Here is a 71911-nt window from a genome sequence, read left to right as displayed (position 1 = left end):
ATTATTATTATTATTAATAAATTACGAGTTTAATTTGTCAGCAACTTTCTGCCAGCCCTCTCTCCTTGCTTTTGCAGCCTTTGCAGTGTTCCCTTGCGTTTTAATTAAACTGAAACTCCTGAAATCCCTCAATCAAGAGTTCTTGCTCTGCTGCCGAAAAATGCTGAGCGCGTTCCTTCGACATTTTCGCCGACCAATCAAAGGGTTGCCGATCAATGTTTCTACTATCGATGCGTAGCCCCTGTTAAGCCACCCAGTGATCTCACATTACTTCATCCAGCTATACTAATCGTCAACAACAGGTGTGTTCGGAGAACCGGAATAGCGAGCTCAAAGTTAGCGCGATGATTTGATCTTGGATGTGTCATTTGATCTTGGATGTAGTAAGCAAGGTACGAAGAACGGACCCCAGTTAGCTAGCGGCAGTGTTCTTCTGCAGATGTCAATAAACGGCTGTGCTCCCTAGCTAGCTCACGGGAAGCAAGACCAAACGATACCTCTGTCTCCACCTTGTCTGAGCTCGCCACAATATTAAACATATCAGGTCTCCATAAGGAGAATCATGTGCTAACGGCTGTCTAAATGACTCGGGTAAAGTTTGTAGCATGCATGCTTGTTGTTTTTGTCTGCTTCCACTTGTCTTTGCACTAGGATGATGTCGGCGTAAATGTGCAGTCATATTCGTTGTGTTCCCACTAGTGCTGTCAGCGTTAATCTCGTTGAAATGACGTTAACGCCACAACACGGCAAATCTCCGTTAACGAGCTACCCCTGATCGCCCCGTGCGTGGGGCTAGACGGCCAACACGTTAACAAGCTAACTGCGCTAACACACTAGTTCCCACCCATGTAATTGAGCATTGCGTGGCACATCCAACATACTGTTTTACTTTAGTCCATGACGCGCTTACCTTCAGGGTCATACGTCACATGAAAACCAAAATAATTCCAAACGCCAGATCTGAATGAGGGTGGGGAAGGTTCAATTTGCCATGTTGCAAGGAGAGCTTAACTTCTGTCTCGCTAGCTTGCCCTGCGCTCTTCCTTCTGACGATGCTGTCTGTGTTGAGTGCTCAGTGGATCTGCGTTCGACAGTGCAGCCTAGGCGGAGTAGTCGAACGCAGATTCACTGAGCGCTCAACACAGACAGCATTGTCAGAAGGAAAGTTGATAAAATAAATTACAAATTTTGTATTGTTCGATACATATGCGTACCGAACCGAAAGCACTGTATCGAACGGTTCAATATCGATACGAGTATCGTTGCACCCCTACTATCTGTCTGTCTGTCTGTCTGTCTGTCTGTCTAAGAGATTTACACAGATAGATACTATCTATCGATAGATATAAGTTACTTTAGCTGTTTATATTATGTCAATATAATAATGTGCACCCTTATAAATGTTATGTTTATTGGTTATTCAGTGTTATCTTTCATTTATCACAGTCAGAAAATTTCTTTACAGTGTCAGCCATCAAGAATGTAGCATGCGCAGCACCAGACAAACCAGTGAATGGATACCTGCTGCCTGTATATGGTCCAGAAGAGGAGCTCATATTGGTAAACTACCGGTGCCATCCACCTTTCAGGCTGATTGGCATGCAGCAGAGGACCTGTCTACCTAATGGCACATGGAGTGGCACTGCTCCCTCATGTGTAAAAGGTTTTTCTTGTGTGTTTTAACTCCTCCCATGGTGCTTGTTGTGTTCTGTTATAGTGTTTGCACACTATTATTGACAGTTAGGAAATACATTTTTCTCTCTTTTGTCTCAACTGCATACAGGTCCAACAAGCCTGGTCCGGTGCGCTCCTCCACCCAAACTGCTCCACGGATATCACAGACCTGCTCTTGACTCAGCTGGAGGTGCTGAGACAATTGAGTTTTTCTGTAAAACCTCCTACATTTTAAGTGGAAACCACCAGAGTACCTGTCTCTCTAATGGATCCTGGAGTAGCAGGTCACCAAAGTGTGTTAGAGGTAATAGTTTTCAAAAAAAAAAAGGAAGAAAGATTTAGGTTGTAGCTGCTTTTCCTCCTCGTTGTTACATGAGGAAAAAAAAATAGAGTATAGAGTATTACATTGTAATATATTGTAAACTGGGAAGTTTATAAAGAAAGATTAGACATTCTTATGTGTTTGTCACTACAGTATTTAAGTCCCTGATATTTTTAAGCAGAATCATTTACATACACATCTACTTATTGTTGCCACCTGCTTGATTTACCTTCACAGTCTGTCGAGAGCCCAGAGTTTCTGAACTTGTACGGCAAAGTGTTGTGAAGCCACACCTATTGCTAAGGTAATGTTATATGTGTGTATGTATGAGTTTTGCACACCTAAAGTTATTATTTTGGATTTTTTTATGTTACTTTGTCATTATACAAATTGCTGTGATGGTTTTACTTTGTGAGGAAAAAAACTGAACAATCCGACAGACTTTCCTCTTCCCTGTTCTTTGATTTGATAGCAGTGACAGCAGTTTATGTAGCTATCTGGTGTATTGCCCTGACACATCTTTGAATTTTGCTCATATTCATGCCATGGGTGCTTCAAAGACCAGAATCGCGCACTTAAGTGCAGCATATTCAAAAAAAGCAATGTAGCATGCATGTGAAAGAAGAAGTCATTTATGCCCCTTATTGTGTCCCAGATGCTAAGCACTAGTAGAACTTGAAGCAAACATAGGTTATTCTCTTCTTGGTTTTATGATTGAGTAAATCCACACATTGAAAATGAAATGTCATTTAGCTCTAAAACAAAATAAGAAAGGACATGAGTGGGAGCACATTGGTAGAATTTGGAGGCTCAAAAAATATTGGAAATATCAGTTTGTAAACAATGAATAAGCAAATCTGTATATGGGTAAATAAAAGATAAACAAGATGTATGTATATGTATAAAAACTCACAATGCTTATCACACTGAAAAGATGAGCTTTAAAGGCAAACTATCTCTTTCTTTTAGACAGCGTTCAGACCAGACTCACCTCTCATCCAGATACAGCGTGGATGATTTGTTGTCCGCTGGCTTTATTCCACTAACATCCGGTGGATTGTCCAGAGAGAAAAATGATGACACCTCTTTGGCTGAGATACCTCGAGGTTTTCACCCAGTTTACACTAGCATCGACTACAAGTGTGCTTCACCTCTCTATCGAAACAAAGGAAGCTCTCGACGCACCTGTCTGAAGACTGGAAGGTGGAGTGGGCACTATGTTTCCTGCTCACCAGGTGAGATCAGCAAAAGTTTACGCTTGGCTTGTTAAGTGAAATCTCTCTTAAAAAACAGAGAAATATAAAACACCATATTGGTACATTGCACAGACACAAATACCAGCTAACTCGTGCTTATGGAGATGATACTTTTAGCTGCAAAGGGTCACCAAAGCAGGTGGAGCCACATGTTTGATTTTGCACATGCTTTTATGCTGAGTGCCCTTCCTGAAGCAACAATCTGATTTATCCTGGTTTTGGGCTGGTACAGTACCAGGAGTATGTTAGCCTGTGTCTCCTCCTGGTCTCAAACCAGGGATCTTTTGCATGCAAGACAAATGTGTACTTTTGTACTTCTGTGTACAGAAAAAGTATTAGTTTCACTGACTACAAGTGAGGAATAGACTCATCTGACAGGCTGTTAGTTACATATAGTTAACCAGTTTTAACCACACATTACCCATTAGCCTTTCCTCATAATATCAAGTTTTTTTGCAACAAAGATGGTGATGGTGGAAACGCTCATCTTGAGGCTTCATAACATGATTCCAAAAACAAATGGTAGGAATTTGGTGGGTTTTTTAAAAAGCCAACCTAAAGTGGTCATTTGAGGAACTGCACTTTTTGGCTTTATTTTTCTTCTTGACCAATACATTCCAGCGTTGTTAGCAAATTTCAGAAGTATATTCTTAAGTAAGCTAAATTGATGTGTGAACTTAGCTCTTACACCTGAAAGATTGTAGTTTGACTAAAACGAAATAATGATGATCTGTTTGAGTTCAGAAGCAACCTACCGCAGATATTAGATTCATTCTGTAACATTTATATTGCAAATTTGTGACTCTTCTGCAGTTACACGAGTCACGACACTTTTAAATAAATCATCTTGGTCACAGTGACATCTTATTAAGAAAAAAATTACGCAGACTTATTTTGATTTTGAAGTAATTCTTTGACATTTCTGGAAGTCAACTGATCATCATTCTTACCTGTCTGTCTGTTTTTAAGGGCTAGATTCTAATTTTAAAGCCACTTTCACATCTGCACTGTAAAATTTAATACGTTTCTGTTCTTTGTCCTCTCTGATGTCACAGTTTGTGGCAAATTTGACGCTTTCAGCAGACACAACCTCTCCGACGCTCAGTGGCCGTGGCACGCAGCCATTTATATCCGCTCACCACCTGATCACACTGTGAGCACCTACACGTCCCCTGGAAGGATCATAACAGACCAGCAGGGGGCCTCAGAGGAGTCCACATTCTGGTTCCTGGCCTGCAGTGGAGCTCTTGTCGCCCAGCATAGAGTCCTGGTGGTGGCTCAGTGTGTGGTAGACAAGAACAAGCAGCAGCACATTCAGCCTGAACATGTGAAGGTTGTCATAGGCAAGCAATACCATACACCCAGGGATGTGTTGAAAAGCCAGCACCACCTGAGGGTAAAGTCCCATATGCATGACAACTTTTTACTGTTTAAACTTGCCTAAACAATGCAGTCTAAATGGATGAGCATGTAATATGCAAATAAAAAATATTCATTAATGCCTTTTTATATCAGTAAATCCTTTGCAGGTCAGGTTATATGGCAAATGGTCATCTCACTTTCACCCCACATTAAACCTAGAAGCCACCATTTGGCCTGAAAATGACCAAACAGTGCTCATAAATATGTGGTCTTACATTAGTTTTTTCTTTTTTTGTAAGTCATAAAGTGCAGAAATGCTTATAAATTCTGCAGCACAACAGTTGATAAAAAAAAAAAGAAAAATCAGTCTTAATTAAATTGAAGTTATTTTTTGGATATATATTTGTTTGTAAAGGTATAAAGTGGATAAGGTGCATATTTGATATGCACTTAAAGCTTACATGGAATGCAGCTATATTTTCTTTGGTTCTGCACATCTTGCATGCATATAATCTAATCTTGATGTGTATTCCAAAAACAACAAAACTTGGCATGCAACTCAGTAGTCTAACTTCCAATTCTCCCTCATCTTCTCTTTCTGCCCCAGCAGGTTTCAGAGATAGTAGTCCATCCAAATTTTTTCTCCTCACCAGACTCTGATGTGGCTGTGCTTAAGCTAAAAGACAAGGCCAAGATCAGAGAGCGCGTGTTGCCTGTGTGTCTACCCAAAACGCAAGGAGGGGAGGTGACTGCGCAGGAGGCTTACACCGCGAGGTGGATTTTACCAAGCAATCCGAGGCACCTGGGCCACTCTGCAACCTTGAGCCTGACAAAACTTGTTGAGCTGACTGATGTTACTCATTGTGAAAGAGATTTTGCTCAAGGAGGGGCACATACCACAGCGATCAGTGACAATTCATTGTGTGTCATTAGCAAACCGTCCAGTCCTCAGAGCGCCTGCCCAATTGTTATTCCAGGCATCACAACCATGCCAGCTGTGTTTTCATCCACAAGGGCTGTCTTGTCAGGTCACGAGGATACTCACCGAGCCTCTAGTGCAGGCTGGCAGCTGCTTGGTTTAGAGAGAGCAACATCTTTTGAGAAAAACAACTGCAACCAACCGAGTTACACAGTTCACACACAAATTGCAAACTTTCAAGACTGGATAGAGCAACATGTGAAATAGGTGCTTTTGGTACAATCTTATAAAAGGCAGAATTTCAGCAATGTTAATAATTAAATCTGAGTTCTGTATATTTCAGTGCTGCTAATTATGCAAAACAAACTAAACTAAACTGGTTTTAAGCACCTAATGCATACCTACTTCCTATACTACCATGTGATCGTTAGAACTCTATTATGTGTTTGCACCTGCAGCGATCACTCCCATATAAAACACATCCTCATGCTTCTAAGAATAAATTGCTGTAATAAAAAAGACAGACAACTGTTGACCTATTTATTCTCAAAACACGGGTAGTTATGTAATTATTGACATCTAAAACATTAGTTCCAAGCAGTTATTGTTTTGTTTTTTTAGTAAAGCTAGTTGATTTATAAAGTATATTGTGTGAAACATGTAACATGCTTTTCTACAATATAAATTGCACAATATGCATTGAAAATGTGTATTTCTGCATCATTTAACTTTTTGCCATTTCAAGTAAACTTTAATTGTGTTATATTTACAATCTATTTACAACTAGGAAATGAATTGTGTTTAAATAATTGTATCACACAATTTGACACAAAAACCATCTGCAAAGAACCTTGTGAGTACTTTTGACCAGCATTTAAATTGAATCTCATATCTCAAAGCTCATCCAGTGCTTTCTTGACTACTTTCACTTACTTTTCACATTTGGCAGTCCTCCCATCTTCATCTGGTCCAGAACATACCAAGTAGGCTGCTAACAAAAACTAACATCACTGTCTTCCAGTGAAATTCAAAATTCATTTTTATTTTTCATTAATTACAAACAAATATACAGTAAACCTGCTGAGACCCAATTCCACCTATCAGCCTCTCTGAATATGGGTCTTTTAACTGTTCCATGCTCTTATTTTATAACCATTGGCCACCACATTTTTAAGGTTGTAGCTGCATCTGCACACAGATTGAGCCTTCCTACCCTATCAAGGTGGCTGAATCTGTGTTTTGTTTGCTGATAACTCTTTTTTTTCTAGGTTTTTCTTAATCTTTCACCCAATATTCTTGGCTGTTTTTCACATCTAATGTGTGGAAGTGTGTGACAGGAAGGAGTGTATGATATATGCTCGTGTTTTTATACGTTTTGACACGTATGAGCACTTTTTCAAACACACTGCTCCAAAAATAAAGTTATTGTTATTGTTATTATCATTATTTTATTATTATTATTTTTATTGCACATTGTTTCAGTCATTATAAAGTACTTTAGAATTATTTCAATTGCAAATGAAATAGTTAGCCTATATTAACTTATCAGGAACAAACTGACTGGCAGCTAGGACTGGGCCATATCATACCGTTCACGGTAATACCAGTATAATGTTGGGCAACAATAAGAAAATAAAATATCACGATAGAATATGGGTAAAATGCGCAGGGCCTTTGTTTTCATATGCACATGGCAGAAAAAGCATGGTGATGACGGAGAAAGCGAATCGTTGAATGAAACAGATGAACCACAATTGGTTTGTAAAACTTCAGTGGTGTGGAACTGGTTTGGCTTTCGTCTGTCAGATAAACAACAAAGCACTATTTTTGGTAGAGCATGCTAGCGGGCCGTCGTTATTATTGTGTTTTTTGGAAAATACGGCACACTTAAAATCAATCCTTTGATTTTTCTGAAAATCGACAGTGCCCCCTATAATCCTGTGTGCCTTATGTATGAATTCTGGTTGTGTTTACTGACCTCGAAATAATTTTATTCCGTACACGGCGCACGAAAATCTGTCAAATGTTTTAGTACGACTTTGCTAAGCTAGGAACCCGCACCGCTTGATGGATTGTCGGAGCATTACGGCTATCGTAGGCAGGAGCCTCTGCGGAGTGATACGTACTGTGCTTCAACATAGTATTACCGTATTACGTGTGTATAACCTCTTTTTAAGTTTTGTGGATATTATACGTGGTTATGCTGAGGATATGTCGGCCAATTTCCACTGGAAATGCCTTTTGGTTAAACTGTCAGCAAGGAATTTGCATTTGCACTGTAAACTTTTTATATAACTTTAATGCACTTAAAAAACAGCTGCTTGTTTAAGTGAAAATACATTGATGTTTTTTTTTTGCACTAATAAAGTTGTGGAGTTGTAAAGTGTTTTGTCTAGTGTCAATTATATCGTCAGTTATATCGTTATTGCAAATTTTCAAATGTATATCGTGATAAATATTTTTGGTCATATCGCCCAGCTCCACTGGCAGGCATAAAAAATTGAATAATAGAATGATGTACTTGGGAGAAATGACAAAAGGCATACCTTCAGGCTGTGTTGATACCAGAGGCAGAGAGGGTTAAGATACTTTCTGATGTTTAAATAGTATTATTTGACTGTCACAGGTAAGAATATTGGCGCCTTTGGTTATAGTGTAGCGTATAATCATGCTATTGGCATTATCACTGACAAAAAAGAAATTGCTATTATTATTATTTTTTGTAATTCACAGATCATTTTAAGAAAATGTTTCTCTCGATCAAACTCTAGAGTCTGTCTCAAAACTCAAATGGACTTGACCGTCACAAATCAGGAGTTTGAAATAAGAGCTACTTCAATGCGTCTCTCAAAGCAAAAGAGCCCAGTTACAATCTCCACCCTGTTGTTCGCTCTCTTCACCCAAGTAAAGTTTGACAAGTTACTGAATCTCTGCCAACTTAAGGCTCAATACCTCTGACCATCTTAAAGATGAGTGTAGCTGTGCAAATAGGCGTTTGTTTGCTTTTTTTTCGTAGCTGAAATTTAGTAACGTCATCATTATCAGTACTTGAAAATACACTGAGAAACAATTCCCTGAATTTGCACTTATTTACAATCTGTGCATGTGTCCAGATGCATGGAAGCACACTGTGTGCGCATGTATCTGTCACAGCACATACGCTATGAGCAGTGCCTGTGTGTCTGCAGCATGTTGGCATGTAAGGTTATGCATTCGTGAGTTTCTCTGCAAGACCGTCCAACATGTGCTGTCATTGAGAAACACACTGAGAGGATTTGCTAAACTTAGCTCTTACTCCTGAGACACAGACATCCGCTGTGCTCTCTACAGCTTTGTGCAGGACACCTTTCAGGCTGGCCAATTAAACAGTGAGCAGCACAGTAGTTGGTCTCTGCAACTTACAGGGAGAACTGCAAGAATTAAAGCAACTGCTGGCCGTCTTATTTATGGTTGCAGTTCTGATCTTGAGATACCAGAGAAAATGCAATATTCTTATTTATAATGCCTTAGACAGTAACGCATAAAAGAATCTACTGCTCATTCAGAAATTGTCGAGAAACCCACCCTACTCAACAACAAATATTGCAAATGCACTCATAGCCCCTTCTCTTATTATTTACATTTAACTGGAAACCTTGAGTTTTGCAATGTCACAGGTCTCCCAAGGTTTCCATTTTACTGTATGATGTCATGAGGCTAAAAATGGGTGGAAAGTCTGCTCTTCTGTTACTCTTTAGAAGAGAGAACACCACAGCCACACCTGAGAGGAGGTACTGACCTCTAATCTCAAATCCACAGCCCTCTGTGCGTGCATCAGTGCGCTCACTGTGCATGTGCAGGGTGTTTGTTTAGCTTGCTTGGATTTCCATACCTTAGAGTAGGTGGATCCCGCTGAAGCAGCTACCTTTTCTCCAAAGAATCTTGATGCTGCTTCAGTTTTAAAGAAATTTACAAGGAAGCTGAGCAGGAAAGGCGATAAATGTATCAAGGAGAAGACTTCCACAGGTGAGCACTTTACATCTAAGGAAGAGGAGAGGTGAATAACAACACCCTCCTTTGTTTTACAGGAAATTTTCATAGGCATATAACTGGAAAGCAGGTTTGTGTACAAGTCACTACATATGGAGTCCACTCAAGGTCAGGAAAAGTTCTTTTTTGGTCACAGTGAGGTAAGCTGTCTGTAACTATTTAGCAAGAAAAATCTGCAAAATGTTTTTTTTTTTTAGTGCTGTGACAGAGTCCTAGGTATACTTTAAATGTAATGTTTGGTGCTTGGTTGTATTCCCACATCTGCTCTTAGGGCAATTGTTTGTTGTAGGTCAGCAGTGGATACTGACAAAGTGCCTAGCCAGTGAAAATCATCCACCCACAAAGACTTGAATTAAGCCACAAACAAATATCCTTTTAAAAGACAAAATGAATCACTTACATCTCACATCTGAAGAGAGGAACAAATCATAATGCATTTTATGTAGCTGACAGTTTCTTAGAGGAATGCAAAACTGCTTGCTTTTGGCCAACTGTGCATTATTAAAGATTTGTTGCTCTGTGCGATTGACTCCCACCACATTCTTCAACTGGAGACAGGGCTGCAAGGGGATGACGTTCAGAAGGATATCCCAAAGGGCTACACTGCAAATCCCACTTCTATTTTTAGTTTAATTTTAAAAAAGTGTTTTTTTAAATTCTTCTGTCAGGGAGTGTAAGCTAATAAGGGTGACGAAGCAGTAGTGGGCCCTGGTCAAAAGTGCTGTAGAATAGTCTGGTTTAAAATATTTATCAACTTTTTTTTTTTTAGTATATTACCATTGGAGGGAGGGAAATGTGGCTGCTGCTGTTACAGCTTTAACTAAACTGTTCTTCATTCAGGTTAAGTTTAAGAAGTAGTGGTTTAGGTTTAAATGTGCCCTTTTTCTTCTGCACTCAAGGCCACAAAGTGTGTTTAAACATGATGCCAGGGGTTGCTCAACAAGCATCCAAATGTGATGAGTTTGGAGTCAGACCCATCTCACTATTGCCAAGACCTGGTTTACTGCACCAACGCCTACGCAGAATATGCTGAAATATCTTGGGCACATCTCTGAGATGCCAGTGCCTTTAACAAAGTGGCAGTATTTGATTAAATATGAAAATACGCTGAAATACATAAAAATCCTCCAACTGGTGCAACAGAAGACTTGGACGCAGTCATGCAAATACCTTAAATTCTGCACACAGTGCCCATTTATGTTGGGTCCTGGCAGACTGGAGCCTTCATATATGCAGCTTAAAATGTCCCCCTGTCCTGGGTTTGGTTTTATCCAGTTTCTTCTAGTTTTCTGGCATAGTTAAAAGACATGGAAGTCTGGCTGGCAGCTTTAAATTGTAAAGGTAGGTCTAAATGTGAGCATGAATGGCTGTCTGTCTCTATAAATCAGCCCTGTGACTGACTGCCAAACCTGTCCAGGGTGGCTTCAGTAGTTTCGATGGCTGTTATACATTAGTTTCTATTAGTTTTTAATATTCATTTGTTTTAGTATTATTAAAGGACTCTCTATTGGCTGGCAGCCCTTGTAAATGCCATGACATTTACAGGTAAAAGATCAAGCTGAAGATACAACTGTCAGGGATTTCCTGTCTGGGACTACATGTCCAAGCACATTCGAGCTGAAGCAGATTGCAAAACACTCTACATTATTAAAACCATTCAGAGTAGCGACTTCCTGTTTCTTAACGCTGTGTGTGAAATTTTCAAGAAAGATTTAAGTAGCCTTTGATACCAAGTAGTATTATTATAATCACTGAGAACTTCATCATCTTTTTCCTATAGGTGATGCTCAGCTACTATTTAAACCTAACTAAAGTTCCACAGATGCAAAAGGATCAGAGCTTCATCTCTCATTTCTTTGCTACGATATGGGGATGCTTCGGATGAGCATCTGCAGAAGTTACTGACTTACTAAAAAACAATAGCAAAGAAAAGCGAGCTGGTTATGAAACAATAATCTGTTTTTAATCATTTCATAAATGGGTAGAATTACCTTCTCTACTCTACAATTAAATCAATACCTCCTCTAAGTCTTTCGCCTAGTTAAAATCTTTTTGGTGGCTTAAAATTCCAACTCTTCCATTTGTCTATTCAGGACCCCAGGCATAAGGGAAACTGTTAACCTTTAAAAGTGCAATTACTCTCAGTAGGCACAGAGAGTACAGGAAGGCTGAAAAGCACCAAGAGGAACTTTGACATGTGCCATACTATAATTTACAGATGCAAACACTCATTTTAGATTTTTTTCCCCAGTTTTCTATAAGTGAGCTTCAGTTGTGCAGTTGGTAGCAGATGTTGAAATGATTTTAAAAGACCAGATGCGATACTGAAAATGTCATCACTGTCTATAAAACACGTCACACCGGTGCAGCGTGGGAAGAGGTGTAAGTCATTTTCATCAGCTCCTAAATTCATGATGCCTCCTTATTAAAAAAAAAGCACAAAACAAAACCTGACACATGGTATGCTTATGATTTTGGAGCTAATGAATGGGTTGTTTATTATCAGTGCCAGTTGCATCTAGTGCCAGACTACACACTTTCAGCATCTGAATGCAAAGTGACAAAAAAAAATAATATCAGTCTTCTTGTCCAACGCCTGGTAGAACAGGAAAGAAGCGCATGTGCATAATTTAGCTTTATTTTGCCTGAGTTTGTGCGATGAGGGAAAAGTGGACTTTGTGAAACGAGTCTGAGTAGAAACAGCATTTCCTCCTCTGCTTCTCATTCTGAAGTGGAGAGCATGATGGCAGAGCCAGTCAAGAGCCCCTTATCCGATCTGAAATGTTTTAATTGTACATCTCCTGCATAAGTAAGAGCAATTAACTCTCATAATCAGGAGCTGGAGTAAAGCCCTGGCTCGGATCCAACTGAAATCCTGCTCTTACGAGACACGTGTCATTAAAATCATCACTGAAATATGATCATCAGTCGTAGTGGTAAATCATGATTGCAATCCATACTTATGCAAAGCATGATGGGCTGCTGTTAGCCAGTGACAACACTCACTCTATATGACATTTAGCTTGTTGCAGTTTGGAGGCATATACATGTCTTTGTTAAAAAAAACAACAAATAATAAATAAATCATCAAGTCCATCAGTCATGACTTACAATTGAGGATGTTACAGTAGTAAACTATCATGAACTGATTTAAGTTATTATTTTTATTTATTTATTTATTTACAACACATATTTTAAACAAGATGGATTTCTCAGATGTCATGTTTTGCGATATTAAGTGAACATTTTGCATAGACTATCTCTGGTTTGCTCTCTACACAGAATCTCTTGATAAAAGTATTTGCAGGATGTGAGCAGACGTGACTGATTGGCGGTGTCTATACACTAAAGTCTCGTGCTGCTGTTATATCTTTGAAGTGTCAAAGCTATTTTTCAGAACACCGTGGTGACTGTTTTGTGTGTGTTATTAGTTTGAAAATGCTCAGAATACAAATGAGTGGTCAAGGCAAAACCATACACAATAGTAAAGGAAAATTCAAAGGACAAATAAAAAACATAACTTACTTCATTACTTCTTCTTGGTGCATAAAAGAAATAAAGTGCTTTGATTTAGTATTCCTCTGACTCTCTGAATAGAACAGATTCTGCATATCTATCTCGGACATTGCAATGTGATTCAGTAAAAATGCCATCTGTCTCGATGAGACATTTAGTCTTTCGCTATTTGTACAGGACTTTATTTTCTTCCAAGAAGAAAAAAGAAAAAAAATCCTACTGAAATTACTCATTTTCACTTAATGTGTGTTTTGTAGAAATAAGCACTACAGTAAAGTTGTATTCCTTTGACCTTGTAGCATTTACAAAGAAAAAAAGAGGCAATTATTCCTCCTTTCTTAATTTGCTTAAAATATGTCCCGTAAATATGAGAACATACTAGCAGGGGTCCTATTATAAGTTGTGTAGCAATGACTTTGGTTTTAGTTAAAAGCATACTTTATTCGCATCCACCCATCCTCATCAGAGTCGCAGGGAGGCAGGAGCCTATCCCAGTTACTATAGGGTGAGAGGTGGGGTACACCCTGGACAGGTCACCAAGCTGACGCAGGGCTAACCCAGAAAGATAGACAGCCATTCACACCTATGGGCATGTTTAGAATCCTCGATTAAGCTAATGCCACTAACTGCATGTCTTTGGACTGTGGGAGTTAATTACTCAGAGAGGACCACGCAAACATGGGGAGAACATGCAAGCTCTACACAAAAACACCCTGGCCAGGTGGTGGAGTTGACCTCAGGACCTTCTTGCTTTGAGGCAACAGTGCTAATCGCTGCAACCACCAGCCACCGTGCTGCCACCATGCTTTATCCATAATACCCATTCAACCAAACTTTAAAAGTGATTGGGGTGAAAAATAAATAAATACAGACTGTTTGCTGATGTAATTGTCTACTTTTTGATCAGATCTGCTACTGTTAGCCTGACTGAACAGTGAAATTGGGATCCATGACAAAGTATATACCCATGATCTCACACTTCATCACTTGATGATGAACCAACTTGGTGTTCTGCTCGGACCTTAAACTTCAATTCACCACCTAAGCCTGCATGTTCCATGCAGACTCCAGAAAAAAACATAAAAAGAGCATTCATGCATCTTGTGTTGCACATTTGCAACTGAATATAAATACTCCAAAGCTCATTGTGCCATTCGTTCTCTGGCCCATTAGCGACAACAACAATTACTGTTAAACCCTAACCCACAGTTCCTGGGCTTTGATTTATCCTCTTCAGTTATATGCACAATAGCTACCTGATTAACTAATGAACATTAAACCAATAAGGAAACCATTTGATAGTAATTCTCTTACAAGCTGTGCACACCATTCTATTGCTTTATTTTCATCAGATTAAAAGAAACAGCTGTTCTAAATTTTACGCACTTGATGTTATTGCTCATCAAACAATAAGTTGTTCAGTTAAACATTTATTCAATTATAAAATGGCCATTTGGTTTACTGAATTTGTCTTTAGATAGCTGAGGTCAGCACAAATATAGTTTGCACATCTGAATGCAAATAGTAGACACTTGGAATTGCTTGAATTTTAACGTGCATGTCATTAAATTGCAAAACCAAATATTACAATTAAAAATAAAATCAGACTTGTGGTTATTTGCGGTGAAATTCAGCGTCTGCACTGCAAACTGCAGTCAGGAGTGATTGCAAATGTAAGAATGGCTGGTATTTGTGTAGATTGGAAGGGGCAGTAGTAGTTGTGATAAGGGTGGGGCTTGGTGTTCTTAGCTTGCTCTTTTTTATAATTAGTGAGTGTTACTATTATTATTTTTCCTAAATCTGATAATATTACCATCTAGCTGTGGAATTCAAAGAAGATATCTTAATGATTTTATGAAATTTATTCTATGACAGCTTAAGACTTGCTCTCCAAGTGTGCCTGATCCATTTCGGTGTGTATGTGCACTGGATTAGGGCGGCTCAGGACAGATTAGTTAATTATAGACACCTGCAGTCTAAGCGTGGCTTGTGTTGTCAGGTGTTGCGGCATGAGGCGGGCTTGTTGCTGAGAGGAGAAAAAGGCGGGGCTAGGTCCGGAGTTGCACGAACAAATGCTTTGCCATGTGCTCTGACTCCATCTCTTCTCCTAGCTCATGCTCTGAGAGCAGCTCCGTAATTGGAATCCTCACTCTGTCTTATAACCAGCAACTCTGCAAACTGCGCGGAAAATAGGCCAACTTCTTAGAACAGCTATGTAGCCTTTGAATAAAAATCTCCTTTGATTCTCGCCAGTGTGACGACTATCAAAGTTGTTAAAATGCTCCTCTGATATCATGCACATCTCTGTAATCATCTTTTCCACCTAAAGTCAATCACTCCAACACTTTTGTTCTATCTTTCTTTTTAATTTGTTAAAATAAAGGCTGGAGTCCTGCTACCAATGAGTGCATGTAACATGTTCATGTCACCCTGTTAGACCAAAAGAACTTTCAGCAAGAGAACAATCAGACTGGGGCCAATCAATGTCGAAGCTGTGTTAAACACACGAGCTTCTGCAGATACCTCAAATAAACGCATAACCTGCTGCTGCTGTTGCTATGCTAAGTTTGCTTGATTTAAACACGGTAGAATTAGAGAAACATTCAGTGTTATGTTATTGGATTATAACAGACATATATAGGGTTTAATTTACTTTGATTTACTTTTTCCTTCAACAAAGTCATACAATCATCTCAGTCTTGTTGTTTTTAAGCTGTGACTCCGACAGACGCTCCCTGCATGCTAAAACTGCCTTTAAAATTGACGAGAGACACAAAATCTTACTCAAACACGAGTGTTAATTTGTGTCTGATTAAATATTCCAAAATGAAAATAACACGAAAGCTGCAATCAGTTTTTCCGTTATGCTCTAATAAACCAGCGTTATTCTGCTAAATGACTTCTCCTTCAAGCTTTTTTGCTGACTAATTTGGAAGTTTTTGTTTACTCTAAACTTCTTGCTTAATATTAATTGAGAATTTGACATAAACCCTTCAATTAATTGAACAAATGTACTAATGAAGCATGCGATTAACATTCAAGCGAAATCATGTTACAAATAAATCAGTTTGCAACAAGCCATAAGGCAGTACTAATAAGCGGGCCACATTTGATTAGCCATTATTAAATGCAGCACCTGATATAAATACATAGCAGCATGAGCCATATGAAGCTGAAAATTTCAAGGGGAAAAGACGGTAGCAGCACTGCTTATGTAAAACGGCCATGCTTATGATTTTACCTAATCTCCACCAAAATGTACATTTACATTTAAAAAACTGGTTAATAGAGCTTGTGAAGTACTCCTATTATGAAAGGTGTCAGCCATGAAAAGCAGGCTTTGAATGATGAAATCTACAGTACTGTCATTATGAGTAAAATGGGTTGTACAGAATGGTATTTGTGCAGCCCCTGAATTTGAAAGTATTAATTATATACTCTCGAATAGACTTTGCATATTTGCATTGCCCCAAGGACTTATACATGCAACCTTTCTGTCTCAAATACAAAGTAAACAAAAACAAAAAAAAACGCAAAAATAGAAGGGACAAAATAAAGATGGCGACGAGGATTTCCACTCTCTGGCTAATCTTAGCAAGGTGACTCCACCCCTCCTGTCTGGGAGGCTTCTGTCAGACCTCCAGGTTAGTCACCTTTATGCACCTTCCTGCAGCTGAATGAACGGGCATCTGTGATTGTGGATGTACATCAATTGCTAAAGAGGAAGTCATTTGCAGAATTTTAAGCACTGAAGGTGCTTTTGTGTAAAGGGAGAAAAACATACTTTTGGGGGGCTTTGATTGGAGGATTTACCAATGCATGAGCCATGATTTTGTTAATTTTTTCACTGAAGTCAGTAGTTGTGTAGTGCCTCTCTACAAGTACAATTCCAACTTCAAGCAGCATACAAACCAACTGGTAAGCACAATTCGCAGGATGTAGTGATGTGGTGGTAGTTCATGAGATGAGTAACGGCAGTGAACGGTGTGTCTTCAAAATACTTTTTCATATGTTTTTTAGCAATTTTTGTGAAACTTTCCAAAGGATCATGCAACTTTATGCACAGGCTTGATGCATTATACAGTAAGTGCATTTAAGAAACAAAAGCTATAAGGACAATCTTTTGTCTGTTGTACAGCTACAGTAGACCTGCTGTCCTTGGTGATGTTTTAGTAGATAACGTTGTTTTTCATTGTTGCTGTTCTATTCTTCAGTTCGCTCTGAATCAACCTCACATTGAAGGGGTGTGTTTCTTTTAATGGTAAAAGCATAAAATTATTACCTAGCCTGCACTTTCCAGAAGACCTTTCACTTGTGAGGTCACTGTCCAACCCTGCTTACTCATTTTTCACATCCAATTATTTGTCCAGTGCTTTTGATTTTCTCCTTCTGCAGAAAAGAAGAAATTCGCTTTGAATACCAAACTATAAATTAAGTTAGCATTCACATGCATGCATAACAGTTTTAGGTAGGTAGTGGTGACACTTTGACTTTTCCTGGGAAGCCCTTGTCTGTTGCATAACTCAATCACTTGAATGCCTGAAGTGCTAAATTTATCCTCTTTAAAAGGCTTACATGTCATTAATGCCAGAGCACAGTGTATCAGACAGGCATGATTGACTTGGCAGTTGTTCTGTCCTTACCTTGCATGTTCCCTGCCCACTTACATGTCTTAGACAGAAGGGTTTTTTTAAATAATGAATCATCAAATATGCTATTGATTTAGCAGATATACATATATGACACATTACTGAAGCTTTGTCTTTCCTGTTACCCGTGAATTTTCATCTGCAGGATATTTAAAATACTTTAACTAGTAGGTGAAAAGGGATTTTTCTAGAGTTTATTGTTTTAAAACATCATTCCAGTTGTTCGTGTCATCAAGGTCATGGTTGCCCAAATGACACAGGCACGCGCTGTTGCATAACTGTGTACGTCTGTGCTCTACAGGATTTAAAGGCTGTACAGCTGAGAGTTGATCTTTAAGTCAAAGAGGCTTTACTCCAGACCACAGCAAACCTGAGATACTTGTTGCTTCAGAGGCATCAAAAGGTAGTAAAATAAAGAAGTACATAGTCAGATGGATGAGCTCATTATCTGAAATTAACACAAAGCACCATGTCCAAGAAAATATCCTCAAAACTAAAAATGAATCAGTGAAGCAAATATATACATTTTGTATTTTTATACAATAGCTGCAGAAAACTCCAGCACTTAGCTAGCCACTTGCTCTTTTCTAGACTTGCTGACCACTCAAACACCTTTAAACCTCAAGTCAAAGTTACTCATATATTTAAACAGAGCATTGCTCTCTGTTTAAATTAAATATAGAGGTAGTATTTTACCCAGAATAGCATCACCATTTAACTCAGTATGTATGTCTTCCAACTGTGAAAGGAAACTAGAATATTCCCACACAGCCACAGGGAGCACATTCATACTCCACATAGAAAAGCTCCCGGAGACAAGAGACTGATCAGCAGAGGCGAACCAAGAAACATGTCAGAAGCATAGAAGCATCAATCCATCCAGCCATCTGTTCTCTTAACAGCTAGTATTTCAGCATACTCTCTATGGACAAAAATACTGGGTCACCCTTGGGCTTAGTCCTTGAATTCAGGTGTTTTCAGTCTTCTTGCTACCATGTGATGAAACCAACCCTCTTGCCATGTTGTCTGCCCTTACAAATTTTATAAAAGCATGAGTCATTTTAAAGAGCTCACTGAATTTGAGTGAGTTACCATAAGAGGATGCTACCATTGCAAACAGTCAGTTTGTGAAATTTCTTCCCTGCCAGATACTCTCTGTTAACTGTGAGTGGTCTTACTGCAAAGCAGGAGAACACACAGAGTGCGGAGTTACATAGTGGACAGTGAAGTCGCCACAGCTCTGGTGACTCATTGAATGCAGACTAATAAAACCTCCTGTGGTTTTAGCATCAGCACAAAAACCGTGCATCAGGTGCTTTCTGGTATGCGTTTCCATGACTGAGCAACTCCTGTGGGTGTAGTGTGTCGGTGACCCAGTGCTTTTGTCCAGAAGTGTAATATCAATTACAAGCACAATTTCTTCCTTATTTTGCCAGCTTTTCCTCGCAGATTTTGAACCTGCAACACACTGGGTTGTATTCATGTTACTTCTTCTAACTGCAACTTCCTTTGGCTGTTGAAACTTGAGTGTATACAGTAGATGGGCATGAGCCCCCTCTACGGTGTCAATCAGTTGCAATGAGGAGCTACTGGATATGGGGGGACAGTGAGATTCATAGAGCCCATCATCATCTGTGCTGACCGTTACTGCATTAGCAGTAGTTGCTAGTACAGTGACAACAGCATTATCTTTAAGTGGCTTTCAACTAACCTGCCCAAGGACATTTCGTGCCTTCTCATCTATTCACACACTACTGTTTTTATATATTTTCAGTATGTGAGATTGCATTAACACGTGCGGACATCGCGCTTGAGTGTTCCTGCATTTCAGCTATAATTACAATTTATCTGAGTGCAATCTAAACATTGATTATGTGTTCTCTTAGCTACAAATCAATGCAGTTTTGTTTACTAAGCACTTGTTCTGCTTTACACTAAAAACATAGTAGTGTGGCGGAGATGTCATGATGGGTCTCAATTATTATTATAACATCTTCCTTCTTTACCTGTTCCAGTGCCAACAAAATGCAGAAGCAAGTTGAGGTCAGGATGGATGAGAGCCATCTGGGACCAGGGGTAGACCCACCTGAGAATCCATGTGGAACCCTCTGTGATAAGATTATGAAGAACATGGTTCTCACTCTCACCATCCTTGGTAAGTTATTTATTTACATTCATTCCTCCACGATATGCTTTTATTCATGGTTACATTTACACTGTGCAGTTTTAGGCTGTCCAAGACCTTTAGCTTACAGATGTGAAAAAACACTGTAACTGTCCCTATTGGATACATGCTTCATGGGTGATTTTAAAACAGAGTGAGAGAAATTGTGTTCTAGATGAACGGCAGGTTTCCAAGTGCAGATGGAAAAGTGCAGGTGTTGTCAGCAGGAGGGCAACGATAGAAATCTGCAATGAGGATTGAGTTTCCAGCAGTTGTTATAGCCTGTGAAGTGACCCTATAAATAAATAAATAAATAAATAAATAAATAAAAGCAAATAAAGCCTCACATCCTGTAAGGTATGATGCCAGGTTAATAAAATGTTATCAGATCTTTTTTTTTCCAGTCTGTTTTATTGGGCTCTTCTATGACAGGGAACTTATTAAAATACATATAGGTAGTGTAATCATCATGATGGTATTTACACAAACTTAGATTCATCTGGATCATCATGCAAGGTATGTCGACATACCAATCCATCACTGTGTGTCAACTGCCAAACGCTGCCCAGAGAGTACAGAAGGAACTTCTTCCTTCCATTTTTCTTATGAGACCAATGTTTTGGTGCGTGATGGAAGAATATTAAAAAAAAAAAAGCTATAGGATATTTCGACTGTCATAGCCATCACTGTTCTCCTCATGCTGCAAAAGCTTTGTGTTGTGTAAATGGAACTATCGTAAACTGTACTTTGCACTTTTTGAGAACAATCTGTAAAGGAAATTTTAGGCAAAAAGAAAATATTGAAAAACAACTAAACAAACAAGAGACGCCGCAAGCACGGTGCCATGTTAACGTCATTCACAGATATTTTCTGATTAGAAGTCCCCATTAAAGTACACAGAGTCTATTGACCTTCTTAGTACAAAATCCAACTAAACAAATCAATACCTTTCCTATTAAATAAATAAATACAATTCTATTCAATGGAACCTCCTGTTGTTGATCCCACATCTGATCAGCTGTTAGAGCAGATAAGAGGCAGGTGTTTCTCATCGTGTGCCCCGAGGTTACGCAGTCAGGGGAGAATGGCAACACCTGGCTCCGACCAGTGAAGCAGCTGCAGTTGACCTTTACTGCATTTCTAGAAGAAAATCACCTTTGGGGAAAAAGAGGGAAAAAAATCCCCTCCACTCAATGTAAAAAAAGCAGCCAATATTTTTTTCCCTTTTTAATTCTTGCTCTATCAGTGCTCTCACTGTGTGCTCCTGAGTGCCATTTAAATGCATAAATGTTCACAGCTTCTTTCTTGATGTTAAACTAGCAGGCAGCCATGACAGCCTAGGTTGTATTGCATTTAGACTGCCGTGCAAAACGCTAAAGTAGGAACTAACTTTGAAACGTAATTTCAGTGTATAAGAAGAATAGTTTACAAGCTTCAGTAACTTTTATGTCATCCTTTGGAGCTTTTTCCCTGCAAACTTTTTACAGATGTACGGTAATTGGAAAAATATTTAGACTGAAGTCAAGGTGATAACATTTTTGGTGTCATTACTTTATTAGCTGCTGTAAGGTGAAAAATAAGCAACCTTATTAAGTCTGATTTTTCACACTTTGTCACACTTTATCACCTTTCTACAAGTAATACTATGACACAGTGACTGTGGGAGGACAGGTGATGTTAAACAAATGACTGGCTCTGTATTTGATTTTTTCTTTTTTATTTGTTGTCTCAGGTGTGTTTCTGGGTTCCATCTCCGGAATGCTTCTGCGGCACATATCACCTCTCCCTCCTGATGTTATAATGATCATTGCTTTTCCTGGAGAGATCCTAATGAGGATGCTGAAGATGCTTATTTTGCCTCTTGTTGTTTCCAGTCTGGTCACAGGTGGGTGAGGCACAGTAACTCGAACATACGATGTTCTGCTGAATTTGCTGACAACTGTCGTGAAATTAGGTCAACGGTGCTACTTGTTACCTTGGAGTTGAGTCGCAACAGCAGAGATGTGAGAGTGGGTGTATTTTTTTTCCTGGTAAACTGGGGAAAAAATGATCTTAAAATTGCTTTTTTTACATTTTGGCAAAAGAAAAAAAAGAAGAAGAAGAAGAAAAAGGGGGGGGGGGGGGGAGCAGTGGGAGGAAAAAGAGCCACAGAACAGATTTTGTTGATTTCATACTGCACAAGTACACAGGTGTTACTGTTTTTCTACACTGGGATCTATTTTTAGTGAATGCATGAGCCACAGTCTGTTACTGTGCAAAGAAAAAAATAGAGCTGAAAGTCGCATTGGTGTGAAGCATAGAGACACAGTTACAGTAAGTTCCCTGTGAGCCAGGTGTTTTTTTAACAAGCTGAGCAGAATGACTGTAATATAGGATTGTGTTTGACCTTTTTATGCCTTATAGTTGTGTTATAGCTTTATATTTATTCATTTCAAAAATATCCGAGGTTACAACATGAGATATCAAATTACTTTTAAGAAAACTAAATATTGCTGACCAATATATTAGCAAATAATACTAGCAAACTGATACTGTATCAGTCTCTAGTTAAAAGATTCAGTTCTGTGGCACAATGTCTTTTTTTGTACACCCCATCATTATTTACAGCAGTTATGTTTCCCTAAGTTTTAGTTTTAGTTGCAAAATGTGTTCTCTCAGACTGATACGGTGCTTTTATTATGGCCACAGCTGCTTTAAACTAGCAATACCAATAAATCAAATGAGTTTTTATGTTTCTATAATGGTTAATCCATCAGTGTGTGCATGCTCTTAAATCCAAATTATATTTTTAATTATAAAATCTAATAATTTGTTTGTTGATGTTAGTGTTTTAGTAAACATACAGAAAATAGTAAAGCACATGATTATTATCATTATTTTTTTTATATCAAGATGCATTTATTTACTTCCATTCCTAAAAAGCAAACTTTAGTTTTATTGGTTGAATGTTATGCTTGATAATGTCAGACTTCTCAGAGAAGTTTGGCTCAAATTCGGGTAGAAAAACACGAATTCAGTTTGTTGTTTGCCTAACAAATAGCAATATAATTATTACGTTTTAAATGTGTTTTTTTACAGATGTCTGAAATATTTGTGATTTCTTAGTTTTATGATACTTGGTTTAATAAATTTGTTAAGCACTGTAAGTTTGCTCATACTTAAATGGCAGTTTTACAGTAAGAACATTAACCCTTTATTCCTACACACCTCCTGATTTTGCCACCGCAGTCGCATCCATCAGTAAAAGGTTACTTAGTCCTCACCTTTATCTTATGATGAAAACATGTCATGCTAGATGGCACTCTTTACTGCACTCATTTAAACATCAATCATTGGCAAGTTCAGAGTTTGAGACTGTCACAGCGCAGCTGAGCTGTTCTAATGGCATTCTGTGACCTAACTCCTTGCTGGACTTCATACTTAATATTTCTAAATCACTTGATTTATTTCCCATCTGTATGTTATCCTAATGTATCTGAAAGTGGACTTTAGAGCTCACATGCCACATGCTGCTCTTATTGGAAGGACTTTAGCAATTTGGTTACAGTAGCCGATTAATTTAAACAGATTAATTTAATGACATCTTAGTGCCTATTTTGATTCATTATTGTCATTCTGAGTAAATATTATTATATCCTGTAAAACATACTTTGCCAACAGGACTAGCTGGTTTGGATGCCAAATCCAGTGGGCGACTAGGCACCAGGGCCATGGTGTACTATATGTCGACAACGGTGATTGCGGCTGTCCTAGGAGTGGTCCTGGTGCTGGCCATCCATCCCGGGAACCCCAAGCTTAGGGCCAATCTTGGACAGGGAAAGAAGAACGACGATGTGTCCAGTGTGGATGCTTTATTTGATCTCATCCGAAATCTTTTCCCAGAGAACTTAGTGCAGGCCTGTTTCCAGCAGGTAGGAGTTTCACAGATGGTCTTCGTCCACCGCAAAAATGTGATTCACATGTCAGTTCCTCCAACTGATTCTTGTTTTCTTTGCTTGCTGTCCAGATCCAGACAGTAACCACCAAAGTACCAGTACCCACTAACAGGACCAGAGCACCTCCGCAGTTCACAGTCAAAAGGTCACTTCAGTTCAAGAGTGGGATGAATGTCCTGGGTAGGTTTGAAAGCACGCCCAGTGCATAAATGGAATCACTTAGCAGGGTTACTGATGTAAAACAAAAGTTCTGTTTTAAAAAAAAGTTCCATCATCAAAGGGAAACATTCAGATAACACAAAGGCATCGATTGGCATCTGTGTCTGCAAACACAGATTTTTGAGCTCCTCACCAGGGGCGCCTAATGTAGGGTGTCTCCCTCTCCATTGTGCTCATGTTTATTAACATTATTACCAACTTAGGAAAGACTTATAACTTTACATTGGCTGAATTTTCTTTACACACTTTAATTTGTATTTAGTTTGCATTTCATTTCATTAATGCTATAACTAAATGCTCTAGTTGGTATTTTGAACATTCCCAACACCTAGGACAGCCTTTCATTCTGTACAGTACTTAAAATGAATGATTGGTTGCCTGTCACTTTAGATTTAGTCTACAATACATACAAATGTACTTTATATATTCTAAAATTAGGTATTGTACATAGCAGAATGTTGCTTTGCTGTCTAGTAATATGTCTGAATAATTCTTCCTCCGAGCAAGTAAAATGATTAACTTTCTATTAATTTATACTAAATTATCATATTCCGTGTCTTACAGGTTTAATTGGATTCTTTGTTGCTTTTGGAGTTATTATGGGGAAAATGGGCGAAAAGGCCAAGCTAATGTTGGAGTTTTTCAACGTACTCAATGAGATTGTTATGAAGCTCGTTGGTGCAATTATGTGGTAAGTTCAGTTCATCACAAGCACTGTTCCACACAAGGTTAAAACAGCTGCAGGCCCCAATTTTTAAAAGGTAGAAAAAAGCTATCAGAACTTAAAAGTACATGCCCCCCACCTGCAGTTCACCCCACTCCATTTTAAGCCCCTAACACTAAAACGCCACTCCCTGAAGGGATATTCCTAATGCATTTCAACAGGTTGCGTTGGTTTCCATAATAAGTATTTTTGCTCTTTAATACTTTCATTATCTGGATTGAAAAGCCCAGTGATTGGCCTAAAGCTTCTATTGTGGGGAACATTAAAGCTTGAAAAGAGACTCTCGAGTAAATACAGGAGCCTTGTACACTATCAAACCACTTGAATAACAACATGCTGCTAAATCAGAGCAAAACTGTGTTGCCTATTCCTAACAATTTATTCTCTTATATATATATATATATATATATATATATATATATATATATATATATATATATATATATATATATATATATATATATATATATATATATATATATATATATACATATATGTGTGTACAGCATGAAGCAACTTGTTGTAGGATCTAAGCTGAATGCTATATAGTCAAAGGAGCTTGCAAAGAAAAGCGTCTGGACTTCTTTAAGTTGCTTGAAGACGTTTCACCTCTCATCCGAGAAGCTTCTTCAGTTCTAAGGTCAAATGGTGGAGAGTCCCAGATATCTCACCAGACTCTCCACCATTTGACCTTAGAACTGAAGAAGCTTCTCGGATGAGAGGTGAAACGTCTTCAAGCAACTTAAAGAAGTCCAGACGCTTTTCTTTGCAAGCTCATTTGACTACAATGACCTGGATGACTGAGAACCTTCACAGACATGAATGCTATATACTATATTTTCCTGTGCCTGACATATTTGTAACCAAAATACACACTCTGTCTTCAGGTATTCCCCTGTTGGTATTGCTTGCCTCATCTGTGGAAAAATCATCTCTATTGCTGACTTGGAGGTGGTTGCAAGACAACTGGGAATGTACATGGTTACTGTGATAGTGGGCCTTATCATACATGGAGGAATTTTTCTTCCACTGATATATTTTATAATAGTAAAAGAAGACCCCTACAAGTTCTTCATGGGAATATTCCAGGCTTGGGTCACGGCACTGGGAACAGCGTCCAGGTATGGGGAATTTTGCATCTGTTTGTGTTGAACATTGTAGAATTCAGACTCCTTGACCCTCAGAGGACCACAGTATCCCTGTCTAGAAATCAGGCTTTGTTTTTCAATGTGATATATGCTTTTATAAATACTTTTATAAATACTCCATCACAGATGCTAAATAATCAGGGCAACCGTTTTTTTGGAGTGATAACTATGGAATTAGCTTGCTAGCAACACTTTCTCACTTTGCCTCCACATGGAATATCTCCATGTTTTATTAATGGCACCAGATACACGCTTCCCTCTACAGCGGTGAGCTCAGCTTTTTCCCAGTTCCTTCCAGCTCACCATTCCACAACCTTAGAAGAAAGAAGCCACGCAAGTTTGGAGTCACAGCTGTGGTTATTTCTATGATATTCTGTCTTAAATTCAAACAAGTTAAAGTTTTTGATTGTTTTCAAAAGTAAAACGCCTGAAAGACCTTATATGAATCAAATTACCATAGTTTGGAGTAAATTATTTTCATTTTGAATGGAAGAATGGTGCAATTAAATTTAAAAATCAATGGAATATAAAGAGTGATTCAGGCAAATTAATTCTCAACAGACAGTCTATTATTTGTTGCAGAGTTCTTTATTCCTACACGTTTATAGTGTCAAATTGGGTGCACAATTTCCAAGCTGAATCTCATTCTCATGTCATATTAACAAGCTTCGTCTTGTTTTATTTGCCACAGTGCTGGTACCTTGCCTGTTACGTTCAGATGCTTAGAGGAAAACCTGGGCATTGACAAGAGAGTGACACGCTTTGTCCTCCCGGTGGGAGCTACAATCAATATGGATGGCACAGCACTTTATGAGGCTGTTGCTGCCATCTTCATTGCTCAGATGAATGGCATCAGCCTCGACTGGGGCCAGATTGTTACCGTAAGGTAAGCCTACAGTCCTCCTATCCATAGGACACAAGGAGTCCCTCTGTTCTTTGATTAGTATAAAAGCATTGTCAGTCATGCTGTAGCCTACACAGTCACCATTTCTCAACCCAAACTGGGGAGACAGGGGAGAACGTCCACACTCTTGTAAAAGCTTGTCCTATGGACATGGTGTCCAAATTACTAAAACACATTATTTCTTTTATTGCATTATCCCTCTTCACTTTACAGGAAAAGTCATTGTGTAGAATAAGGTTGTGGTTTAAATTTACTTAGACAGTGTACACTCTTACAGTTCCCAGTTTCAATACTTAGTTATCAAAATACTTTTGTCATCATAAAACCTTTTGTAGAGATAGTATAGGGTGTTAGCTGTGTACAGATAGTAAGGATGTGTGTGTATTAAAACCTTACACTTGAAAATTTCTCCTATTTAGCATGACAGCTACCTTGGCCAGTGTTGGAGCAGCTAGTATCCCGAGTGCTGGACTTGTGACCATGCTTCTGATCCTAACAGCAGTAGGGCTGCCCACTCAGGACATCAGCCTCCTGGTTGCTGTCGACTGGCTTCTGTGAGCGCCACATCAACACTGCTATCATGACAAAAGCATGCAGACATATTCTAACACCATTCAATGTTCTTACTTTTTAAATTTTATGTAAGCAGTTTTAGATGTTACAATAATAAGGACAAATCCTTCCCGCTATATATTATCACGTGTAGTCAAATAAGTAATCTTTTTTTTTTGTAAATTTCCCAAGCATATGTGCTAAAGTAATCATTTTATTTGTATGTACACATTTTTGCTAATATTAAAAGAGTAGAGTGCCTGTTTTACTGGCCTCTAACATGTGTAATCACTGTTATAACTGTGGTTGTTATGGTTTTAAGTTCTTTAATGAAAAACCATTTAATTGAGTCACACAGTGAAATATTTGTATTGTTTCAGAAAACACATAACCACAGTAAATGTCTAAAGTTCTAGCACCTACACATTTGCTCCATGAAAAAGTATTTTCCCCTTTCCTTAGATCTTTTTTGTTTGTTTGTTTGTTTGTTTGTTTGTTTGTTTGTTTGTTTGTTTGTTTGTTTGTTTGTTTGTTTGTTTGTTTGTTTGTTTGTTTGTTTTGGGGGGATTTGTCACACTTCAGCATTTCAAATCTTTAACAAATTTAAACAAAGATAACTGGAGTAAAAGTTTAGTTTTAAAATGATCTTTCATTTATTAAGAAGAAAAAAGCTATCCAAATCTACCTACCTACCTACCTAAACCTAATAACTGGCTTTGCCACCCTTGACAGCAAGAGTCTTTCACATTGCCTTGGAGGAATTTTGGCCCTCTCTTCCCTGTAGAATTATTTTAATTCAGCTATAGTGGATGGTTTTTGAGCATAAACCGCCTGTTTAAGATCATTTCAAAGCATCTAAATGCATCTAAAGAGTCCAGACTTTGACTAGGCCACTCCAGAGCCTTCATTTTGCATTCAGAGGTTGTTTTCTTTCTTTTTTTTTAGCTATTCAGAGGTGCTGCTCAAGGTAGCTTGAGCTTCAGGGCATGAACTGATGGACCATACGTTCTCCTCCTGTTTTTTCTGGTAGAGAGCAGAATTCATGGTTCAGTTATGACATGTTGTCCAGGTCCTGAAGCAACAAAGCTGCCCCAGGCCATCAAACTACCACCTCCACCACCATGTTTAACTGTTGGTATGATGCTCTCGTTATGAAATGCTGTGTTAGTTTTATATCAGATGCAATGGGATTCAAAGCTTCCAAAGACTTTCATCTCATCAGTCCACAGAATATTTTCTCTTAAGTCTCCATCAAGATGATTTTTATGTTGTCTTTGGTCAGCAGGCGTTTTTCGCCTTGGAACTCTCCCATGTATGGCATTTTTGCCTTTTTTTCACTGTTGCAACTTGAACTATGTCCTTAACTGAGGCATATGAAGACTGTAGTCCTTTAGCTGTTGCTCTGGGTTCTTTTATGACCTCCTGAGAGAGTGGTTGATGCACTCTTGGGGTAATTATGGTCAGCCCGCCACTCCTGGGAAGCTTCAGCACTGTTCCAAGTCTTCTCCATTTGTGGATAATGACTCTGACTGTGGTTTACTGAAGTCCCAAAGCCTTAGAGATGGCTTTGGAACTCTTGATAGGTGTCAGTGACTTTGTTTCTAAGTTGCTTCTTTATATCATGGCTTTTATTTATGAGCTTTCTTGATTTATCAGGAGTGGCAGGAATGAGGCCTCGGTTTGACTAGTGAAACTGATTCCTGCTTTACCAAAAATGTGGTTAATCACATTTAATTCATGATTTAGCAAGGGGAATTGTTATGTTTTCATAGAGGCCAAATTAGGTTTAGGTTTAGCTTTTTTCCCTTGATAAAATGAATCATCATTTAAAACTCCCTAAAAACAAAATAAAGTGATTTTATGTAAGGAATGGAGTATTTTAAGAATCTTGGAGTATTGTTCACAAGTGGTGGGAGAGAGGAGCAGAAATTTGACAAACTAATTGGTGCTGCTGTAACAGTCCATTGTTGTGAAGCGAGAGCTGAGCATAAAAGCAAAACTATAGATTTATCATTTGCTCTACGTCCCAACTTTCACCTGTGGTCACAAGCTCTGGATTGTCACAAACACTGAGATCACAAATACAAGTAAGGAAATGAGCTTTCTATGAAGGCTGGCTGGTTCAGTCATTCAGGAGGGGCTCAGAGTAGAGCTGCTACTCCTCGAGAATGAGCCAGCTGAGGTGATTTGAGCTGACAAGGATACCTCCTGGGCATCTCCTGGGTGAGGACCGAGGGAGGCACCAGGGTAGACCCAGGCCTGTATATGCCTCGGTGTTCCCCCAGAACTGAAGGAGGTAGCTGGGGAGAGGGAGATATGAGTGTCACTGCTTAGATTGCTGTCCCCACAACCTGGCCCCAAATAAGCAGTAGACAATTGATGGATGCATGCATGGATGGTGTTTTTATTCATCTAGTGCTTTTTTCTTTTTGTTTTTTTTAACATGTAGGGATCGTTTCCGTACCTCTGTTAATGTGGTTGGGGACTCCTATGGAGCAGGCATCGTGTACCACCTTTCCAAAGACGAGCTTGACTCCTTTGACGCCCAGCAGGTCCGGATGGACGACTTTGAGATGGCAAAGACACAATCGTTCTTTGAAAATAACACCAACCAGAATATGTACGCTCACCACAACTCAGTGTTGATAGACGACTGCAAGGTACATTTCACGTTAACGGACATAGAGACCTGTATGTAGTGCATCCTTCCCAGCTGTGTGTTTGTCTTTCTTTTTGTGTCTGTTACTCTTTTCTCTGTGGCTTCCTATGTTGGCATATTGGTGTCTGTGTGAATAGTAAAAGTCATTCTTGACTGAAAAATGTCATCTTTAAAGTGGTGAAAAGCTAAATAAATATTTTTTTTATATTTATTTATTCACCTGTTGATCATATGAAAAAGCAGTTTTTGTGATACCAGGTTTATCAAAATTTGTTCACTTCTACATCATACATTGTTCTTATTGTTTATAAAAACTGAATCAGTTTATTTTAAAGGCTCAACACTAATCTAATTCATTGTCTCGTACATGTGGCATATTTTTCTGTTTTATTTCATTCGCTTACTTAATTGGACATGTATTTATGGTAGCCCTGACCAAATTATTAGTTCTTACATTTTTAACCATATTTTCAAAGTGATTTTAGCCAGTGGTATACATAAAGACTGCTGTTTTTTCCATATCATCATCAATCATCCAAAGTGATGCATTCATTTAAGAAATGCCTGTTTCATGCCTCCTGTCTATACTGTAGCTAGATTTCTAAACAAACAACAGAAAAAAAAAATTATTCACGTTCATTGCCTGTATAGTGATGAATATCATTATTGTAATTTGGTTGGGGAGAGAATCCATTAAATACATGGCCAACTCTGGAAAAATGACTTAATGTACTTGTCTATCACTGCATGACAACGTGTTTTTGTCTGTCGGGGACTAACTAAACTCAGCCCCAAGGTCAATGGCCAACATGTAATGAAGCAATGGTTTCTCTGCTCCCAACCACTGACAGTCTGTCAGTAACAGTGCCTTGGTCACAACAGTTAGTTGTTCTTGATAATTGCTTACAGGTCACCATGGGCAAAAATGGCAACACTGCAGAATTCTCTCTTGTTGAGGAAGACCCATGGAAATGCGGGTAAAGCAGATTCAGATGCCGCTGCACCTTACATGAGTATTACTTTTACCTTCTGCCGACACAACTGCAAAAATACAAGCGACGACAAAAAGCAATCATATTAAGAAGAAGACATAAAAGAAAAGAAAAGAAAGCATTAAGGGGAGGTTAACAGGAGTCGGACAGATTTTGAAAATACCTTTATCCATCTGGGTAACTGAATGGATCAAATCTTCACCCTAGATCAGATCTTGTGTTTGTATAACTTCTGCACAAACTGTAATAAACTTCCATGCACTTGTAGAGACAACATTCAGTTGACAACACTCAGGGCCTTACTTGGTGCTGCTGCAAGCTACCTGTCCTGTCAACGCAAACAAATTCTTCTACTCTGTGCAACATGTCATGTTTCTTTTGTACCAAACCATTTTCTTTGTAGCTTAAAGGAGGGTGTGTGACTGATGGCCTTGCTGCTTAACTTATATACGAGGAGCATGTGATATAAAAGGCATCAGAATCTGACAGATTTTATTGCTGAATTGTTGATACCATCAGCGGTTTCACAATTTGTAAGCTTATGGCAAAGAAAAGAAAAGAAACCAAAGCAAAGAGTGTCTTGTTGTTGAATTGCAGAGAAAGGTCATGGCAGTTAAACCTTGAATCACCTTTGACTGTTCAGCTCATGGGATTATTCCCTGATGTCACACACAAGGTCAGAGCTGATAAGTGAAGATTAGGATTTAAAAGCAGAGAGCGTGGCCTCTAAATGTAGCAACACAAAGTACAGAATGTGTTGCTGAGAGTAAAGCTCAAATAGATTACATAAAGGGTGTCCTTCCAGTTATTTATCCATATGTTTGTTTCTTTGTTTTTTGTATGTATGTCCTTAATGTATGGATAACTGAGTTTCTGTTAATAATCAAAAGTCTGCTGTGTCCTAGAAATCATGTGTGTACGAGTGTGTTTCTGACAGAGAGTGGGGGAGATTAACGAAAAGAAAAGGAACAAAAAACTGGAGGTTTAATGAGAAGAAGTGGGGATGTCTCTCAAACTCTCAACAGACCAGTGCATTGTCCAGTGTTTTATTTCAAACCGTTTATTTCTTTACTATATGACAACCTTGCCTTGATGATGTCACCTGCAGAGTGCAGTTAGTATGATCATGATCACTGAAGCATTTCTGGATGAAAGCTAGTATGGATTGTCGCGCTAGAATAGAAAAGAGTAACAGAAGTTTTGTGAGTGAGGATGGCTGGGCCTTCTTCACAAGGTTTTGTAGCATCTACAAAACAGATTTAGATAGAAATAACAAGCTTGTAATTACACCTACAGTTAATTAGCTATGGTCACGTCTGTTTAGCAAGTGCACACTAAATTCTGCCTCCAGCACTCGCATAAATCTGACGCTGTAACAACAAGGTCATTGGATGTTGGCTCAGTATGTACATGTTTGTGAGTTTCACTCTGGTGTTCAAAACTAGATGAAACTGGATTATTCATTTCTTTTTCATATAAGCAGAAGCTTATATAAATATATATATATAAATAAAAGTGCCTGCTTGCACTTTGTGTATATACTCTCTTTAGGTAAAAAGTGTACAAATCAAATGTATAGACTTGATATTTTTGTCATCATAATGGTTTTTGCTATTTAAAAAATTTATATAATGACCATAATGATATACAACTTTGCAGTTATGCTAGAACAATGCTAATTTATTTATTTAACGGGCCATTAGTTATCTCAATAGGTTGTGACCTTAGGGTTATTCATTAACAAAGAATCCATTACATGTGTTTGTTTTTAAGAAAGATTGCAAATTGTTTTCTGGGAAAAAAGTCCACTATTTGTCAGTGTGGGTACAAATTGTTACTGACCCACTGCATATTTGGTTGCTTAAGGGTTCTGAGCAAGCTTATGGGGGTTTTTCAGTATGTGAGAATATGGGTATCTCTAAAGGGAAAGACTGCAGTAAGCCAGTCATTTGTCACTGATTTTCTTTATGCTTCTCCATTTCTTTAATTTATTATTGGTCATTGTTTTAGTTGATGATATGTTATTAGTCAACTGGCCTACCATAGCAAGTGTTTTCTATAAAGATGTAAGACTTGTACCATCTTTAGATGATTAAACTCCTATTTTGTATCTTTGTTTGGGATTCTGTACACATGTCTGTCTGAGAATGCATTAAATATTTTCTTGTGTCTGACATTCATCATCATGCTAAGCTCTGACTGGCTAAATGGAAGTAAGAGTGAAGGGATTTGTGCTTCACCATCACATCACAAGAGCAAAAATATTCGTTTGAAAAATGGACCGAAAGTGTATAAATGTTTCAATGCATGTGTGTAAAGATTATTGTAAGCAAATAAATGTTTATTGATGAGCTACCATTGTGATTATTCCTCATAGGAGGCAGGATGCAGTACAGTATATGAATGTTCAGTAAGTGCATGTTACCACTGCTGAAGTGCTGTGCAGGCTCTCAAGAGGAACTAGACTCAGTGACCTGAGTACCATTCAGTACTCCAAGATTCCACAAAAAAAACAACAGAGCAGCTTAATATAAGTTACAGTCCACAACACAGTCTTCAATAAGATTATTACAGAAAATAGCTTTGTAACAAATGACACTTTTAACAAAAAAAAAAAAAAAAGGCCAGCTGGAAAAAAGGAAACCACGTGAATTACAAAGAAAAACTGGGAAAAAAACACTGTAGAGAGTTTAGCTCCATTTGAAATAAATGACATTACCACACTTTACCTGACCAACACATAATTTAAAAATTTAAAAAGAAAGAAAAAAAACGTAATAATGCAATAAATAGACTAATCAAAATTTACTGCAGCTATAAAGGTGTCATCAAAGTTTTTCAAAGTCAGTGGGGGAAAAAAGAAAAGACATATTGTTGTCATTCAGACAGGAATCAGAGGTGTGAGAGTCCACAAATCCCCTTTTGCTCCGCAGTTTGGACAATTTTGTTCCTCTTTTAAATTATTGTGCTTGAAACACAGTCTCACGGTTCTGTTTTTCAGAGGGTTTGTTTCTGGATCTCAGTATGAGGGACCATTTTCTGGAACATCTTCCAGGGGAATGACAGTGTACTCCCCTGAATGTCCATTCTCCTTGGGTTTCTCATTAGGCAGGAAAGTCTCCATCTCTCGCTCCCTCTTCTGGTTCGAGAGGTTATTTGAAGCCACTGTCAGATTTGCCTGGTTTGGTCCATTCCACCTGCAACATAAAAAACATTAATTAAAATTCTGTGCTTTGAGAAGATCTACTCAGATATGTTGTTCGTTTCTCTGACATATGAGTCTTACTTGTGTCTGGTTGCGATGGCAACACAGAGTATTACAAGTGCTGCAACACCAACGATAAAGCCAAGGATGATGATCCAATCTGGTCATATGGGAGAGGTGTGTTATAAAGGTGGAATGAGTGTTATTCATGTATTAATTGTGCAGAAGTGTGGTTTTTGTCTGACTCACCAGGTGTAACGTGTCCTTTGTGTGTCGTTTCAGTGTTTGTCGTCTGCGTCTGTGTCTGTGGTGCTAATTGCACATAAAAATAGAATTGTAAACCCCTCCATATACACCACAACAATTTAACATACAGGTACTTATTGTTAATTACAAAATATTTACCTTTATTAATGTTCTCCCGATGCTGAAAATTTCGATTTTGTTTTGATAGTATTGATGATACAGTGCTAGTTTCTACACTCGAGCCAGATGTCATAGTGGTGCTTTTAGAAACCAGTTCAGACCCTGAACCAGAATCCGGGTTTGTTGTGACGTCACTGGTAGAGACAGTAGGATCAGTAGTTTGCGAGAAGACGTTGTTGTTTGAAGTGTTGATTGACTGGTCTTCACTTGTCACTGATGTTGTGGTGGTATGGCTAAAGAGGGAAGGTGAGGTATATCCTGAACCTCTCCCCTTTAACATGTAATGCTCTGTGAAGTCCGACGTCGGAGCATGTGTTGCTGTTGTGGTATCAAGTGCGATGGGTATTGTTGATTCGACAGCACTCCCCTCAAACATGTAACTGTCTGTGGAGTTAGAAGTCGGTGCATTTGTGGCATTCGTTGTTGTGGTATCGAGTGTGAAGGCGATCGGTGATTCGTCACTGTTCTCTCCTAAACCACTGCCATCATTCACGGCACTCTCTATGAATCCAGAGGTCTGAGCATTTGAAATACTCAGCGTTGTGGTTTCATGAGGTGAGATGTCACTGATCTTTCCAGCAGCACTTCCTTCGGTCATATCTTCAGAGTTGTAAACCGGTGTCTGTGATGCTTGAACTGTGGCACTTATTTTGGGTGTTTCAGTTGTAAGCGTAGGCGATGGACCAACAATGAACCCCTCCGTCATGGCATCCTCAAGAAAGCCTGCATCAGGGTTGGCAGGGTTCTGGGTCACAGCTAGGACAAAGAAAAAGGAAAAAATCCATGTATCATCTTAAGTGTTTACCTACTGGCTCTGAAATGAGTAGGGAGGAAAGTTACCAAGCTTTGTTAAACACAAAAGGACCACACAGAGCTTATGTTGCTTCAGCCCAAAGTCTTGTGTTAGCTTGTTATGTGACCCGCTTTGATAAGGTGTGGTGAGAGACAGTAATAATTAACCTAGGTGACTATTCGTGTATTAGTGTGTTAACAAAAGAGAGACAGCTCCATCAAAGCATCAGTTTTAATACCACGCCAAATAAACCAGGCCAACATAACTGCTTTCTGTCTTTCAAAAAGTATTAAGCCATTGTTAGGATTTTGTGTCACAAAGGAAGGAAGTCACATATCTTCTGGTAAACCATTATAATCGCTGGTGAATAGAAAACATTTAAATTTTTATTTAATTGCTTCTTTTCTCAAATATTTCTATTTTAAGATACTTTATAAGTTAATTCATTCTTATATTTACCTGACATCTACAACTACTTGGTATTTTTCAAGTAGACCTTACATTAGCAGTATCTTGGAGCATGAATTGAGTTGTTAGCAGTTCTACTACCAAAGGTCCCCCTTAACCTTGTAGCCCATATTTAAAATGCTTTATGTTGTTAAATGCCACTTATACACTGATGGAATAGTGTAAGTAAACCAATGAAACTATGTATAGTTTAGATTTATACAGAAAGAAAGGAAGGATGAATGAAAGAAAGCGGCTCAGCTCAAATCACACATCTCCACTCTACATTTCTGCCCAGTCACATTCAGCTCTGGTGTTCCCTATGAGATTACATGTGTAACAGCTCTTCGCTGATCTTTGGTTTCAAGACAAATTCATTAATGCACCTCCTGGAACAGAACATTTCACAAAGACTTCTGTGTTTAATTGAGCTCTGCCAATGAGACCTGTGCACTAACAATGAAATGTGACTCGTTAAGGAAGTGCCATACTTCAAATATAAAGAGAAATTTAGGTAGTAGCAGGAGAGTGCTGACTCACGGGGTAAAGAGAAAGGCTCGACAGGAAGTGGTGAACTTTCAGTTGATATAAAGGAATTACTTTGTCTGAGACAGAACACCCTTTGCTCCTAAATCTTGCGATGGAATCTTTTTTATACAGCATCATTCATCATCAATTAATAAATAGCTTTGTTGTGGTTGTTTTTACAGTTTAACTATCAAAGACAAATCCACATTGAAATAAAAAAGCTGAAAATTCTGCTAAAAACAATTTACTACAATACTTATTAAAAAAAATACCACTTACTATTAACAGGTGTTGAATGAACAGCAGCAAGGAGTCCCAGAAGAACTCCCAAAAGAAGATTCCTCATCTTCATAATAGAGAAAGGTGCTAAAATCAAGGATTGGAAGTAACTAAGAGTCAGCTGGAACTATATTGCACAGTGAACTGATACTTTGAGCCAGATAAATCATGCCTTTGCCTTTTTATACAGCAGCAGGTCATAACAGCACAAAAGCTAGCGTCACAGAAACACACAAGAGCTCAGACACACCTTTTGACTCGCCTTCTTCCTTATCCACTTTCTCACGGTTTTTTTCTCCCTCAGGCACAGCACTCATGTCAAAATTACATCAATGTAAAGTTCCTGCTCAGGATTTTCCTTGCCTAGTGAAAGTTCTAACAAATGCGTTGCATGATGGGATTTGGTTATCATTTATTGCAGGGCTGTATCACATGAAGGCAAAACAAGAACATTTTTTAGTGTGTAGTAGTCCATGTGTTTCTGTTATGTTTCTGTGGTGTTTAACAGGGGCCAGAAAAAGTTGAAAGAAAGTGCTGCACAAACATATGCACCAAATGTCAAAACAGTATCAGTATCCTAATCTATAAACCTACTAAGATTATATAAGAAATGGAAAAATACAGTTTGCATGAAATACTTGCAAGGACCTGAGCCTGTCACTAAAGGGGTAGGTGCAATTTTTTTTTTTAATTGACCTACATTTAAGTATGACATGTGGATTTTTTTTTAACAAGAAAGATACACACGGGAACTTATTCTGACACATTTGAATCTGTTAAAAGCCTAATAAAGTTAGCCATTGTTGCCTTTGTTTGAAAGGAGTGTATGAGTGTAAGATTACATCTCTCCATGTCTGGTAATGCAGGCTAGAAGCATGCAAGAGAAAAGAAAAACATACAAGGGATCATTACTGATTGCTCGGGTGTTATGTAATGCAATCCAACCAGCAGTTGAATAATAGGGAAACTCGGGTGAAACTCTGGGTACCATGTAAAAAAGCCTTCACAGAAATGGAAAAATCTGTTGATGACAGAAGAGAGGCTTGGAAACTGCTCAAGACTCAGTTAGACAAATGATACATTATGTGCAGTTCTACAGATGCATGAGACAACACATCATTTTTTATCACTGCTTTCTTATCATTCTATCTTCCATAACCATGTCACAGAAGAAGCCTGGCATTTTAACAAAACAAGGCAATACATTGTTGGCCTGGTTTCATAGTTTTAATATCCAATTTTTGACGTCACTAGGAAGATTTTTGTTACAATCTCAGCTGAATATCACCTTCCTGCAGGCAGTGTGTGCTGTATATAATAGCACTTGTGATATGCTGGTATCTGATGGAAATTGATGCATGCGTCACAGCAAGACTATTGCCTCAGGTGTTCTGGCGCATTCGTGAAGTTGTGACATTCGTCATGAATTACTCAGCGTGTGTGGGTGAGCTCTTGTCCAGACTTGTATTCCACACCCAGTAGAGGCTTGTTTCTGTTACTGTTAAGAATGGAATTTCACAATTTATTAGCTATGATGCACAGTAGGAAGAATCACCAGGCTAAAACACAAACCAGACGGTGCAAGTGATTCAATGATAATGAGGTACAATGCATGGAAGCCTTAGTCTTTCACATAGTTTGGTAGAACTATAGTCACGATTAAATTGTTCAGTTGAACTTTTAAGAGTATTTTGAGCTTTCAGATTATAGCTATGGTAAATGGACTGGTTCTTATATAGAGCTTTTCTACTCTATCAGAGCACTCAAAGCACTTTACCTCATTCAGCCACTCACACCAGCACTTTTTTCTATGCTCTTTCTATGTAAGGGCTTTCTGTCACACAAATATGTATCCATCTGAGTGCAACTTGAGGTTAGCATCTTGCCCAAGGATTCTGGAGAAGTTGAAGCAATGGCAAAATGTGGAAAACGAAGCACACCTATGAAAGCCAACTATGGGTTTCATCATCCTTAAGACAATATTAAAGGAGCCCTTAATATTGGGGTGGGGATACATGAATGGACAAACAGTAGCACACTTACAAAACAGCATGGCTTTTTTCAAGTGGCATATTCACTGGGTTTGTGCAGACCAATTAGCAACCATTCTTTGTTCCCTCTGCCTTACTGTTATCATGTTTCATACCATTGTTCCCCTCTTCAAAATCCCAAGGCATTCAAACCCAGTGACCTACACACTGCAACTGTCGAATTCATTTCCATAAGCATTTTTGTTTAATTGAAATGGAATGGAATTAGCACGGTGGCACGGTGGTTAGCACTGTTGCCGCACAGCAAGAAGGTCCTGAGTTCAATTCCACCATCAGGCCGGGGTCTTTCTGTGTGGAGTTTGCATGTTCTCCCCGTGTTTGCGTGGGTTCTCTCCGGGTACTCCGGCTTCCTCCCACCGTCCAAAGACATGCAGCTTGTGGGGATAGGTTAATTGATTAATCCAAATTGTCACTAGGTGTGAGTGTGAATGGTTGTCTGTCCCTGTGTGTTAGCCCTGCGACAGACTGGCGACCTGTCCAGGGTGTACCCCGCCTCTCGCCCTATGACAGCTGGGATAGGCTCCCGCGACCCTGAAAAGGATAAGCGGAAGCAAATGGATGGATGGATGAAATGGAATAACTATATTTACTGGATGTTTCTAAAACTTTTATGCATAAATAACTCTGCATGTAATTCCACTGTATAGACATGACCACACGCTTATACATAACTACTGATTGTATTTTAAATTAAAACCATGATTGCATGACTTTTATTTTAAGTCAGAGCTTTCAACGCTGTGTTTGGATTTAACATACCATGGTGGGAAACAAAGAACAATAATGCTCAATATGATCAACTGAAGAAGAGCTCTAAAAAACAAAACAAAGCAAAACAAAAAACCTAATAAATAAAAATGTACTTTGTGAATTTAAGATTTGTAAAATTTAAAAAAACTTTGCTTATGTGTACATGCTCATCAAAATAAAAAATACTGTTTAAAATGACCATGAGAAATAATTCTCCAGGCTTTCTGAAGGCGCTTCAAAGTTTTTCTTTGGACATTACTATTTCAGTCATTTTCTGTCCAGTCCTTTTACCATTTTTTTTGTTTTCAAGCCACTTAAGACTGATCTGTGAAATCCTTCATGCATAAAAAAGTTACCCAACTAAATGGATGAACAACTGTTGTTTCTACACATAACAGAAAGCCTAGCAAAGAACAAATTTTAAACTTCACTTTATTAAAAGTAATCTTTCAAAAAATAATACTTTTCCTATTTTTTTCATTCGACTTTGATTTAATAGTTGATTTATGCACCAAAAAGTGTCATGGTCCCTGTGCCTCTCTGGCTTGCTCATGTTGGCCACAAGTTTGTTCTGTTTTTTCTCCTGCTTGCCTGGGTGGAGCTCATTGTGGGCTCTCACCCTTGGCCCACCCGCCAGCAGTGATTACTACACCTGTTGCTGATCAGGCAGCGTCCCTCTGGACTATTTAACGCTGCAGCACAGAGTAGTCGGTGCTGGAACGTTGAACCTCCCGTGTTTGTCTGCACTTGGATCCATCTGTTAGCCGGGACAGAAAGGAGATTTTCAATGGCCTATCATAGTCAGAGTATGAGTCTCTACAACTGTCTCTAAAAAATTTGAGGTAACTAGAGAAGCATATGACAAAAGAAAAAGTGTCAGGTCTAAAAACAATTTCTATACAGTAGATGCAAAAGTCATGTCCTTAGGGAAATGAAAACAGAACAATGTTTTCACTGGTTCTTCAGTTGATCCATCTACTGTTCACTGCAGCCTCATCAGAAAGTGGCCTCAGTGGAAGGGTGCTTTCAAAAAGCCATGGTGTGATGAATCCAAATGAGAAATTGTTGGCTCATATCATCTGCAGCATGTATCAGGGAGGTCGGGAATGAGGTACTACAGTGAATGTCTTCTCAGCTCTGTCATGGTTTGAGATCTTGTCAAAATTAATGGAATTCTGTACATAGAAAAATATGGGTTTTTTTAGCATGGCAATGGTCCCAAACACACATCCAATGCAGTAAAAGCATACCTCGATAGAAACACACACAGTGAAACAATATGAGCCATGGATTGGCTTCCCCAGAGCTCGGACCTCAACATTACTGAAGCAGTGTGGGAACATCTACCTAGAAGGGAACAAAAGGTAGCCAACATCAAAAGAAAAGCTTTGAATGTTCTTCAGAAAGCATGGAGAAATGACAAGAAAGCTTGCCTAAGAGAGTTCAGACTGTGCTGAAGAATAAAACTGATCACACCAAATATTGACTTTCAAGCTTCTGCTGCTGATGTCCGCTGGACACACTGCAGATCACCTTTTTCTGTGTTGTTTATATAACACTGGGCAGTGTCTCTGAGCCACCAGAGTGAACAGTTCCATGTGTCTCTCACAGATTGGCTGGTTCAAATTATTGTAGGTTTACAAGTATTGATCTACAGGTGTAGTTTTCACCTTACTGTCCAGTTTTCCGGTATTTCCAAGAATGTTTGCAAGTTTCACTAAAGCATTGCTCATAAAGAAATGATGGATTTCTCAAGACTTTTGCACAGTGCCGTATATTGAAGGCAATGACATTCTCCTCTTCCGTTTCACATTTCTCTTGCAACAAAAAAATCTTTTGCTTGTTCTAACCATTACTTCCTTGTTCAGCTCTGGACTGGAATTCTGTTATATGGGTTAATCTTCGCTGGAAAACAGATCAGACCTGCTAACAATTCTGAGGAAGTACACAGTTATGAGTTGTGACCCTATCTGGATGACATTCCAACCTCAGAGATGCCCCATATTGCCTGGAAGCAACAAGAAGGAAAGCAGTTTAACTGGAGGGCAGATAGAATGGGACTCTGCCAAATAATTTTCTTCCTTATCAACCAGCCAGTAGTTTTATTTAGGTAGGGACGTACAGAAATGTTTCAGAAAAAGGAACATGTATATAACCTGTTCTAAATTACTAAATGGTGTTTTTGTTTCTGTTTAGGCAGGCATTTTTATTTTTATTTTTTTGTGCTGAACATGCAATTGGCCGACTATGTGCTTCACTGAACATGTGATAAAACATTACCTGGCATGAAACAAAAAAATTGCAGGTAGGGTGCCGCTCCTTTAAGTTGTAAAGTAACATGGGAAAAGTCATCACATCATGGAAACTGCACAAACAAACAGCCAGTCCACTTTGTTACTGTCGGTACACCAAAAGGAATATTTGATTAACCCCTTAAGACCTACCATAGAACCAAGTCCGCCAGAGCTTATATTATATTTTTACATGTTGTAGAGCCATTTTTGGGAGCATTTCAAGTTGCTATACATCAATACAACCATTACAGCCTAAATTTTAATAATATGCATGCATTAAGTGCATAGTAATTACATAAATTGCAAAAAAGTGCAATAAACTACAAAAAAATTGAAAATCGTTTTTGTTTTTTAACATATATTTCTAGTTAGAGAAATTTAAGAGGCGTATCCCTCAAAACTGTAAATACAAAAAAGTTGCACAAACTAGTTTCCCACCACAGGAAATTTATTTTGAGTGTCTTCATAGTTTTATTTTTGAAATACACCAATTTCTATACACTGCAGGAAAAACGAAAATAAATATTATAGTGCAAATTTGCAAAAAAGCAGCATATGCATCAAAATAAACTATTTCCAGCAGTGCAATATGAGTCCTAAGCATCCCAGAAACGACACAGAAAGTCATAAAGTCAAACATAACTTTTAAAAACACCAGTATAGGCTCATGAGGCCTTGATGGTAAAAAACTACATTTCCGCGAAAATGACGTCACTTCCGGTTCCGGGCAGGTCATGGCGGACATGCGATAGTTCACGCTGATGGATGTAGGAAGTGTTATGAACAGCTGATCGGATCGGCAAAGCGAGTTTCTGGAATATTATGTTTTTGTTGCTGCAAGTGCTTTTTATGCAGTTTTAGCAAAGCTATATGTGGAAGGAAACCGTGACCGAGGACAAGCTGATGGCATAAGATGTAAGTACAACTCCTCCGGTTTCATATGCAAAAAAATTTATTGCGCTAGCTCACGTGGTTGCAGTGCTACCGGGATTTAAAAATAGTTACGCAAAACGGAGCGTGCCCACTCTGACCGGTTTTAAAGGGTTAATAAATAAATAAAATCAAGAGACAGGCCCTTTAACAAACATACTATCTTATAGATCTTTAATATGACCTTTGACTTTGACATCTTCAGCCATTCCTCCTTCCCTTTTTTTTTCTTTTCTTGCATGTACTAAAGGTTTTAAATATCCCACAACATTTCAGTGTGATTCAAAAATGTTTCTTGTTGTAGCTTGGTTGCTTGTGTGCTCAGGATCATTATTCTGCTGAAAGCTCCAGTCAAATACTTTAAAAATATGGCCTCGCATTATCTTCAAGCTCTCTTTGATATGAGGCCTAATTTATAGATGAATCATTGACGGACCAGTACCTGAAACCACAGACATTACCCAGCAGAGCTGTATGTTAGAATGCAAATGTCAGACTCAGTTGGTTCAGACATTAAACGGTCTTTCCCCTCGCCAGCTCACAACTTCAAAGTCTGTGTGATGTCTAATTGAACCCATGTAAAAATAGTCCAGGTAATTGTTCATTTAGTGAATTCACAGCGAGCGAGTGGGCGTCATGTGTCCTGCCTCCTGCGGGTTCTATCCAGGCGTGTAAAGCAGACTATCTGTGAGCTGTGAGCTACATGTGAGAAAGGACAGCTGCTGACAAGATCCTCAACTGATTGTCCCAACATTGCCAGGAGTTTGTGTGAAATCAAAGAGACTCCAACTCATAGAATTTCTAACACCATGCTTCACAGTTGGTATGAGGTTTATTGGCAAACTGTGTTTTATTCTAATATTCTTTTTGCACTGCAAAGACTGCGGGGGCCATGCGTGATGAAATTTTCAGATTCTCATAACTTGGTGAGGGAGCCAAGTCTGGACAAATCTGAAGTTGTCTGCTCTTTTGCTGCTTTATTTATCTGCATTTGAAAGATATTTCGATCTTGGTGTAAAAAGCTTGTTTATTATGGTCTCACGTAGGAACCCTGTTTCCAAACCTCTGCTCCACTGGCTCAGGCTTTTTAAAATGCGGCAGAGATTTTTCCTCATGTTTTCTTAATCAGCAGAATTCCCTAAAAACTATTGAGGTGTTTTCATCATATGTATTTTCTTGTAAGAGATTATCATTTTTTCCCTTTAAAGACAGGACAGATTATGTTTTTAAGCAATGCTTTTCAGTAAAGCATACAAACACTATGGCTCTGTGGTGTAGTGGTTAACACATTTGCTTTACGAGTGAACGAGCCTTTGTTTGATTATGGACAGAGACCCAAACCTGGGAATTGGGAAAACAGCATCAGGAACATTTGGTGTAAAGTTTATGCCACTGTGATGACCCTTTTGGAAAAAGAACGAGTGAAAGTACTTCTTATAAAGAGACATGCTAATGATTAAATACATGTTGTGTATGATACTGTCTAAAACTCTGCTATTCGTGGCAAAGTCACACAAGAGTAAAAATAGGTGGCATCATCTTAATGATTGGTTTGCACTTTTTCACATCTGGCAACCACGTGGAAGTAGTGCAAGCAACCAATGGCTCAACCAAAGGTTGAGCATGCAATTCGCTCAGCCTCTGGGCAGCCACGTTTGCTCCCACCTGGCGGGAAGGAACCTGTCTCCAATCACGTTACAACGCTGGCTTACTGCACTCATCCTCAGAGAACTGGTGAGAGTTTGTAAATAATCAGATGGTGTAATCAGTCAACTCGTTTGTGACACATTTTTTTGCATTTTTTCACGCATCGCTGGTTGCATTGTGGTTATACTCCAACTTAAAAGCAACGCAAGCAATCACTTTTTGTGATTGATTGATGATTTTATTAAAAATGACTTAAACTGTTTCCTTTGCTTCTCTGTTTATAATAGCATAACAACACTGCTCCAAAACCCAGAGGTGGATTATTAGAACATCTGTGCTTACTTTAATATAGGAACGGTAGGAGCATTTAATTGCATCATACTTCACAACTAGGCAACCAAATCTTAAATGACCATAAACAAAAAGTTAATTTTGTATATTAGTTTATTTCACCTTATGAAGAAGTACTGCTTTAAAGCAAACAAGCAATGAGTGCTTGTTCATATATGTCACAAAAGTCAAGTTGATCCATTGATTCTTTTTTTCTTTCACAGGCTTTCTGCTTTATTAAAAAATATAAATAAAAAATAAACCCTACTGGATAGTCTGACTTTACTGTTGCTTGGTCATATATAGGATTAGGTTAATGAAAATGAAAAGCTACTTATGCATAGAATACATTTCTATGCATAAGTAGCATAGCACAGTAATCATGTTTTTATCTTGTTTAACATGGAGGAATTATGCCAGCGTATAAACAATTCCCTCAGTCAAAAAAAAAGAAAAAGAAAAAAGATTATACTTGGTTATAATGTAAAATAAATTCCCAGAACAAGTTTTTTTTTATCTTATCATATTTACATGTTATCCTTTTGGTTTAATTAAGTTGGAATTCTGTTTTCCTTGTTGTTCAAATACATTTCTAGCTTGCTTGGCAATATTATATTATACTATAATATTATTGTTAGATATTTCGTTCCCATTAAAATACTGTGGCCACGAAAGTGACTGGAACACTACCAGTGATTTGGATAGGTGAGTGAATACTTTTGGCAATACAGTGTACATCTGTTCCTTATGACATAATACATGATCATATATCATCACTCCTATACTCCATGACAGTGAACTCTGTCACCACTGCTGGATAAAAAGATACTCACAGACATGGCATGTGTAGTTTTGCATTTTCAAGCTTCCCTATTGCCACCTTTTTTCCATGGTGATGGTTCTAAAATCCATCTGAATGAATATGGATCATATTTGACCCAGGAAAGTCTCAGTGTATAAATTTTGTATATTTTGGGTCAGTTTAGGAAAGATCGTCAAATATCTAGCTAATGGCATTTAGAGCATTTATCTATGTATTTATTATTTGGCCATTTTTAGGTAACAGTTGCACAAATCCTACTGCTCCACTTACCTCAGCTAGAGGAAAACCCTCATTGATGTCTGACAGATTAAAAAGTGACCAATGTGGGAACTTTCACAGAGTGCCCACAGGGCTCTTTGAAGTCTCTCTTCCCCATACACAATAGGATTTTGAGTGAGTTCAACAAGATAGAAGGATGAACTGAGGGAGGAGTGCCTGTGTGGAAAGGCTTCAAGCCAACAGATAGCGTGTTCAGACTAGGCGCACAAATTCTTATGAAATAATCTGTAAGTTTCTGACTTCAGGTAAAACACAGGCACTGTTGTGCATTTAAGGGTAGCAGATGCTGTATAGTCTGAACAGGCAAACCATATAGCTGACAACGATGCTATAGGCAGGGGTAGGCAATTCCAGGCCTCGAGTGCTGGTGTCTTGCAGGTTTTAGATGATCATTTGATTCAGGTGTGTTGACCCAGGGTGATATCTAAAACCTGCAGGACACCCGCACTCGAGGCCTGGAGTTCAACACCCCTGCTATTGGTAATGAACAATAACAAAGTTATTACATAAAGCAGTACATGTCTCTTTCACTCCCTCTCCGTTGCGCTAAGAAAAAAACATGCTGTTATGAATACATTTTCTCTGAAAATCGCCTGGGTTGATGATACTGTGGGTTTATCGGAGAACAGTATAGATGGCAGGATTGCACATGAGAACCCCCACCTCTCAACAGTCTCCAAACAACAACAGCAACGACCAACAACATAAATCAAGTGTTCCCCACGTTTTGGCAGAAGATTTCTTTCAACATAACATCTAATGTTTGTGGATGCTGTCCTGACTTGCACTGCATTTTCACAGCTCTGTAGGGCTGCACACTATTACAGATATACCTTGTTATGTAGTATAGTCTTTATACCAATATGTAATTTAAAAAAAAATTGTTTCATTCTTGCACATCTTTGCTTAGTTGTTATCCATATTATCCATATATCCATATTATATATTATACTACATTATACACAGCATAGTATAGTAAAGATTCCGGTACAAATGTGCTGAATGAATTAAACTGCACTTTGATATTCTGGTGTGGACTAATAACTGTTATGTCGGTGCATTGGCATGGTTACTCTACTTTTTATGGGTTTAATTTAATGCCCCATTCCAAATGGGGTTCTCACCCCTTCCTACTACCACAAAAAGCTTACATTGGTAAGCAAAACAACCTATGATAGATATAGGACAATACTTGACAATGCATTGGATGCATACTAAATGTTATAGTCACAACTTTGTATATCAGTGTACAGTGATCCATTGAGAAATTTAACTCATTTATGAAAATTCTCTAGCCAGAAATAGTGAAATGTGTGATTTTTTTTGTTTTGACCTTACAGCAGTGTAATTTTTACACTTAAATTGACTTAAAAGTGTGTAATTTTTCTGTTGCAGCTGCCTACTTTATATTTATATATACAGGCATACTCAGTTCAGGGAATAAACTTAAATTAACATAAACCTTTGAAAAAACGTATACATGCTTAGCCACAATATCTTATTGGACGTTATTGCAATTTGTGAAGATTTTGTCTGTAACTAGACAGGGCTGCATTTTGATATGTGAAAAGCAAACGTGTCAGTCAAGAAAAAAGTGTCCATAAAGACATATTCCTTCAAATATTTGTTTCTTCCTGTAGTTTTTATATACACACTATTTTGAAAAAAAGAAGTGCGCCCTAAATTAGTGAGTAACCATATATAGTAACTTCACTGGGCCTGATTTACAGCATAAAAATAAACAGTTTTGAAAAAAGTCGCACAAGTGAAGAAAAAAACAAGCCTAGAGTTAGAATTGACAATTTACATATACATTTCAACTAGTGCCCCATAAAGGGTTAATACTTTTTGTTTTGTTTTATTTTATTCCCCCCTGCTCGTATAACGCAGATGGCTCTGCGAAAATGTTTAAATGCCAAAGTTTATGAGCCATCACATCCGGTGTTGTGTATTTGCACGCGCGCTTGTGCACGTCGCGTATTGATGACGTCCGAACGCTGATATCGCACACAGACTGATTTAGCACCAAAAGTCCAGTAAGTGGGTGTATTTTACACTTTTATTTTACTGATCTTACAGAGTCGAGGTAAACGAGTCGTTGTTTTAACGTTTGACGACGAGACTTCACGCTTCGGGAACCATTTTTCGAAGCTATCGTCACTGCTACATGTTAGCCATAGCTATTAGCACAAATGGTACAACTGCAAACTTTTCGTGCAACCAGACTGAGCTCAGCCTCAGGAACTTAGTTGATGAACTCCCATAATCCTCCCTTGTTTGAGATGAACGAGCATCTTCTCACACTGAATGCTGAGTTGTGAGCATTGCGATAACATATGTTTCCTCGAAGAAGAAGACTTTCATATGTGCTGTCACTTGTCAAAGTTAACATCAAAGCTATGTTTTGCACTGCAGCGCTGTCTAATTATTCCTGTCGGTGTAAACTGACTCGGATAAATCAGATTTTATTGTTTTCATCACAGTGTAGCAAATGGTATATGTTCGACTTGACAATATATATTATGTAGGTTAGCAAGCAGCCTGTATTTCATTGGAAACTGCAACACAAACCGAAAAGTCACCTGTGTAGTTGTGGTGCACAGGGTAATGCTTGAGGTGAAATGTAAAGTCCACGTATGTTCTTTAACTGCATTTATATTGACAGTATGTATGATTTTAGAAACTGAACTGAAAAGTACGCCGTGGTTATATATGCTCTATGCTCAGGGTTAAGTTTATTCTTCATTTTAGTTAGTTGTTATTTAGTTGTGTGAAGGGAACCTGCAAAGTAAGAATTTCATTGTTCTGCGTAACCACTTGTGTTTTGCGGTGTATATGACGATAAACGTCTTGAATATAATGGATTAGTTAATATTTGATGTGAAAATCTGCATATCAGAAATGAATGACAAGGCTGATAGATAATATATTAAAGGTTTATCCTTTTGTGTTTTATTTTCCATAAATATATGTATTTATTTATTTATTTCTCAAACTGGAATTGCACATTTACAACAACCTTTAAGTAATTGTACTGCCAGTGTTTGGCATGTGGCATAAAATAGGCTTTTCCCCTCTGTAATAGTAGACCGGTACGTAACTACCTGCTATGCAAGCCAAAAGTTTTACTGCACGTTGAATCGCAAATGCTAGAAACATGTATGTATATTATGTTATTTACCGCTATGTCTTTCTTTCAGTGCAGTTAGAATCTCAGATAAGCCATAAAACAAAGCTCCTCGTTGTGCAGTGTGGAATGAGTTTGTTACAGTCTTTAATAGGAATCTGTGTGTTTTTTGTGGTATTTCAATAATGTGATATAGAAGAATGTTTGAATAAACAAGCACCTCATTATGTAAAAGTCCCCTATGGAGGAAAAAAACAAACAAATCCCTATCCCTTATATATTTACTTGAAATAAAGGTTTATTATTTATCTCTTTCTTGAATGTCTGTGACATAAATTTACCTTTCCATGTGAAAATGTAGGAAGCAAAGACAGAAAGCAACTTTTGGCCATTTTAATTTTTTTTTTTTTTTTTTTTTTTAAATTAAAAATTAAAAAAAAAAAAGGAAAAAAAAATACAGGACAGATGGACTTTTAGTGCTGTACTGCAGAATAAAGGAAACAGTTAACTGTAATTAGTGTGATCCACACTGCGAAATTCATCCAACATTCAACTTCAGCCATTTCTGGATAGCTGTAGCTTGCAGACATCAGTTACAGTTAGGTTATGCAACTATGTTAAACCAGTGTGTTAATTTGTTTTAGTTGGGTGTTAATATTTAGCAAAAGATTTGCTAAGAAGTTCCTTTAAAAAAAAAAAAAATCATCCATTAAAAGTAAAGGCAGTCACAAATAAAACAAACCGTTCACGCAGTGCTTAATGCCCGTGCAGACGGTGTGACCATGGGAAGCTGTAAATATGAAAGACTGTCTGTCATGGTCTGCTTTGCTGATTGCTTTTCATTTCCTCATTGACGATGTGTCTCCAAATAAAAGAAACTCCTTCGCACTTCATCGTGAAACTAATGATAGTGCTTTCTATTTATTAATGCCAGTGCCATGCTGCTCTCACTCGCCTGTGCTGAAATGCAATATAAATCATTGTATTTGGTTCTGAATCTAGTGAGGCATGGAAAATTTATGTCTTAATGAAAGAAAAGAGCCTAAATGCTTGCATAATAGGAAAATACATTTAACAATGTGTTTTCAAGGGATTTCAAGCTGGAGCATAACCTTTTACATGTTACTCAGCATCTAAGATTGATCAAAGGAAACCACATGTCAGTTCTTGGAAACTGACATGTGGGAGAATAAAGAATAAGGGAAATTAGTCCAACTGTAATTCTTTCTTCTTCCTCCTTGATTCTTTTCCCTTTTGACCTTAAATCACTTCGCTCTTCCTCCTTCCACCAAATAAAGTGTTACCGATTACGTTGCCCAGTTTCTGTTGACATTATGACACATCTTTTAAATGCCGTTAACTGTTTTGACAGGAGATGTCGTCTTTTTGCGGCACTGGCGATGACTTTCAAGATGCAGGTCAAGAGACCACTGAAAAGCAGGCAAGTGTAGTGCGTGACATGAGAGATTTTTATTTATTTATGTTAAGGTATTTGTATAAACTGAAGTCTTCTAAATGCCTTTCTTAAGCGAGATGGTGATTAAAAAGTTGTGAGAATTTGAAAACTGTTACAGTAAAATGCAAAAGACAGGAAGTTAATGCTGCTAAAAATTATAAAATAAAATAATAAACATTTTAATTGAAGTTAATTATTTTGATGCACTTTGTGTTATCCTTGCTAATACAACAGTCACACCTTGGAGCTTAGGATGTATTAACTGAATTAGTTTGAAAAATGACTCACCCACGGGCTAATAAAAGGAGTTGATTGTGTCGGTTTTCTAGGTGTTGCACTGTGTGTTTTAGTAGCTACAATTCCAGAGTACAAGAGACTTGGCAGCAGATTTAGAATCAAGTTTCAGTCACATTTATATTTCTGCATCACTCACTGAATTCCAGTGACAATGCAGAGAGTAGTTTGTTGGTTGTAACTTTACAGCTGAGCTTCATGCGTGATGTTAGTGAGGTAGACGGCTTAATGATGTGCGCGTTTAAAATCTATTGGCCCAGCTGAGGGTTCGAAGGGTGCTGTAGTTAAAAGAATCGGTGAAAACGTTTGTCTTCGTAAACTAAATCTATATAATGTACATTATGGATATATAAAATGCTGTAAGCCTGATTTTTATGTCATTTTTCTAATAAGGTTAATGTATGAACTGCCATGATTGATATGGTTGTAAAGCTGTCAAAAAAGAGGACTTTCATTTTTGGTCTTTATATGCAAATAATTTCCTATGAACTGTTGCTATGGCAATTTGAAGTACTGCTTACAGACATAAATTCCACTGTTAATGTAGTTGCCACATTACTAAACCTTGATTTGCTACAATAAAAAGTGATTGTATCTTGGTATAACATTAAAAGCAAATAGGCTACTGGTAGTTGTAATTTAATTGGTATTTATTTATTCTTTTGTGCCGGGGAAACAAAGCTTCATATTGAGGTGGGGAAAAAAGTATCTGGCTCTTAACCACCCTATCTGTGAATATCTAGTTAATTTTATCTTTATGTGCAAATACCGTTCAATTTTAAGTATCAGCAGACACTGAAGTTCGCCGTGTAAATGTTGTAGCGTTCAAAGTTTAAAATGCAGTGCATGAGTTTTTACTTTTCTTGACACTGGCTGACGCAACGTGTTCAACTGTTGTTACTCAAGTTACACTTTTGCGTCTGTTACAGGACAAGGACCATCCACGTGTCCTCATTCCTGAGTTATGTCGGCTCTTCTACCAGCTGGGATGGGTGACTGGGACGGGTGGAGGGATAAGTCTGAAACAAGGGTTCGTATGTAAATTTTTAATTTTTTTTCAACTTACAATGCAGAGCATTGTGAAATATTGGAAATGTTGAGGCTTATCCTCTGTTGCTCATCTGTGAAGGATATTTCCTGTTAAAATTACTGATTGGCACACCGTTAATACGAATGTCTTTGGAAACGCCGAAGATGCCAAAAAATATTTTTTGTTGGTGGATGTGTGTGCATGGCAGTGATTCAGGATTTGGTGAGGCTAATAGGGAGTTTGTTATATTAGTTTTGACAGTGTGTGTGAATCTAGGTTAAAAGCAGAAGGCCGTAGTTTTGCTGTAATGAAACAGAATTCAAACCGAAGGCTTTGACAGGTTATTACAAGCATCTTTGAACTATGTTGTCTTGGAAGGCAGCTACAAAGAAAGCACCTCCCATTAGCAAATCTCTTTGAAGAGTGGAATGGCAGACATTTATTTAAGCCAGCAAGGTAACTTGATGAAACTTCCAGTGAAGCCAGATAACCATTCAGCCACAGCTTCATGCACACTGGCAACTCTAAAATGATTTGAGGGAGAGTTTTCCATCTTGTTGAATGATTATACCTTTAGATTCAAATAGAAAATGAGCAGTTGTAAGCTCCACTTTGGATCATTCCTCAAAAAGCCTGCAGTTTGACAGAATAACTATCTTTCAGTTTGACCTTTTTTTTTTTTTTTTAACATCATACCCCCCCCCCCCCCCGCCCGCCCGCCCGCCCGCCCGCCCGCCCGCCCGCCAAAAAAAATAGGACACATTTGACGCAGGCTTGTGTCATTACAGATGGAGTATGCCGTGGTAATTTATGGCCATGACATTTATCACCTCAGTGCATTTTGTGATGATAAAAAGAAAATATCACCAAACAACACAAATCATATGTATTGGACCTAATGTTGAATCGATCAGGCAGCCAGAATACATTATGCAGTAGTGTTGTTTTACACAAAAGTGTGTTGTTGTTCGGGGTTTTTTTGTTTGCTGTAAGCGCAGGGCTGAATTTTAAGCTCTTCTGCCTTTTTCTCCTGCCCCCCACCCTCCTCTTCACAGCTGCTTTGGTTTGACTCAGAAATGACTCACAGCCTGAGGCAGCCTCACCGAAACTTGCACTCAAAATCAATAAGCTACTCCTCTATCTGGAAATGTTTGTTGCTAGATAAAGACGGGAACAATGGTTCCATCTACTAGACTCTATTGGGAAATGTCAAGGCACAAAACATTTAAGCAAAAAGAAAGGTTGTTTCAGAGATTTTGAGGGAATCAGCTGAGTTTCTCTATTTAACACTGCCACTTGCATTTGTTTGCATTTCACTCCAGGCTTTGTTCCATCAGGTCTTGTGAACAAGGCTATAGAATACCAGGTTTTCTAACAAAGAGAATGCTGTATTAGGGAAATGTCACATGATATTTACACACATAACAGTTGTGATATTTACACTGCAGTTCAAAGACGGTTCCAAGTAAATGGAAAGGCAGAGCAATAAAGTGCTCCAGCTGAACGGCCAAACTCTGAGCCAACTTTGTGTTTAACTGGTGGAAAAAGAAAAAAGTGAAATTGGATTGCAAAAGTCTTGAACCACCCCTTTTCATATTTTTTGTCCTTGGATATAGTTTGATTCCAAGAGACAGACTTTCTTGTACGTCTTGGAAATCATTTGTTCCAATTTCTTTAGGTGAATCTACAAAAGATGGTACAATATAAAGTGATTTTGCACCAGTGACGTGATTTCTTAAAAAAGCTATTAAGTGAAAACGTATGTCCACATGGTGCGCAGTGTCATTTAAAAAATTTGAGTAAACTGGACAAGTAAAGGACAAAAGAAGCAGCTGGCTTAAAAATGCAAGCAGATGATATTCAGCAGATAAACATTTTTTTTGAGTCATGTCCTTAGGAAATAGGAAAAGCAAAGACTTGATGCAGGAACTTGGAGATGCCTCTAGCCCTCAGTTGGTCCATCTAGTGTTTGCAGAAGACTCGTCAGAAATGGTTCTTAAGAAAGGGAAAGGGTGGAGAAAAAAAGGCTGTGGTATACAGGAAGTGGACTAAAAATGCATGGGGACAGCTACAGCATTGTCTTCTGCCATCTGTAAAACACAGTGGAGGCTGTGTCTTGGTTCAGGGCTGCATTTGAGCCAGTGGTGTTGGAGATTGTGCCAAAATTGATGGAATTATGAACATGGAAAAGTAACGTCAAATTTTGAGCCGCCATGCAATACCTTCTAAATTTAAGTTACTAGTTTTTTTTTTTCTGACGTGGAAACCCTTAGTTTCTCATGGAGTTATGAAGAAATAACTTCTAGGTTCACATCAGAAGGATGTACTACGTTATCCTCATGATATTAACTGTATTTGCTGTAAAACTTACAGAGACCAGATCTACATTGCACCATCAGGTGTTCAGAAAGAGAGAATCCAGGTGAGGAGACTGTAAGTGGTGTGAAACTTTGTTCTGCCCAATAGAGAGCAGATTGATGTGAGTGATCAACAGTTTTGAAACTCTGTTCTTCAGCCAGAAGATATGTTTGTTTGTGACATGGAGGAGAGGGACATCAGCTGTCCTCCTGCCTGGAAGACATTGAAGAAGAGCCAGTGCACACCACTTTTTATGAACGCCTATACTATGAGAGGTTAGTCGCTCTTTGCACAATGCTTACCACCCACGTTAGCCACTATTTGCATACACCAATTAAAAAAAGAAAAAGATCTGTAAGTGATCTTTTAAATGAAGCAGTTCTTTTAGTCTGAGTGATGATTTAGTACAGCACACAGAAAAAAGAAAAGACTTCTTTAATTACAGATGTTTTCTAATTTAAAAAGCTAAATGAAATGTGGGAGTGGTGCATGCTCCTGATTCATGTACTAAATGCTGTGATTATGTTCACTTAAGTGGGTACACCGTTTTGTCATGGAAACAAAATTCAATTGTAGAAAACCATAAACTCTCAAGAAGTTTGTTCTGTTTTTATTTATTTTAAGTCAAGTTTCCTTTTGTTTGTTTGTTTTTATACCCAGAAAGGTTTCTCTTTTAGAGATTAAATGTGAATTGACGAGCACAAGATTGTCTACAAAATAAATGTCTTCCATATGGAACAGATTTTATTAGCAAGCAGACAAGCTCAGACTCATGAAAGCAGTATTTAATAAAGGAATTGTAATAAGAAGCCAACCTTTAATGAAATAGCCTACCCTATAATAACTTTAAAAGAGATCCACAACATAAAACTATTACAGTTTAAGTTGTAACTTAAGCATAGTTTAACTTGAGGTCATTGTTAGGGGAAGGGTACAACTTTTTATTTTATTTTAAATTATCGTTTGCGAAAGACTGTACCAATAGACAACACTCACACATCAAAATCTCCTCTTCCTTTGCTAAAATACAGGGGCACAGGCAGTTATACACACCCACTCGAAGGCTGCTGTCATGGCAACGCTGCTCTATCCTGGCAAAGAGTTCAGGATAACACACCAGGAGATGATCAAGGGGATTCGTAAGGGCACCTCAGGCACAAACTATCGGTATGTAATCAAGCAGCAAGGATTAGTGAAGTCCAACGAGCTTCTAAGCATTTATTTATTTATTTATTTTCTCATGGTGTAACAAAGTTGTTATGCAAATATGGTCACGGAAAAGGAGTAGAAACACAAACTTGAATGAAGTGGTTGACACTAGATATGTTAAACTTGAGGCTACGTATAGACCAGGGGTCAGCAACCTTGAACACCCAAAGAGCCATTTGGACCCGGTTTCTATGCAAAGGAAAACACTGGGAGCTGCAAATACTTTTTGACATCTAAAATGAAGATAACACTGTATGTATTGTTTTTTACCTTTATACTTTTTGTGAACAACTAAAGTGTGTTGCTTATGAAATCCATGAAGTGCTACAGAGAAAATTACATTTTATTTATGTAACGAACACATTTTGAACTCTTAAAGAAATATAACAAAAAGGAAAGACACCCAGCTGAACTAAAATGATCCAGCAAACAAAAACTGCTGTGAGCCGCCACCCTTATATTGGAATAAAGCACTATGCTACTTTGCAACGGGGCGATCGTGGCTCAAGAGTTGGCAGTTCGTCTTGTAATCAGAAGGTTGCCGGTTGGAGCCCCGGCTCCGACAGTCTCGGTCGTTGGGCAAGACACTTGGGCAAGACACTTCACCCGTTGCTTACTGGTGGTGGTCAGAGGGCCCGGTGGCGCCAGTGTCCGGCAGCCTCGCCTCTGTCAGTGCGCTGTGGCTACAGTGTAGTTTGCATCACCAGTGTGTGAATGGGTGGATGACTGAATGTGTAAAGCGCTTTGGGGTCTTTAGGGACTAGTAAAGCGCTATACAAATACAGGCCATTTACTAAAAAATGAAAAATAAATATTTGTAAAATTCTGCATAAATATTATTTACTTATATTTATTTTACCTGGTAAATGTGTGTGGCGGGGCGTGGTCTGCAGTGCATAATTGGCCAACCTGGGGTTGAAAGTCTCTGTAAATGCATGGCGTTTCAGCGTGTATACCGGCTTCCGCGAGTGTGACACTTATTTTGAGCGATGAAAAATAATAAAATATAATTTTATTTTTATATTTCAAAATCACAATAATCTTCCAATTTAGAACTACAAGTTTAAAAAGAACTAACACAAAAAATACACTTCAGCTAAGTACTTGTAATTTATTTTCCCAAACCACGCGGAGCCGCAATAGAAGGACTAAAGAGTCGCAGGTTGCCGACCCCTGGTATAGACTATTTATTTTTATGTTATCCAACGTATCCCAAACAAACTCATGAGCTGAGAACAATTACGGTAAATGAAGTGGAAACCTGTCCAACGAGAATGATTAAGTCGAGGCAGGGTTTTGGCACAAGCTCGTGTACTTTCAATCTGGCAGTAGAAATTTCCAGCATTTGCCTAGTAGTTCAGCGAGCTTTCCGTGGAAACATGTTTGGTTTATTGTTTTGGTCGGGGTTAAGAAAAGCATAACCGCAGTATGTGCTGAAGAGGGTTTTTTTTTTTTTTTTTTTTAATATGTTGGCTATTTATACATCATCATCTTGCCCATGTTTATTGCCATCTCTTTCCCAATAACCCTGATGTTGGTCAGGAAACCTTTTATGCAGTGTTCATTGTTATGTACTGATAGCTATCTAACCACACAGCTGAATGAATGAAGGAAATTTTGGCACCATGGTTAAACCCTGTTGAAATAGGGTGGCAGCAGATTATATTAAATGATGAACTGTTTAGCTTTTAACATGCTGCACAGGTCTGAGGTTGTTTTGTTTAATCAGCAGTCTAAAACCTGGTTATAAAATGCAAATAAGAGAAACAGCAACTCCTCACAGGGTTCATGCTCAACTATTTTAAGTTCAAAGCTTGATTTACCCTCACTGTGTTGCCTCCTTTTGATTGCCACCCAATCAAAGATTCTGGCAAGCTGATGGCAGCGTCAGCCTCCGAGAACAAGCATATAGAGCATGTATCTGACTGTACTCTGGTGGGAAAAGGGTGAAAAGGAACAACTTTAGCAGTTATCAGCCTTTGTGTCATTTGTCATGTTTACACAGGTATGATGACTTCCTGGTTGTGCCGATTATTGAAAATACACCAGAGGAGAAGGACTTGAAAGACCGGATGGCTCGGGCAATGGAAGAATACCCAGATTCATGTGCAGTTCTTGTCCGCAGGCATGGTGTCTATGTGTGGGGCGAGTCGTGGGAAAAAGCGAAGACTATGTGAGCATTTATTTCACTGCACTATTCCACTTGTTGCTATAAACATGATAAGATATGCAAAACAAGACTTTTGATGAAGTTTTTGACATTTCTAGTATAGTTTGTCAAACTTTCCGTAGAAGGTGAATTGTTAAGATTTGGAGTTTCCATTAGGGTTGTCTTTCACCATGAAATTTTAAGTTGTTGTAAGTCATACATACGTTGTCCAATCAGTCCAAAACCTCTTGTGGTTAATGAAAAGATAGCCCGAACATATCTACATATCACTAATGAGCAGTGTTGGGTAAGTTACTTTAAATTAGTAACTTAGTTACATTACTAGTTACTTCTATCAAAAGTAACTCAGTTACTTCAAGTTACTCGTTACTTTCAGAGTAACTAGTTACTAGGGAAAGTAACTTTGGTTTAACTCAGAATTCTCTTGTTAATGTGTTGCTTCCGTAACTGGATACCCAGCAAGATTGCCAGTCTTCTAGCTTGCTTACTTGCCACAAGTGCACTGTGCCACCTACCAATAGAAAGGAAAAAATAATGTGCACATTTCCACGAGAGAAATCCCACGCCTGATTTTATCCTAGCCATTCTATCCTCGCTTTTTACATGCAACACAAAAAACTGCAGTCGTGGTGCTTTCGATTGTACTCAGAACTCGGAAATTCTGCCTTCTGAATAGGAAGATGTAGGTAACACCAGACTGCAGATGAGCTGCATACAGAGCTGGACTGGGACAAAAAAAATCGTCCCGGGCATTTTGACTAGAGACCGGCCTGCCATTATAGGAAAAATCATAAAGCCTTTGAATGAAAACAAACACTGTTGTGACTGTGATGTACACTGTTCTGATGGTATATATGTATCAATCTATCAATCGTTTGTTGTAAGACTCAGATAATTATTTTTTTAAAAGTGAGACATTTTAAATGAGAATAAGAAAGTATTTCCTTGTGCCCCCCTTTCCCTTTTAATGCCCTACATGGACCCCTGCCAACACTTTGCTAGACCCGCCCCTGCACAGTTACCAGCTTACTCAGAAGAGCCTTCAGATCTAGATGATGCTTTATGATGAAAAATTTGCATTTTCATTTAACGCCATGCCCCGGCATCATGAAGAATGGCTTTGAAAAAGGAAATATTTTTGAAACCACTGCCTCAATATAACAGGAAGTTCACTACTTTGAATTTAACAGGTTTTTGCCATTTTCAGACCACAGTCACAAAGGCAACTCTCTGCCAACCTCTGGTTGCTAACGAAAAATGTGTACTCCCAAGTGGTTGCTGGCTTTCATCAGGTGAAATCTGTCTCAAAGATTGGTTTCTGATTATTTTAGAAGTTCCTGCAGTCGGCTATAGTTTGCATGCAAGACACTGACTTTTTTCTGAGTACAAGGGAATGTTTTCCAAATTGATGGAGCATGATGGACTTTCACTTTCAAGGTGAACGTTCTCGGTTTCCAGTTCATCACATTTTTCAACAGTTTCAATACTGCTTGGCAAGCTGTTTGTTTGCCGACAAGTTGGCATATTCCAACCAATCTAGTGGTGACCATAGCCACATGCTAGTGTCCAAACCTCCCCTTTGATCACTGTTCCCAACAACCAGTATGCAACCAGCTGGGTGATGAACACTTTTCCCTCCTGACTGGTTGCCAAATGGTTGCTGACCATTCTCTAGGCCTGTGTGACAGAATAAACACAATAACACCCCATTTTGATTGAATCTTATATACTTGTTCTTTGGTTAGTTTAATCTAAAAGCTTTTGTTATGCTAACTTGTAAAAATTTCGAGGTTTTGTTGCAGGGCATGTCTGTGGCAGCATGGCAAATTTTGTCAATGTCAATATTCACTGATATAGTTTCACCTGTTCTCAACAGGAATTTGGCATTATGTGATAAACATTATCAGAGATACAAATGTTCATTGTTTGTTCTACATTTGATATACAGTAAAATATAAATAGCGGGTGCTCTAAAACGCCACCTAGTGGTTACATGACGTGATAAGCAACTAATTTGTACAACACCCACTTAGACTCCAGGACTTAAGACTTTTACCTGACTGCACAAATCCCCTCTACTAAAGTGCAAAGGTCAGACCATCTCTGCTTATGGCTTTATTTATTTATTTTGTGTCATAATCTTGCAAAAGCATATTAGTTTTAATAATTTCTGTTGCATCTTTCCTGTGTTTTCCAGGTGCGAATGCTACGACTACCTGTTTGACGTTGCAGTCCAGATGAAGCAATGTGGACTGGACCCCTCAGCCCTTCCGATGGAAGAAAAAGGAATAGTTTGATATTTGATGGTGCTTTTCAAAGAGACATTTGTGGCAGAAAGGTTAGTGGAGTTCAATCAGGAGAGCAGATTGTAATCATTTGCCTTTCATGCCAGCCTGCTTCAAATTTGATGAAATTTGATGGTAAGGGTAGATTCAGGGTTGAAGGAGATTGAATGCCTGCGATCTGGAAGAATCTGAAGGAACACTGTGAAGCACTGTGGGACAACTCATGAGTGAGCAGCTGTCAAATCAATGTCCTTAGGTTCAAATGTTTCTCTATTCAAGTCTGACTGGACTGAAATCAAGGTCTCGGTGTATGCCAGGCATGAACATCACGCTGCATTTCACTGACTGCTTCAATCGATTTAGAAAAGAAAAAAAAAAGCCAATAAAATGTGTAATTGTGTAAAATAAGTGTAGGTTTTCTGTTTCTTAAGTTTTCGGCTATAGTTAAATAAAATCCAGTTTTCCTTTCTAAAACACGATCTTTCTCATGTTAATTTTTCAATGCAAGCCCAGGGAGACACCTGACGTTCTGTATATGTAAATAAAGCACATCTTTAACCTATAAAAAATACAGCATAGACAGAAATGGCTGCTCATTTTTCTCAAACACTGTTTACCAAAAGTGACCACATGTTGGATGAAAGAACTCTTTCTGTACCCGTGGACGTTGTTTCGCTCTCACACCACCATTCCAGGAACAGGCATGTGCATTTGTGTGCAGGCATCTCACGGCGTCTGCGGATCCTCGCACAGCATGACTTCAGTCGTCGGCATACTCATTTCTCATGAAAGCCAGAGCTGTTGTTCTTTTAACAAGCTCCCTCTGCTGCCACTATCCCATTGTTTCCACCGCTACACTCATTCAAAACAGAACACTGTCAAATGTGCCGCAGGCTTATTTAAAATTGGTGAAAACAAGAAATGTACAGAAAACATAAACAAAAATATTCTTTTGTGTTGCACCAACGCTGCCAAGACACCCCCCCCCCCCCCCCCCCAAACTGATTAATGAGGATCTCTGGTAAGCTCATTTGCAAAAGAAACCGAACACCAGCCTGTAACACAGAAAATGACATTCTGAAGCTCACAATGTCAGAGACACAATGTCTCAACGGAAATGAGTTCTCTGATTTTTACTTCTTTCTTTCTATGCAGCTGCTGTTCAGTGATTTTTATCTATAAAAAAAAAAAAAAAAAATCATTCGCATTTAAAAACTTAAAAGTATAAAGCAATGTGAAAGTTGGACTGAAATCTGACAATATCATTTTGATAGACTCAGACTGCTCATCCTAATATTATGTATATTATAATCCCCAATATTCATTCCATTATGCATTCCTATTAATATTTATCGCCTGTCAGCCTGAAAAGTTCAGCAGCAACAGACGCATTAAGAATAGAATATGAAGAAAGACTCAGATGATATTAGAGCTCAGGGGGTTGCTGTGGCACATTAAACCACGCTGAAGTGGGGCTGAGTGGGTACAGACACCTGACTCACAAATACAAAGTTAAACACATACAGGTTTATTTTTGATGGTGAAGAGGGATTAGGATGAAGTATGAACTTGTCCCCGAGAGATCAGGAGCAGAGAACTACTGGTATTGTAAGTGACCAGGATGATCTTGTACTCTAATACGTATTGGGAGGAAAGGCCATTTAGGTTTAATAAAATGCAAAGGCAAGGTATTTTTAAAAAAAATAATTGGATTGCAAACATTTTACGTTCTGTTATCAAATCATGGCATCTCTTCTGAAGAAGACCTCTGTCCCAAAGCGAGTATTTGTTTTAGTATTTAATAATTTACCTTTTAAGTGTCTATAAAGTGTATTAAAAGGCCTTAAATAGCAAAAGTACTGGAGTGTCATCAGCTCCATTTTCAAGGATGTAATTGAAGGGTGAAGATGAGGGCTTATTGGATCTTGGTGCTACTGTGCTGTTTGAAGCCTTTTTTGTGTGTGTTTCTCTTGAATCTTGGCCTAAAATGACATTACATTACAAAAAAGTTTGCAATAACTGTTGAGGAACCACTTTTATACAAAGACCGGCTTTTGAGGGGTACTGGCTCTAAATGGCTGAAGGCACAAACCCTTGAAACCTTTAAGCTTTCAATCAAACAAGCTTAGATAATTGATTGTTTTTGCTCACTGGTTCAGTTTGAATTCCCTCAAAAAGTTTATTGGTGGCCAAGCAGCATAGCTGTGTAGGTACCCATTCTTTTCTGAAGTCTCTTAACACCTCTAGATCCAAGTGCTATAGTGTCTAAGCAAAGGGTCAAAGTCATTGGTCAAATTCTTTTCAATCTTTGCTAAAATTGGGATAGATTATCTTCAGATTAAGCTTCACACAGGTTATCGTATTGATTGTTGATTCATCACAGCCAGCCGGTACAGTCAACTGCTCCTGAGGCAATATCTCACTTGTGGCATTTAACATTTTTGACATCAAAATGCACATCATAACTGCTGATGGTTTTTTTCTTTAAACAAGTATTTAGAGGTCTCAGTGGTGAAATATTCAATTTCATTTTCCATGGGTCTTTTTTTTTTTTCCCCTTAATTTTCATCATAAGATTTTCTGACAAAGTGTCACAATCTTGGAGCTTATTTTTTCTATCCACCCAACTAGCTATCTTGTCCTTATCCAGTTCAGGGTCATTGGACGACTGGAGCCTAGCCCATGTGTAGCCTGGCCATTCTCTGGCATCAACAAGACATTTTCTGTCTGAGAACCGCCGCTCACTGGACATTTTCTCTCTCTAACCATTCTCTGTAAACCCAAGAGATGGTTGCATGGGGAAAAACCCAGTAGATCAGCAGTTTCTGAAATACCCAGACCAGCCTGTCTGGCGCAAACAACCATCCCTCTTTCAAAGTCATGCAGACAATGTTTCTTCCTCTATTCTGATGCTCGATTTGAACTTGTCTTGATTGTCTTGTGCATGTCTGTATACCATGAGTTGCTGCAGTGTGATTTGCTAATTAGATATTTGCATCAACGAGTAGTTGAACAGGTGTCTCTAAAGGGGCTCATGACTGTAGCCGAATGGTCTAGAAATCACATCATTCGACTCCTTTTCTCATTTATCAGTATAACCGCTAGCAGTCCTGCTCAAGAACACACAAGTTGTTACACAGGCCATCTCCTTATGTTTTGCCCAGCTTTTTCTATCAGATGAAGGATGTTTAATAGGTCAAGTGCTGTAGAGGTGCCACTCGACCCATAAATTATTTTTTTTTTCCTCATTGATTAAAGTGTAATTGAGTTTATGATTTTTAGCTTCAGTAAAAGCTTCATGACACACCAAATGGTCACCTGAATTTACATTATTGACGTTCAGTACTGTAACCCTACATGGCACATAGTCACTCAACACTTGAATATCACTCATTTAGATCAGGGTATGATATAAGTATACTCTATGAAATACCTCTTCAGTATTTTGACATTCTTTGACTCCTCTCTTCTTGACATTCTGCATTTATTTGGTCATTTTCCAAATACAGACAATTAAGATCATTGTTTTCACGCCTGAGACTGTTAGGCTTATGTTTCATGTTTACTCCTATGCATGCTGTCAGTCCTAAATTACTAAATCAAATTTAAAGCTTATGCTGATTTTTCTACCACTACTTGTTAAAAACCATTAAAATGAACAAAGGTAATAGGTTGAATATTGAGCCATAGTCATTACTGGTATGTTAAATCTAGAGACAAAAAAAATCCCAAATGGATCTTAATGATCCATCACTGTTTAATTTCAAGGAGTCATTACTTGTAATTCAGTAATTACTGAGTGCAAACATGAACTGTGCTCACAGACAATTAAATGTTTTGGTGTAGGATTTTAGGCGTTCATTTCTAGCACCTAACAGAAAAAAAGGACTCGAGGCAAAGTGCTGTAGCTTATTCAGGTTGGCACTGAAAATAAACCCTTTCTATCAGGTTAATTTACTGATCATCAATGCCATATAAACTAACTCGGGGAGCTGGCTAAATAAGCTTGGTGAGCCATGTATAAATCAAGTTAAGTGGCTGTAGCTGATGTGAGCTGCAGCTCTAAAAACAAAAGAATATTTGAACCAGTGTGTGCTGTGGTTTCAAGCTATATTTTGAAGGGGCGGGTGTCGGGTGAACTGTCGGTTTATTTTTCCTTATGTCCTCTGCGAGTGGTAATGGTTTGATGTCTGCCAAATGCCAATGTGAATCAGTTTCCTCAGCAAAGTTATCAGACCAGCAGCAGCTCTTGCTCTGGGCCCTCTTCTTCTCTTAATCCTTTCACTCAGGCCTCACTTTGGGTTTTTTTTGTTTTGTTTTGTTTTTTTGCCTGCTCTGACTTTGCCGATATAAACGTAATAAACTTCTTGTGCTTTGAAAAAAAAACAAAAAAAACCCCAAAAACCTGTTTGCATCCACAAATGCAATTATTTTCTCTAAACTTTAGATATGCTAATGCTTTAGAGAATGTGCTTTAAATCCAATCATTTGTCTATTTGTAGAATGCTTGCACAGGGAAAAGGGTGTGTGTGTTCTCTGCTTTATGAATACTTTACTGTGTTGTAGTGGGTTTGGTTTTCAAATGTCTTTCAGGGGGAATAGAGAACATAAGAGCAGCAAGCCTGGACCTGAAGCTTAGGAGAAAACTGGGTGATGCAACAAGACAATGAACCAAAGCACACAAGTAAATCAATGGCAGGATGGTTGGAAAAATTTTCAACCCAGCTGAGATGCTATAGCATGACTTAACAAGGGCTGTTTAATCAAGACATCCCAGAAATATGATGATGAAATAAAACATTTTTGCAGGGAAGAATACTCTGAAATTTCTCTTCACCCTATGTTCAAGTTGCATAAGAAGCAACAGGAAATGTCTGATGAAGGCTGTTGCTAATACAGGAGTTAAGCAGTTTATTTTTTTCTTCTTCCTCTCATTATTTATTTATTTTTTTTGTATTTAAACACATAAAAAAGTACTGTTTGACTGAGTTAGATCACATTTTAGGCAGAATCATTAGAGAAATCAAAGCAAAACAGCTTCAGCTAGCCAGGCAGAGCCAGTGGTGTGTGCAGTCTGAGCTTGGCATTATCAAAGATTACCAAAAAACAGTAGGGAATATTTAATATAAAGTTACATAATCTCCCAAAAGCCTGGACCTCTTTTTCCTGTCTTTCTTTTTATTTGCTACTTGGTTGGGTTAAAGTACAAAACTACATTGTGCTTGTTGGGTTAATCGGTGACTGCATGGCAACTTGCTAATTGTGTCTAGAATGCAGAACGACATATTGCCATATTTTACCCACACAGCCGATATTTATGAGGAAGAAGCAACTGTGAAATGGTTGGTGGAAACAATTAAAATAGTCGATATCCGATTTAAAATTTCAATGCAGTATACTTCCACTAAAAAAAGATTTCTATTGAGTCATAAAAGTCTATACAATATCCACCAACTGTTTTTATACAGTATAATTTTATATTTGAGCTTACACTTTCATTTAACAAGTAAAAGATCCCTGGTTCAGTCCTGGGAGGAGACGAATCCCTTTTTGGTTGCGGCAGGAAGGGCATCCGGTCTAAAACCTGCCAATTCATACATACAGGCTAATCCACTGTGGCAACCCCTTGTGAATAAGTTGGGGGGTTTTTTTGTGGGGGGGGCGTTTTTTGCAGCTAGAGAAGATAGCTGCACGTCTGTGCGGACTTCATTATAACTTTGGCTTTGAGAACACTGCTTTGACTCTTCTTTTGTTTTCTCTTCAGTTAAGGTTCTTTTCCCCGAGGCTCTGAAAACCTCCTCAAACGGGAAAGATTGGACTAGAAATATCATCAATAAAAATACTGAATTTATTATAACTTTCATGTGCTAATAGAAATCCATAGCTGCCTTTTATTTTTATTACATACAGCAACACCTGTCCCTTATTTCATGGATAATTAGAATGTGCCTAAACAGGGGGAAGAAATGAGCACAGATTACGAGTCACACTTATCATTAATTGATAATGTTATTACGAAATGCCAAAGCCCTATTGGCAGGTCATGGACAGCACAAATTCATCAACTGGATTTTTTCAGGGTCCAAAGCATCAACCTGTTCTATTCTAAATCTAAGCTGGAAATATACATTTGAACAAAGAAAAGCCCATAAATAATACTGCTAAATGCAGCTTGTGCTTTGTTCCAGAAGCAGCTCATGAAGAAAAAAAAAAGTGCTAATCTCATAAAGTGCTTGCTATATAAAACTGCAAGCTGGTTTATAATGTAAATCTGACAGGGCATTATACCAGGTCCATCTTATTGACTTTATGAAGACCCTAAAGCCAAAGTTATGATGTTGAATTCTCCTTGAAAGTGCTGAGGCACACTGCACAATATGTCTTACCTACATTATTATCATTAATTCAATTAATGCATCCTCTCCCATCTCTTTTACAAGAGTAGCAATGTTCCTCTGCAGTTTACTCTTTCCCTGTACTGATCAGCATGTTTAATAAATGCACATAGAATTACAGAGTAAAAGACAGCCAAACACTTCGGGTCAAGTCTTGTCTTGACTTGCAAGTCAAACAATAGCCTTAGTCCTTTGTTTTGTTTTGTTTTCTGGAATATATACATGTTGTCAGAAAAAAGAAAATCAGGTGGTTGGTGCTGATTGAAAAAAGAAGCACGTTAAAGCCCCAAATACTATGCTTCAGTACATTCATGAATTACCTAACAGTTTGTTTGTGTGTCTGTGGTTTGGGGTGTGTATTGCAACATGTGTTGTCTATATGATCAAGTTAGTTTGATAGCAGAGGCAGCAAATTCACAATGCCCTCACTCTCTGTCTTTGTCAGGGACACATGTTTTAGCAAATACACCGTTGTTGACAAGAGATTCAGCAGTAGCAACCATGACTGGAGTGGGTCTTTCCACCAGCTATAATAATATAATATAGTAGTTGGGGTCAGATGCAGCAACAAAACTCTAGCACAAACCTGTCGCCCATTAAGCAAAGATGCTCTAACTCTTTAACCCTGGGTACTTGGCTTTCCAAAGTTATGAAAGTGGTTGACCTATTGGACTATTTCTGCTACCTTATGTTATAGAGCTGATTTGCTTTGGAGCAGGTTATGTTCGAGTCAAGACACAAAAGTACCTCTTCCTGGCTAATCAGGTGTCTGGAACACAGCGTCACCATTCCAGAGTGATTCTTCAGACCTTGGATACAGAACCAAGCAAGTCTGTAGTTTTTATAAACCCTTCACCTGTCTCTGAGCATGAATGACAAATACAAGCTATTGGCAGATGGTGACTTAATTCTTCACATTTATTTTTTTCTGCTGGCTCCAAGCAGTTTTCAGGCTATTCCACTGTAGTTTTGCTGTATAGCAATATCATTCTAAAAAAAAAACCCTTGTGACCTATTTGGGGAGGTTTGAAATTTGCAAGTCAGCAAGTTACTGGTTTTAAATATGGTTCTTTTTTTGTTGTTCTTTACTCGGTCTAAGACAGTTTATTATCACCAGGGTTGCAGTTGAAAGAAGGCGGGTGGAAATGTCTTACAACACATTTATTTAAAGACATTCACAGCTGTAATTACAGTCGGAGCCATGGCCATCAATAAATAGACTTTGAAGAAAGTGCTGTTTAAATAGTGTTTCTTACTATTCGAAGGACTTTACACAACAAGCAGTCATCTTAGTTTTCAAATTTTATGCTTTGCTCTTTGCTTGTAAAAATCTGCTGTTCTGCTGCATCTAGATTTTTCTATGTTTGCTATCATAAACGGCAAACACTGCTTCTTTGTCACCATAGCTAGATTGGGAAACCACGGTTGATAACCACCTTTGTGTAACTGCTTAACATGCTGCTACTTGGTTCAGTGAAGAAAGACAAGGAAAGGATACCCTATGTGTACTGAAAAGCATGGCCCCACTTGCCTGTTGAATTTTCTAAAATAAATTATCACAGTGCATTAGTTGATTTTTAGCATAGTACAGAATAGCAGAATGCAGAATTGCATAGAACAGCTACTATTCAAGCTATACTTGCATACTGTACCTTAATTATTATTTTCTTGCATTCTGCCACTCCGTGTATTTAGTGTACACTACACAACAAATGCTGGCTATGTCCTTGTTGAATAAACTGCCATTTCAAAATGAGGGATTAAATTTAATAACCAAGTGTATTGTATGAACACTGGGAATCCTCCTCCTGACTCATTTAGCTTCCTGGGCATGTGCGTCATTTGCCTCCCCCTCATCACCTCCCCCAATTGAAGCTCAAGGTTCTGTCATGCAAACTACTTTTTGCCAAATCAAATTTGAATGGATTGGAGGGATGACAACCATTCCCAGTGAATGGATTTGCAAGGGACTCAGATCCTTCTTGGCGCACATCCCTGCTTCAAGAAGCAGCCACAAGACAGAGTGCCTATGCAGCTGCCGCCACACATCTCAGCTATCACTAGTGAAATATTCTGTATTCCCGCAGTGTATTTCATACATAATGTGATTGGATACATCCAGCGGAGATTTGGCAGGCTTGCCTCTAATCTTGTTATTTCCACATCTGGGTTAAATGAGCTGCAAGCCAAGTAGATGTTGGATGATACATTGTTTTACACATATTTTATTATCAAAGCAAAACTGGGTTTATCTGACATCTGAGGAATGGAGATTGTTTTCTCTGGTGAAATGATTGGGATGTCTTACATTATTACATTACTTCTTACATTGAACCTTAAAGGTAAAATGCTGTGTCCTTGTATATAGTCGTGGAAGAGCTGCAGACTAGCACATCTGTTCTTTGCAAATTCCTGATGTTTAAACCTTTCTGTTGGAGATGGGGCATTAAACGAACGAGCTATCAACTTGGGTCCGGTTCCACATCATTTCAGTCTCCGAATTCTTTTAATTGATCCCCGATGAAAAATAAAATATTTTTTCCTGAATTTCCAAAGATTTCTCCAAATTGAGTTTATATCAGCATTTTTAAAAATACTGAAAAATTCTGTCGTATGCTGTGATATGGCTTTATTTTTCCAATTTAATTGTTTTGTTTTTATTCAGTAACTTAGATAAATTTCCAGACTGCAAAATTGTGCAACAAAATAACTAGTAAGTAGGGGCAGGCAGACGAATGGGGCAATATACAAAAGCACAGACATGCTTACCTTTTTTTTAATTTATTTTTTAAACAGTACTTCTTTTGTTTAGAATGTGAATGTGTCAGTGTTCCATGGGAAGGGTGTAAAAAGGTCAAGATTGATCATTTTCACAATGACGCTGAAGATGAGTAAAGGTCAAGTGATGACGAATAAAAACAAAAATCCTGTCAGCAATGGCATTGTCAGCGTCATTTGCTCTGACTTAAAAGTCTCTGCCTCTGCTTTAACAGAAGAACTGCTTCAATAGAAATGCTTTTCTAGTTTTCACTCAGTCACGTATACAGTACTGTGCAAGAGTTGCGCCACCCGTCATTTCTTTATATTTTGCTAGGAAAAAGGGAAATGGACATTTATACCAATTTATTGAAACGTGCAAACATTAATGGAAATACAGCATTTGTACAAATCTAACAAGCTTGAAAGTCAATATTTGATGTGACCACCTTTATTCCTCAACACAGCCTGAACTCTCTTATGCAAGCATTCTTATCATTTCTTTAAGTAGTCTTCATGAATAGCTCTCCAGCTAGCATTCAAAGTTCTTTTTTGGATGTCTGTCTCAAGATGATCCCACGCTGCTTTAATAATATTGAGGTCCAGACTCTGGGGAGACCAATCCATGACTGATAGCGTCTAGAGACTGTTGGGACCCTAGAGAAAAATTGATAAGAAGCCCTTTCAACCAATTTTCATCACCGTGTGTTATAAGTACTCTGACAGCGCCACAAACTGCATCAGCAGTCTTATAAAACAAGAAGTAAACCATTATTCTAGAAATACCAGATACTATGTTTATTATTTTAGTAACATTGGCCAAGACAAGACAAGAACTGATTGATTATGAAGTGTTAATACTAACAACACAGCACTAACAAGCTGACTGCCAGTGTCCAGACTCTGACTTCAGTAGCACCCGCTCAACCCACACAAATCCTAGATATCAGATTTAAGCACTGTAGGCTTTTGTAAGCTAAGATAACTAAAGTTGAATTAAAGTAAGTAAAAGAAATGATCCTATGTTAGTTGAAGTTACATTATTCAACTGTCTGTCATCCAGATAGTTTAGCAGCATTTAGTCTTTTAGCATTAAAATGAATTGCTGTTATTTGCGCCACTCACCACTGTCTCATTTTTGAATCATTTTCTTATTTTATTTTTTTTTCTTCCTCTTTTAGATGAATAACTAAATTTTGGTTGAGGGGCTTTCATTGCTGTGATTAGGTTTGTTTAAACAGAATGTGCATTGCCACTGATGTAGCTTGAAGTTTGTCAGCCTTCTGAGGCTTCCCACTGGCCTTGGGAGCCCAAACTGTTGCCTGACTTGCCTGGCGGCATGTGGGAATCCCGGTGTTACAGTGTTTTTTTTTCTATCCAAGTATCCTTTTACTGCATTGGCAGCGTGTTTGGGATCATTACCATGCTGAAAAATGACACCTTTTCCAATAAGACACTTTCAAGAAGGTACTGCATGGTGAATCAAAGTCTGATAGTATTTTTCTGCTTTCATATTTCTATTCATTTTGACTTTTCCTCAACAATGTTGGCTGAAATGCCACACCAATTCATGCCAGAGCTAAGATATAATTTCAAATTTAATCTTTGCTAAGTTGCCTGTTATGTGTAGACACTGGTTCATCCCTCAAATTAGGTTCCTTTTTGTCCTTGAATTATTCACAGGTCAGTGTTAAATGGCTTAACAAGAAACAATTCCTCTGAAAATGGTCAGGTACAAGATCTCGGCTAAAAAACAAGCCAATGTCCAAAGAAAACTTTTGAAAGACCTTCAAAGATCCTGAAGAACTATTGTTTCAAGACCCAAAAAAAGCTCAGGAAAATCCACCTGGAAGCAAAATAATAAAATAAAAAATTTAAATGAGGTGTGGCTCAAGACTTTTGTAGAGTACTCTAGCCCCACAAACATTCTCACTTTTCCATTAATATTACATGGTGTATTTCCAATAATTTCTTTTTCAGTTAAATTCATGTTGTCACGCTTAAGTATACAATGTATTAGCAAGTGTTTCTCATGGTCCAAGTCGAAATTATAGATTACACTGTTGTTATTGCTTGTTAAGTTGAAATTGTAAATGCTACAATTTTAAAAGTATGTGCAGAAATTATTTTGAAAACCTGAACAAATGTTACAAATATGCATTGTGCATGTTTTTGCGAAAAAAAATGTGATAGTCTGCCATTTCCTATGTAACTAGAAAGTTACTTCATTGCTTGTGCCATTATTTGTTAATTTAAAACAAAAAAAGTTTCAGTTTTGTTTTTTTTACAGTGTTGCCTTAAATCAATGTGCCTCAGCAATGTACCAAATTCCCCCTCAAATTTATTGAAATGTGGTAATTAAAGGTTTTTTTTTTTTTAGAGAGATTAAAAAACAGAAACTAACAAACAGCTGTAAAGCATAAACAACTCAACTGCTTCTGAAGTTTGTGCTTTTGTGAAAGCCAGCACAGTCCAGTTGTGCACTGCTGGTGCGTTTAGATTTAAGCAAACTGACAGCTCTACTACTGCGCACAATATTGCAGCAATATGTTTGCCTTGCTTAACTGTCAGATGCAGGTCCCATATGCATGTGGCTGCCTCACATTGTTTACTTATTTTTCTTCTTCTTTTCTTCCTGGCTGACTCCAGTGCATCCGTTTTATAAAGTGTAGCTGCTGGAGGTGCCCTAAATGGGAGACTGGGAAGATGATGATTTTTTGTTGCCCTCTGCTGGTTCCTTGTTGTTGCTAATTGCTTATGGGATGGTATTTATAACGATGCTGTAATCTATTTCAGTTCAGTTTAAAAACGAATAGAAGAAAACTATTTCTTGCATTATCACAAGCACTGCAGTGGATTTTTTTTTTCTATTTTATAAAATGCTCTCATTTTATTCAACTAGGCTGAAATTGATATCCTCTGAGCTGTTACCATAAAGCTGCTTTCTCTGTAGTGTCATCACGAGACACATTGAGGCAGACTAGTTTAAGTCTCCGGCCTCCAGAGGTGTGCTTATAAGATGCC

The 71911-nt window shown here is 38.2% G+C and overlaps 4 protein-coding genes across 4 annotated transcripts in view; 3 read left to right on the top strand and 1 right to left on the bottom strand.

Annotated features, from left to right (window-relative positions):
• pamr1a (peptidase domain containing associated with muscle regeneration 1a) overlaps positions 1-5800 on the top strand; it is a 17743-nt gene extending 11943 nt beyond the window's left edge. Inside the window, exons 6-11 of the mRNA XM_085357573.1 lie at positions 1466-1663; positions 1784-1978; positions 2234-2300; positions 2966-3231; positions 4308-4648; positions 5225-5800. Of these exons, the coding sequence (XP_085213699.1) occupies positions 1466-1663; positions 1784-1978; positions 2234-2300; positions 2966-3231; positions 4308-4648; positions 5225-5800 (1643 nt within the window). The remainder of the gene's footprint in view (positions 1-1465; positions 1664-1783; positions 1979-2233; positions 2301-2965; positions 3232-4307; positions 4649-5224) is intronic.
• An 11945-nt stretch (positions 5801-17745) lies between these two features.
• On the top strand, positions 17746-31013 carry LOC146640076 (excitatory amino acid transporter 2-like). Its single transcript, XM_085357561.1, has 11 exons — positions 17746-17762; positions 19743-19882; positions 21624-21776; positions 23552-23802; positions 23898-24006; positions 24610-24736; positions 25657-25890; positions 26609-26803; positions 27241-27375; positions 29823-30033; positions 30942-31013. The coding sequence occupies exons 2-11, from the start codon at positions 19753-19755 to the stop codon at positions 31011-31013; spliced, it is 1617 nt and encodes a 538-aa protein (XP_085213687.1). The 5' UTR covers positions 17746-17762; positions 19743-19752.
• A 2846-nt stretch (positions 31014-33859) lies between these two features.
• On the bottom strand, positions 33860-36776 carry LOC146640075 (uncharacterized). Its single transcript, XM_085357551.1, has 5 exons — positions 36703-36776; positions 34635-35411; positions 34479-34541; positions 34311-34389; positions 33860-34221 (listed from the first exon to the last, which is right to left on the bottom strand). The coding sequence occupies exons 1-5, from the start codon at positions 36773-36775 to the stop codon at positions 34044-34046; spliced, it is 1170 nt and encodes a 389-aa protein (XP_085213677.1). The 5' UTR covers position 36776; the 3' UTR covers positions 33860-34043.
• Positions 36777-47778: 11002 nt separating this feature from the next.
• Positions 47779-60279, top strand: apip (APAF1 interacting protein). The gene is made up of 8 exons (XM_085357540.1): positions 47779-47842; positions 50306-50374; positions 51613-51713; positions 54087-54135; positions 54229-54346; positions 55103-55238; positions 57286-57453; positions 59648-60279. Exons 2-8 carry the CDS (start codon positions 50309-50311, stop codon positions 59745-59747), a joined length of 738 nt encoding a protein of 245 aa, XP_085213666.1. The 5' UTR covers positions 47779-47842; positions 50306-50308; the 3' UTR covers positions 59748-60279.
• Positions 60280-71911: the final 11632 nt, after the last annotated feature.

Source organism: Diplotaxodon limnothrissa, linkage group LG1 (assembly GCF_057381915.1).
Source record: "Diplotaxodon limnothrissa isolate DT_005_m linkage group LG1, D_limnothrissa_male_GT1.1, whole genome shotgun sequence".
Classification (NCBI taxonomy): Eukaryota; Metazoa; Chordata; class Actinopteri; order Cichliformes; family Cichlidae; genus Diplotaxodon; species Diplotaxodon limnothrissa.
Note: the sequence above shows the minus strand (reverse complement) of the source record. Positions and strands in the feature narration are given on the sequence as shown.

Bases quoted from the DNA above. Each gene is read 5' to 3' on its own strand.
- LOC146640076 (XM_085357561.1), top strand. From the start codon at position 19,753: ATGCAGAAGCAAGTTGAGGTCAGGATGGATGAGAGCCATCTGGGACCA. The intron at 19,883-21,623 runs GTAAGTTATTTA...TTGTTGTCTCAG, and splicing joins TCTCACTCTCACCATCCTTG to GTGTGTTTCTGGGTTCCATC. The intron at 26,804-27,240 runs GTAAGCCTACAG...TCTCCTATTTAG, and splicing joins GGCCAGATTGTTACCGTAAG to CATGACAGCTACCTTGGCCA.
- LOC146640075 (XM_085357551.1), bottom strand. From the start codon at position 36,775: ATGAAGATGAGGAATCTTCTTTTGGGAGTTCTTCTGGGACTCCTTGCT. The intron at 35,412-36,702 runs GTAAGTGGTATT...TCTTTGTCCTAG, and splicing joins TCATTCAACACCTGTTAATA to CTGTGACCCAGAACCCTGCC. The intron at 34,542-34,634 runs GTAAATATTTTG...ATGTGCAATTAG, and splicing joins TCGGGAGAACATTAATAAAG to CACCACAGACACAGACGCAG.
- apip (XM_085357540.1), top strand. From the start codon at position 50,309: ATGTCGTCTTTTTGCGGCACTGGCGATGACTTTCAAGATGCAGGTCAA. The intron at 50,375-51,612 runs GCAAGTGTAGTG...CGTCTGTTACAG, and splicing joins AAGAGACCACTGAAAAGCAG to GACAAGGACCATCCACGTGT. The intron at 55,239-57,285 runs GTATGTAATCAA...ATGTTTACACAG, and splicing joins ACCTCAGGCACAAACTATCG to GTATGATGACTTCCTGGTTG.